Below are 64,323 nucleotides of genomic sequence, written 5' to 3'. Positions count from 1 at the left end.
GTTCAAATAAATGAACAAAAAGTAAAAATGCTTCTACCATCAAATAAAATAATCAAATCTATAACTAAAATGAAAGCTTGAAATTTTGAAAATAAAAATATGAAACAAAACAGAAACATGAAAGAAAAATTTTTCCACTCTTCCATATTTAGTATTCATTAGTCATGTTTTTTTCAATTGAACATGAAACTCTGTTTATTTACAGATAAAAAAAATTGTGAAAATTTTCCATTAATTATTGTCCATCAAATTTATAATTTTCATATAAATTTAGTAAATACTAAAATAAAACAAAAAAATAAATAAAAAAAAGACTTAGAAAACAAGATGTCTGAATTGCAATGTATTGTTATTTAATTATAGTTCAAGTGTTTTACAAATTAAGGTTCTTTATTACTATAAATTATGGTAATAGTTATTTAACTTATGTAACAAATAGATTTTCATGTATTGTTATAAAATAGATACATATTTACATGTTTATACTTTTAATCGGTTTTGTTCGGTTTATTCGGTTTAATCGGTTATACACCAAACCATATCCAAATCCTATGGTTTTTATAAAATTATATCCATTCGGTTTATATGGTATATACCAAAACTAAACTATATTGTCTATTTCAGTTAGGTTCGGTTTTACCATATTGAACAGCCCTAGATAAAACAAAAAAACACACATTACGATATAGACGTTATATTATCATCAAAGCAAGCTTTACCCTATATACCTCATCCTGTGATAATTTATAAAGTAGCAACGAATCTATGAGTTCAGGAAATTTGCAATTACCTACGTCAAAATTTTAAGTATATAAACAGTCAACAGTAGTGTGTTGAATATTATATTCATATGATTTAAAAGCCTTTACAAATTTTTATTTTTAAACATACACTAAAAACTTTATAAAAGTAAATATCCATTCAAGTTCTCAACCACTTCAAATACCACCAACGCCAAAAAAAAAAAATTAAGTGCATAAAAACTATAATATATTTAAAACTACAATAAATACATTAGTTAATGAAAAATCATTTTTTAAAAAATAATATGGATGCATATATAAATATTAAAAGAAATGTATAAAAAGAAATAAAAGTAACAATAACTTCAAGAACAAAATGTATAAGACCGAGAATATTTATGATTTGTGGTCTAAGATATATTCAACTTATTTTCACAAAAAACTTAATAAAAAATACATCATTTGTTATAAGAACATTAAAAATCACGTTAAAATTTTTAACATTTTAAGAAAAATTATGAATCAATAATATTAATATAAAATTTTATCCAAAAAATTCAGCACTAAATGCATAAACAAAAAAACAAACAAACCATAAACCCTATAATCCTAAACATTATTCTAAACCAAACCTTAAACCCAACCTAAACTAAACGCTAAACCTTTTCTACTATCTAAACCCTAAATCCTACCAAACCCTAAACCTTACCTAAACCTAGACCTTAACCCTATCTAACCCTAAACCCTACATAAAGCTAACCCTAATCCCTAAACCCTTCCTACGACCTAAACCCTAACCCTATCTAACCGTAAACCTACCTAACCCTAAACGTAAACCCTACCTAACCCTAAACCCTATTTAATCCTAAACCCTACCTAACCCTAAAACCTAACCCTAAACCCTACCTAAACCTAACCCTAAACCCTACCAAACCCTAAACCCTACTAACCCTGAACCCTTTCTAACCCTAAACCCTACCTAACCCTAAACCCTTTCTAACCCTAAACCATACCAAACCCTAAACCCTACTAACCCTAAACCCTTTCTAACCCTAAACTCTACCTAACCCTAAACCCTACCTAACCCTAAACCCTACTAACCCTAAACCCTTTCTAACCCTAAACCCTACCTAACCCCAAACCCTACCTAAACCCTAAACCCTATTAACCCTCAACCCTTTCTAACCCTAAATCCTTTCTAATCCTAAACCCTACCTAACTCTAAACCCTTTCTAACCCTAAAACCTACCTAGCCCTAAACCCTTTCTAACCCTAAAACCTACCTAGCCCTAAACCATTACTAACTCTAAACCCTTTCTAACCCTAAACCCTACCTAACCTTAAACCCTACCTAAACTCTAAACCCTACCTAACCCTAAACCCTTTCTAACCCTAAACCCTAACTAAACCCTAAATCCTACCTAAACCCTAAACCCTACATAACCCTAAACCTTACCTAAACCCTAAACCCTACCTAACACTAAACCCTTTCTAACCCTAAACCCTAAACCCTACCTAACCCTAAACCCTACCTAAACCCTAAACCCTTTCTAACCCTACACCCTACCTAACCCTAAACCCTTTCTAACTCTAAACTCTTTCTAGCCCTAAATCCTACTAACTCTAAATCCTAAACCATTTCTAACCCTAAACCCTAACTAACCCTAAACCCTACCTATCTAAACCCTACCTAACCCTAAACCCTACTAACCCTAAATCCTACCTAACCCTAAACCCTACTAACCCTAAACCCTAAACCCTTTTTTACCTTAAACCCTACTTCTAAACCCTTTCTAACCCTAAACCCTGCCTAACCTTAAACCCTACCTAACCCTAAACCCTTTCTAACCTTAAACCCTACCTAACCCTAAACCCTTTCTAACCCTAAACCCTACTAACCCTAAACCCTTTCTAACCCTAAACCCTACCTAACCCTAAACCCTACCTAACCCTAAACCCTATCTAACCCTAAACCCTACCTAACCCCAAACCCTACCTAAACCCTCAACTCTACTAACCCTCAACGCTTTCTAACCCTAAACCATTTCTAATCATCCTAAACCCTACCTAACCCTAAACTCTTTCTAATCCTAAAACCTACCTAGCCCTAAACCCTACTAACCCTAAACCCTTTCTAACCCTAAACCCTACCTAACCTTAAAACCTAAACCCTACCTAACCCTAAACCCTTTCTAACCCTACCTAAACCCTTTCTAACCTTAAACCCTACCTAACCTTAAGCCCTGCTAACCCTAAACCATGCCTAAACCTAACCCTAAACCCTGCCTAAACCTAACCGTAAGCCCTGCTAACCCTAAACCCTGCCTAAACCCAACCCTAAACACTAAAAATAATCTCAAAACTTAAAGCTAAAAAATTATAAACTCTACCGCTATGTAATTTATTGTTGTGATATTCAAATAACAAATTACATGGCGGATTTTAAATCTTACATCCATTATTTTAATTGCCAAAATATTTTGAAAGTTGTATCTTATGAATAAAAAAGATAAATGATATTTTAATAACGTTCAATTTTGTTAAAATAGAATGAAAAACTATTATCATAAATAAATAAAGAATTTTGATGAAATTTGAAAATCTTCGAATCAATAAACAACTAATTTGTAATATTTCAAAAACCCTTTAACTATTATAGGAGTAGAATCTAAAAAAAAAATTAAAGTTCTCAAACATTTATTTGCCAATAACCATCCTTAAATCTTTGCTCTTTCAAAAAAATAATATATTCTTTACATAAATTGGAAACAAGTTTTGTTTTTTGAGTAGAGACCCAAGTTTAAATTATACCACTAAAATATTTTAATAATTAATTGTTCAGAAATAACAAGTTAATGTTCTTAAAACAATAACCATCCTTAAATCTTTGTTCATTCAAAAAAAATAATATTCTTTACATAAATTGGAAACAGGTTTTGTTTTTTAACTAGAGACCCAAGTTTAAATTATACCACTAAAATATTTTAATATTTAATTATTCAGAAATATATATATTTATATATTCAAGAGTAGACAATGCATAGATGATACTAAATTGATCGCAAGAATTCTTTTTGGAAAATACAATCTAACTAGTTCGTGGTCCGCACCCGAACTACTATATAAACCTCATAATTTTAAATTTAATTTAATTTTATTCATATTTTAAATTATTAAATTAGATAAAAATAATAATTAATATTATAAATTTTAAAATTTTAATATTCATATTGGTATTCGATGTATTAAATTATATTCTTTCGTTTCATAGTTGTATTTATGGCATGTAGATTTACAATTAAAATCTTTTCTCTAGTAATAATCAAATTATGGAATTTGGATTTGAAGTTAAACACTTTGTGTATTTGTAGACTGGAAAAAATCTTGTGGTATTGAAAGGATTATAAACAATCACAATCCATAAAACATCAACAAATAACAAACATAAACAATCACAATCCATAAATTTATACAATGTTTTATGCGGATTTATATAATTTGGGCGAATAATAGCGTTTAGGCGGACATAATACGTTCTACGCAGACGCCTAGGCAGATTTTAAGCATTAATATTTAAAAAATAAAACTACTAATATTATTATTATTATGTTTTATTAATGTTATTATTTATATTATTTTTACTTATTTTATGTATTTATATGATTGTAGATATTAGTATAATTGTTGCAAAATCATTTTAAATTTATCATCTTTATATATTCAAAATGGCTTTAATTTTTATAATTTAATACTATTTATATATGATAAAATATATACATATACATAAAGTGGATTTAAAAAAAAAATATATATATATATATAAATCTTATACTTATATTTCGTGTAAAAGTATATATCCGTATATACCCCGTTTAGGCGTCCGGCTATACGGCTAGGCGCTATACAGTCATCTAACGCGTAATGAACGCCTAGCGCTTTTTAAAACAATGGTTTTAAGTGATATAAATTAAGATATAATAAAATTGAATAGTTTTCAACATAGATGAGTGAAAATAGTTAATCATGATATTTTTTGGCTTAGAGTTTGACAACATATGTTGTAGTGTTGTATGTATTCTTAGGGTTAGATTTTGGAAAGCTTAAATGTTTTTTGAAAAATTTCAATTTTACCTATATGTGTTTATTTCTGTGTATAGTAAACACTTTTTTAAGTTTAATTTGATTTTACAAAGTGTTTAGTTAGTTAATTTAGTTTAGGGGTTATGTTTTGGGTCTAGACTACTAACACATAAGTCGTCCGGCGGTTAGAAGACTTCTCTGAAAGTCTTCTAACTCCCGCTAAATATATTTTAGTTTCCCGCAAAAAATATTGAAGTATTCTTGGTGACTTACAAGTAAGTCGTCTAGGATTTTTTCTATTAGAAGACTCACTTAAAAGTATTCTAAATCGAAAATATTTAACCATATTGGAATTTTTGTCTCTATATATAAAGAAAAATTTACATTTACACATTCTCCCTCCTCCTCGAAAATGTTCAATCCGGATATCAGTTCGGTTTTTGTTTGGTTTTTCTGTTTTTCGGTATTTCGGTTAGTAAAATATAACTACCATTCTAAATCCATATTTAATTCGTTTCGGTTCGGTTTATTTACTGTGGGTTTTCGGTTTATTTGGTTTTATACCAAAAAAACATAATTATTTAGTTTGGGATCATATTATATGATTTTAGAGTCATGTTGTCAACACTGTTATTTATTAAAAATATATTATATGTTTAAATAAAAGAACAAAAAAAAATTAAAAAAATGCTTCTACCATGTATTAAAATAATCAAATCAATAGTCAAAATTTTGAAAATAAAAACAAAACAGAAACACCAAAGAAAGTTTTTTCTATTCTTCCATATTTCGTGTTCATCAAAGTCATGTTGCTTCTGAACACGAAACTCTTTTTGTTTATAGATAAGAAAAAAGTTGTGAAGAATTTCCACTAATTGTTGTCCATCAAATTTATAGTCTTTACTTCGGTTTAGTCAATGCTAAAATAAAGCAAAAAAATCAAAAATGAAGACTAAGAAAATAATAAGTCTCGATGAATTGTTACTTAATTATAGTTCAAGTTTTTTACACATTAGGGCTTATTTATTGCTGTAAATAAATATGGTAATAGTTATTAACAAAAAATTAAATTATATAACAAATAGATTTTCATTCGTTGATATAAAATATATACATATTTACATGTTTCTACTTTTGATCGGTTTTGTTTGGTTTATTCGGTTTAATTAGTTATAAACCAAAACATATCCAAATCCTACGGTTTTTATAAAATCACATCCATTCAGTTTGTATGGTATATACCAAAACTAAATCATATCGTCTATTTCCGTTCGGTACGGTTTTACCATATTGAACAGCCCTAGCTGCAACAAAAATGTTATGTTTCTCATTCTAAAACTCTCTAACCTATCTCTAATCTCTTTGAACTTATAAACACCAAAATTTATATTAATTTATTGTTATTGCCTCATATCTTTCTCACTAGTTTATTTTGTTTTGCAAGATTTTCATCACATGGTTCTTATCTTCCTCTCATTTAAAGGTAGATATATTAATTTTAGATATGTATTTTTGTATGTTCTATAAAGATAGATATATCTAATCTTTCCATTTATTTTATCTGTTTTTAAGCTATTTAAATTTTTTATATGCATGTTTTTCAGATCTAGGTTTGATATACATGTTTTTCAGATCTGGAGCAAACTTTAGAAGACTTTTGGGAAGTCTTCTAAAATATAATGCCCTAGAACACTTCCAGGAAGATAGACGATAGTAGGTTTATGTCAAATTTAGAAGATAATAAGTTTGAAGAAATTCTATTATATTAAAGATTTGATCAAGTAGATTATTTAGAATTTTATCATAATCATTACTTCTACTTATTTAACAAAATTCAAATAATAGTATAAATTTAAATTGATAACTCATTAATCAAAATTATAAGAACATGACAAATAAACAAACTACTTAAAATCATAGAGAATTTTGAATATGACAAATGAGCAAATTCATTTTTCAAATAATAGTATATATAAGTTTTATAGTAGTTCATTACCAAAAAAAAAAAGCAAATATCCCACAAAATCGGATATTTCTCAACAATTTCCAAGTCGTGATGTTTTCACAAATTTTGCTCAAAAATGAAAAATGTTTTTAAAAAAGAGAGTAAAATACGTAGTCAAATACATTAATTATCCCTCAAGAAATGGACAAGACTAACAGACCTCGATGTCTCACTCTTTTTAAACTCCAAAGCCTCAAGCATTCACAAGCCATAAGAGCACAGATAACCCTAAAAAAAATATAAATCCCAGTAACTTTGATTTCCAAGAACATATCAATCCAAAAACAACAAATGAGTCCATCTAAGAAGATCATCACTCTTGTTACTATTCTTGTTTCTTTTTTTCTGTTTTCATGTGGGGTTTCAAGCACTGAACTTGAAGTTGGAGGAGAAGATGGTTGGGTCGTACCTAATTCTAACAAGACTCACGGAGATATGTTTAACCAATGGGCTTCACACAACCGGTTTAAAGTTGGCGACACTATCCGTAAGCATTTTTTATTCCCTTCTCTTTCTCTGCGACTTTCATCATCTTTACATATATGTTAACCTTTCGTGAGGGATTTTTATTTTTGATGAAGGTTTCAAATACAAGAAAGACTCAGTATTGGTGGTGTCAGAAGACGAGTACAAGGAATGCAAGGCATCTAAACCGCAACTCTATTCCAACAACCAAGACACGGTTTTCAAACTAGACCGTCCTGGTTTGTTTTACTTCATCAGTGGTGTCTCGGGTCACTGTGAAAAGGGTCAGAAGATGATCATTAAAGTCATGGAGACCGAGTCTTCGCCAGATTCTCCTCCTCCTTCCTCTTCTTTTTCATCTCTTCCGGCTTCAACTCACAAGAAGAGCAGTGCATTGAAAACTGCTGTCCAGTTCACTAGTTCCGGCTTTGTGGTTCTTATTGTTTCGGTTTTGGTTTGGCATTAGGTCAGATTTTTGTTCCGGTTTAGCTTTCCAAATAACTACACTGACCGAACCGGTCTAGGTTTCATTCAACATGTACTTTTCTTGTAGGTCTCATATTACCCAATTATGTGATTCTTTACAGTTTCCTGTATTTCATAAGCAAATAATCTCTTGAGAAAGCTGCCATTAGTTGATTAAACCATTCTTATAACAACACAGAGATCTGAGAAGTAGTACAAGATGTGTTACACAAAGAAAAAAAGAGTAGTAGTACAAGAAACAACAATCTGAATTAAAACAAAAACTACAGTACTGTTGGGGCAAAACTTGGTGGTGATTGATAAAACAAAGGTTTCCAAACCAGAAGCAAGCAAAGTAATCCTAATCTTTTTAGTCAGGTCAAGACACTTCATGCCTCTTTGGGTGTGGCCTTGCCTTTGCCATAGGGAGTGTAAGGAGAGAAGCCATTGCGACCTTGCTGATTCCTCGCCTTCCTCACCTTTCCAGCTCCACTTTCTATGTTCAGATGCACTTTTGGCGGCGAAGAGAAGCAGAAGGATAGAGCAACCGCCTGTGACATCCCATGACAAATATGAAAACCCGGTTATATCTTCCAACCATGCAAGAAAAAAACAATAGTTTATTGTTGTGTGAACTATACCTGAAGATCTAGCCGGTGAACATTAAAGATATCTTTCAGAGAATGTGAATTGTATGCTGCGATATAAGCCCTGTACGCTTCCTTGGCTATCTTGTTCAGATTATAGTCGTTGGCAACATATTTCTCCTGCAGGACAAGAACAATAAACGATGTTTTACAACGATTGCAACTACAGATGCAAAAAGACTGAATCAGAACAATTACCAGAGCGGATCGAACATTCAAAAGCTTCTTCTCATTGAACTCAAGCTCTTTTACAGGTACTTTTGCAGCCTGCGGGTTTAAGTACAAATCAGTTAAATCAAGTAGGTCTAAGTTAACCACAAGAAGATTCTAACAAAAAACATTCATACCTTAAGGTAACGAATAAATTGAAGCTCTTCAGGGATCAAGACAAGCAATGCTTTTCCCTTTGCTCCTTCTCCACGGGCTGTTCGACCAACCCTGTGGATATATTCCTGAAAACAACAACGATCTAAGATGTAAACAAACAGACAGAACGGGATATAGAAAAACCAGAAGAGGGGAAGTATATCTCCTACCGTTGGCTTGTCTGGAGGATCATATTGTATAATCCAGTCCTATATAAAACAAGATTCAACACAATATAAATTTTTGTAACACTATTGACTCATTGAGTATAATAAAAGTGTTAGTAATCAATGTAAGAACATATACGTACCACGGCAGGAATGTCGAGACCACGAGCAGCAACATCAGTGCACAACAAAATACCTTTCTCTGCTTTCATAAAGTCGAAAAAAGTTTTAGTTCTTCTGTTCTGATCCAATCCTCCATGGATGTCACAGCTATCCACGTTGATTAGCTTCATGATTTCGGCATGGAACTGTACCGACTTGCACGTAGAGAAGAACACCATTATTTTCTTGTTTAGGTTCTTCTTCAGAAAAGAAATTAGAAGGAGAAGTCTCTTTTCGCTCGGAACAACGCAATAGCCTTGCTCCAATCCTTCATTTGTCACCTAACAGTTTTGGAAAATTATTTAAATAAATTCTCCGTTGCATGTCTTTAAAATTTGATTACGAGAGCTTTTCTTGTGATTCATACCTTGCGTCTACCATCATCGACATCAACAAGAACAGGAGACGTCAATGACACTCGAGCAAGATCTTGAACCTGCAACGATACACAAAGAGTAAGAATAATTAAGTAACAGCGAGAACTAAGAATGACAATACCAAAGATAACAGAAAAATACCTTCGAAGTCTGGGTGGCAGAGAATAGTGCGGTTTGCCTAGTCTGCAGAAACATGGTAAAAACTTTATTCAGAACAAAAATCCAAACCGTAGTAATGCCAAAGACTTTGGGGCACATGATTTGTGTAAACATCTTAACATACAAAACTATTCGCCAGTGGGTTTTTTTGGCTGAGGAGAATAGCAATACCATGGGAATATTGTTTAAAGGAAAGGAAAGAAAAGAAATCTCTGATACTGAAAGGTCTGCATTTATCTACTTTTCTCATTCTTCTTTAGATTAACCTTAATTAAGAGAACAAAGAGGTAATTTACCTTTGGTAGAATTTTTAGAATCTTATTCATGTCCTCCTCAAAATTTTCTTCCAGAATCCTATCAGCTTCATCAATCACAAGGCACTGCAATTTAAAGGAGCATATGTAAAGATACATATCCATTAGAATCATATACTGCACAAAGTCAAGTGATCACATTACAACTAATAGTACGACTACAAGCCAGGCTAAACATCAAATTATAAGCGACTCATAATGTAGTATTCCTTCTCTAGCTCTCTGACAGAGGCAGCAAGATGAATACAGCATAATCTGATGTATACAGTTCATCTATGGCTCTTTTACTTGTATTATTTTTTTTCATAGAAAGGCAACAGTCAGAATTTTCAACATCCACTTGTCAAAAATAAGACAAGAACATGCGCCAATTAGAACAATGAAAAGGAAAGTAGTACCTTTAGGTGTTTAAAAATGAAACCCTTGGTATGTTGAAGATGGTCAAGAAGACGCCCAGGAGTTGCTATCAGCAAATTTGAACCATTCGCAAGACGTTGTGCTTCCGACCTTCTGTTATTTCCACCAATAACCATACTGACAGTAAGTGAATGATGCTTCACTAGCTCCTCCGCCACATTTTTAGTCTAAAATATCAAAAAAAAAACACGGTAAAAAATGGGGATGGGAGGGAGGCCGTAGTAACTAAGAAAACAACATTCACACTTTACAAAACCAATGCATTTGCAATGAGTAATCTACATGAAAGCTGAGAACCTCACTGCAAGTAGAATAACAAGACTCATCTAATCAGAATGAGAGTATGGTAGAGAAAGAAAAGAGTTTTTACCTGAATAGCAAGTTCTCTTGTGGGGCAAATAACGATGACACCAGTCCCGTTGCGAGGAGAGAAACGCTCTTTAAAGAGCAACTCAACAGCCGGAATGAGAAAAGCAAGGGTTTTACCAGAACCAGTCCTGGCAGCACCAAGAACATCTTTGCCCTCCAAAAGAGGAGGAATTGATCCAGCTTGAATCTACAATGATTAAGAGACTCAGAAACATGTACTAGTTTTTGAAAATCTGGTATAAACATGAGAAAAAGGTGCCAAGGTTTTACGTACTTGAGTCATGTGCTTAAAGTCCATGGCCTTGATAGCTTCGAAGGTCTGCTCTGACAAGTCAAGGGATTCAAAAGTCTCGTTAGTCATTATCCCTTTCGCCACAACCACCATCTTGTCTTCTACTTCCTCTTCCTTTTCCTTTGCTTCCACGTCTTCATCAGTTTCGCCTCTCTCCTGCAGCTTCTTTACTTTCTTAAGCTTCTTTTTGATTTCATCAGCGTTTTCCTCAACGTTATGGGTTTCTACTTGCACCTTTTGAAGCTCGTTCTTCTTCCCACGGTTTCGCTTTCTGATCCTCTTCTTCAGCTCTCCACTGGAGTTCTTCTCCAGCTCAACCATGTCTGAGCTCTAAATCTCAATCAATCAACTCTCTGCAGCAAAGTTAAAAGCATATATAAATGGAAAAGCAACAAAATTTGAGAGTAAATGAATCTGCGAAACTATGAAAGAGGGAAAATTCTAAGAAAGACAATGAAAGGCCACCGAAACCTAGGTTCCAACATCAAAACGATGTCCGTAAACAGGTTCTGTGTCGTAATCAATTAAGTCTCTAAAGGCCGTCAATTTCGATTCTCACAATACAACAGAAGAGCAATTAGGATTACCAAATCGCAGTAACGAGACAGAGCTTCGGAAAGGAAACTACTTGAAGGTTGCGATAGCGAAGAGAAACTCCAGAGAGAGAAGAGATATGAGAGTGATACAAGCGGCGGAGAGAAAAAAAAAAAAAAAAAAAAGGTTTAGGGTTTAACGACTGTTGCAAGTTGTGTAACCTTCGACTTACTTTTAAAAAATAATGTTTCGATTCCGACCCCAAAGTAAAGTTTCAAATCTGTTCACCCAACGACTTTATTTTAAATCCGTTGCAAAATCCCATAATTCTTTACCATGTGTTTTAGTGAACTTTATTCGTCCAGTAGATAAATTTTAACACGGAATTATTAATTTGAATTTTTAGGGGTTGCATAAAAATCTTAAAAGCAGTCATTGATGACTTCAACTGTGGTTTTATATTCACCTCAACATCTTAAAACTTCTGGCTAGCTTCCATGTACTTCCATATACTTTTAATAAATCTAACCATCCATACTTTTTAAGTTGTGCATACATTGTAGCAACAAGGAAAATTCGACAAGTGGCACCCCTAATATAATACACACCATTCTTCAAAGAGTACAAAATGAAACAGTCTCCCACTGCTACTTGGACATACTCGGATACACCTTTAACAGCCTATGCTAGCCGTCTAGGATTCTCTGATAAAATAATAATTCAAAGAGGAGGAGCATTAACGGTTAAAGCTTCAAGCTCTGTTCGCCAGAAGAGACTGCAAAAGATTGGTTGGCTTCCCAAGAACACTCATGCTTCTTCTTGGTCTCAAGACTGCGGTTAAAGTTGCCAGTCTATGGGAGGAATCCCCCTCTGTTCGAGTAGCTGGTTTGCTTGAGAGAAATGTCTGTTCAAAGGTTGAGTATTAATGTAAATTCAGCAGTTGGGTCGACATAAGCACAATACGCAGACAATTGCAAGTCATTTAATGTCTTTCGGTCTCGCAGAAACACTGGTTCCATTATGCATGTGATCAGGTATGAGAAATTAAATATGAGGTTTAGCGGAGTGAGCTAACCTGCAGTTGAAGAAGCCTCTATGCGCAGACAAACCAGATGGATGAGCTGCTGTGAGTATATGATGTTTATTCCCATCTATCAACCTGCAATTGATCATAAGAAAACTTTGCAGTCTCATACAAAATAAACTACGAATAAGAAAACCAAACCAAAAACCTACTTGGATTTCTCTTGAGCGTATCTTCCCCAGAGAAGAAAGACAACACCTTCCTTCTGCTGCGAAATGCTTTGAATCACAGCATCAGTGAACTGTTCCCATCCTTTCTTTGCATGTGAGTTCGGCTGTTTACTCCTTACTGCATTACAAGGCAACACAACCGACATTACTTTTGGCACTTTTTAAAACTTATAAGGTCAATATTACCTGTAAGAACAGCATTCAACAGCAAAACACCCTACAAATGATCAAACCAAGAAGTGATTTACATGAGCTAACTCCAAGTAAACTGAGAATTGAAGTAACAAAGAAACTCCATTTTACCTGCCGAGCCCATTTCTGTAGATCACCATGACGCGGAATTGAACAGCCAACATCTTTCTGAAGCTCCTTGAATATGTTCAACAGACTAGAAGGAAGCTTCTCTCCTTCAGGCACAGAGAAAGACAAACCCATAGCTTGACCAGGTCCATGGTACGGATCCTAAACCAAACAGAGGAAAAAACTTGTTAAAGCACAACAAAACTCCATGACCTCCTCAAAAGAAACCAATGTTGATTCACCTGTCCGATAATGACAGCCTTGACTCGATCAAAAGGTGTTGAATTAAGAGCATTGAAAACCAAATGCTGCGGGGGATATATCAAAGGGCCTTTACTCTCACGTTCAAGGAAGTCAGAAAGGGCTTTGAAGTAGGGTTTTTGCAATTCTCCAGGGAGAGCTTTAAGCCATGACTCTTCCACTAACAGCTCATTCAAAGCCACGTGGCAGCAGCTTCCTTCAGCTACAACAGTTTCCAATCCCCGAATCAATCTAAAACCCTAGAAAACACACAAATCAGCTTTAAAAATCAAACCTTTAGCTTTTGCGACCTTCTCGGAGCGGACGGCGAGGTTGCGCTTGGACGTGGCTACGGTTACTATGCGAGGCGGAGATTTTGAGGAAGAACCCAAACCGCGGGACCCACCGGCGGCGGAAACGGCGGGAAAGGAGGAAGCTTTGAGGCGTTTTGCGGGATGAATAAAGTCAATTAGGGTTTTAGATGTGGACGAAGCCATCTCCGTCTTCAGATATCAATTTCACTATGAACAAGAGAGAGAGAAAAAATCAGAGGAGAAGTGTAATGGCGGGAGTGACAGTGCTGATCGGTTTAAACCGGTTAAGAGGCCAATTGTATAATTCCCATTTTAATTTGATTCATTTACATCTAAACCGGTTCTCTCAACTATGGTAGTTTTGTTGACAAGAACAAGAACCAAAGGGATCATAGGCAGATCAACATTGAGACAAAAGAGATGAAGATCACTGAAAATCTGGTCTAAGTTTCTATAAAAAGACAGAACACATTCCTTGGTCTATGTGACTGGACCATATCACCATGTCGGAAAAAGAAAAAGGAACATTCAGGACAAAAATCTCTTATGGTATATCTACAGAACTGAGAGATGGTCGTCACTTCATCTTCCTTTAAAGACTAAGCAGGTTTTAAGAATACAGTTCCAGATAAGGTTAATGATGATGGCAAGAGATGAAATTAATTTACGTCTTCTTGGCTTTACTGATATATGCCTGAAAGTGAAGATCATAACCAACAGTTAGTAACATTTTTCGAAAAGCAAAAGTTTTAAAGTTTTTATATATAAGAAGGAACCTGAACGAGCTTTGTAAGCTTCGGTTTGGAAGCGGATAGATAATGGTCAATCTTCTCCTGTGTTTGAGGAACGTTTCCACTTTGCATAGAGCCAGTCACTTTCTCAACTACTTTCTTCACTATGTTCTTGTAACCATCTTTCTTCATCTTACCTTCTTTCCAAGCTGGTTTCAGAAGCTCCTTCACAATCTCAACAAGCGCAAACTTGAACGTCCTCATTCCTTTCGGGTCTTTCATCTCTTTCTTGTCTTCTTCTTCTTCTTCTTCTTCATCGCTCCCATCATCATCATCTTCATCTACAATGTTATCAGCTTCTTTGACATCTTCTCCAGCTTTCTTAAACTCTTCTTGTTTACTAGCTTCGTCAGTGGTCTTTGTGTCTCCGTTTTCCTCAGAAGCCTTGGGGTTTACCGGCAGTTCCTGAACCCCATCGACATTGGTTGCCTGTGATGCAGTCGCAGTGTCAGTGCTCATCCCAAATGGGTTGTTACTCTGAGTAGTAGCATGATTTGGTTGAACAGCCATGGAAGATTCTGAATGCAAGTGCATCTGCAGTGCTTGTGTAAGCTGTGGAATGGGCTGTGCATTTGCAAGAAGCTGCGCTATAGTTGCTGAGATGTTGCTAAGCTGATCTTTTTGTTCCCTGGTCACACTACTTTGAGCCGGAACAGCTTTCTCCACCATTGAATGATGATTATCATTATAAGCTTTTACGCTCTCGGGGTTTCTAAAGTTCAAGCCTACTGAGAAATCTGTAGCAGCAGCAGCAGCAGCAGCAGCTATCACTTGGTGTTGAGTTCCTCCAGGGGTTGGCGAGTTTTGGTACGGCAATACATCATGATGATTTTGATTATAAGCTTGAACTGGAGGAGCAGTATTCACCACATTGTTGTAGTTCTGATGAGAATCAGCTACTATAGGTTTCTCAAGCATGGGTTTGTTGCCACCATATGAATACATACCACTGCTCCTCTGATCATCAACTCGAGACTTTGAACTCTGACCAACACCAGGCTCTTCTTTCATACGTTTTTTCAAGTTATGAGCACTATAGTTCCAATCTGGAGACATCTCCATGTCACCAATCCAGCTACTACCCTTAGTTTCACAAGTCCCTTTACTGAGCTTTCCATTATCCAATCTTTCATCACCGTTCCATCTATTATGACCACTGTGATAGTTGCTGTCCTGTCTATAAAAGCTGTTCTGGTTCTCTTGAGGCTGCTTTCTATCAACACCACGATGATGAGAGAACCTGCAATGATGGCCATTACGACAGTTCCCTGCTGCGAAAAACTTGCAGGGTATCTCCGAGCTCCTGCGGAACCGTCCCTCACCATCACCACCTCTTGGTTGCGTTTCTTTCTCTCCTGTCAGCTCGCTTCCTTGTCTTCTCAACCTCGGGTCTGAAACGCCGTCATGTAAATGCTCCCTTCTAGAACGTTCCTCAGTATCATCATAGTCTGAAGACCTTGCACCTCTGAAATCATTTGCGTGATATCTTGTCTCCCTTGGCTTTCTACTAGCTTTATCTTCCCAACCATAATCACTGCCTGGCTTGTTGAACTCATCTCGTGTTCTGGTCTCCTTGTGTCTGTCATAAGATCCTGCATGATCTCGCCTTGGTCTAAAGACAGGGCTTCTGCTACGGCTTCTACTTCTGCTATAACTTCTACTATCACTCCTGTAGAAGATTAAAAAAGTAAGAAGTGACGAACATAATAAATAAGAATAAAACTCAAAACACTAACCTATGTGAAAATTGCTGCCTAGTCTCATCTTGTTCAGAATAATAACTGTTATCGTTATTCTGTGAAACTCTGCCTCTAGTCCTAGCTTGACTGGAGTGCTGATCTTCCGAAGACCTCCTACTTGCATTTGCATTACTGCCTGCGTTGAACAGGACAGGCTGTGGATCCTTGTCACGGTAATGAGAACCTGATGTTACATCTACGCTAGGATGATGATGATGTGTGTCTTCCTTAGAGTCCCATTTAGAAACATGTTTCCTCCCCAAACCACTCATTTCCAACGCCTATGACTTGCTGCAAACTACTAGTTACCACCAAATAATCTGCAGAAAGAAATGGGAAATATTCTGGTGTTGTTACATATGAAATTCAAGTTACTTAAAGCACTAGCCTCAAGAGTATAGATCTCCCAATAGTAAAACCATTTCGCAACAAATACAATCCACGACCAAAAAAAAGAAACACTTAAATGTTTATACGAGTCAGTTAATCCAAGAGGATCTGTCATGTCTTGCAATTGAAAAGATTGATCTTGACAAGATCCTGATAATATTATCAATTATTAAGTGAAAGAAGCCCAATCGTTGCAGTATAAGAATTGACCCCCAGATTGAATTCAAAATACTCTCTAAACTGAACTTAATTGGAATTCGAGAAATAAACCATATAATCAAAATCAGACAAAAGAAGAGAAACAGCACTCACTTGAATTCAACTACTTGCCATCGCCAACAGATAGAGAGATAAACCCTAACACCAAAGTTTCTTCGCTTCAAGGATTTGTAAGAGACTGCTCGTGAATATACGGATGTTAGAAAGACAAACAACGAATTTAACTGATTCAGAGTGTTCTTCTAGGTCTTACTTATTCTTCTTTTAGGAGAAGGAAGCAGCCTCCACCAAAATAAAATAAAATAAAAAAATCTTCGCTAAACGATTTTGCTTCTGTGTGTGACTCGTGGGTCCGGTCCCACTTTGAAGGTAATAAGATCTTTGGTTAATCTAAACCGTTGATTTAAAACTCTTTTGATCTCAGTCGTTGGCTACTTCTTAAACTAGCCGAACAGATAACTAAACACTTGTTGGATCTCTTTGTACTTTCTCCTTCTTCTATTTTAACAACTCTTTTTCTTTTTATTTATGCAAACCATGATGATTAGTGATAGATCCTTATAAGTTGTTAGATTAAACTTGAAAGAAAAGGAAACTTGAGAAACAAATTGTTAACCTAATTCGACCGAGTTATAGAATCATAAACATAAGTTTAGATATATTAAATAGGATTAGGAAATTATAATCTCCATATAAAAAGAAGTTGTATACCTTGTGAATTTTGAGATTGAGAGATTTAAGAGCTTTAGTTTTTGAATTAGTTTTCGCAATAAAGAAGTCTGTTTTTATATTGAGTTTCTTTCGATCTGAATTCTAGATACGTCACAAAAAAAGGCTTCCATAAAAAGGTTTTGTTAAGGAAACATTAAATATTATTATATCATAAGAGAATGCTCAGAATAGCAAAAGCAGAGGAGAAGAGACACTCGTGGAGATAATAGTAATAGACACAAAAAACAAAACATAGTATAGTTAGTCACATTGGCACATAGCGACATAATTGAAAAAGACACAGACTAATCAATGTTTTAAAACTGATAATTGCATCATCAACCAACAAAGGAAGAATACTGGAACTGAGGTCTGATATTCTGTGTTGACCCATCCACATATTGACAGGCCGGTGCTGCTCTTTGCGCCGGAAACTGAACAAGCTGATGTGAGAAACCATTGGTGTTAATACTGTTGTTGTTGTAGCCTTGCAAGTCCATGTTCTGCAACCCGTTAGGTCCTTGCGCCCGAAGTGACCCGGAATAATCTTCCACGTTCATGTTGTTGATCCCAGTTCCTTGAGGAAAGCCAGAGTAATCTTCGACCTTGGAACAGTTCTGGTTAAACTAGTTTTGAAACATATTAACACAGTTGCTGTTGAAGCTGTTGTAGGGTATCATGTTCGTGCTTAGAAACTCATTCCTTCCAGTTTCTTGTCCCCCAAGAAAACTCGAGTACGTATCCATGTTTGGATACTGGTACACCGTCAGTGAATTTGGAAGTGGAGCCAGGGATTGATCTTGGTTAGGGAGCTGCTGTTGAAGATGATTCATCTGCGTCGGTTCAGCCATGTTCATGTAATACATATTCCTCTGTCTCTGAGATTCAAGAACTGCTCGAAGCCTATCTTGCATTATGGTTTGCTTGCATTCCAAGGATTGAATCAGCTCCGTGAGTTGCTCAACAGAGCAATTATCAAACCTGGGATCCCAATCCGGATACTTGTAACTGGATTCAAGTTTCACTTTCTTCTTCTTGTTCTTCTTTTTGGGATCCTTGTTGACCTCCTCGAGAAACTTGTTAAGATCCCATTGTTTTATGCGTCGCTTCACCTCGCTTAACTGGCTGTACCTTACAGCCATGTCTTTGACCTTCTCTCTGTCCTTGGGCCATGTTCTAAGCGCACCGTCTGATCCGTAGCAGATGACGCTGACTTCGACCCCGCAGAGAATTGAAAGCTCCTCAGCTTTCTTGAAGACAGTCACTTGTCTTTTAGCTAAGCTTGCGGCTTTCAAAGAAGAAGCTTTCTGAAAAAGGGTTGGTCGAAATTGGGAAACTTTAGTGGTTTTCGACAAAGATGAAGACATCGTTATGTTTTGCGTATGTGATTGTGAATTGAACGAAGAGTTGTGATTATTGTTTACATATTTTCTTAATATATAGAGAAGATAAATTAGTTATTTTCCATTTTTGGTTATTAATGTCGAAGATCTTAAATGATATCTGTTAGATTCGATTCCCTTTTCTTGATCTGATTTTCCTTTTATTTAACCTCGATATGGAAAATGCTTTTCTTTTGGCTTAATAATTAGGAAAACCCTTACACATAGATATTGTGTGTGTAATGTATACATGCTACACAAGTACACAACAACCGCCTACGTTGAGCACTTGAGTATCATGTTATATTGTTATGTTTACTTTTTTTTATTTAACTATATACATATATAATCTATATTGTATGTATAAATACTTTGAATTTTACTGACGCTATTATCCTACTATATAAAAGGAACTATTTTAGAGGTTTTCAAGGTGTGCCACATAGGCAGAAAAATTCCTGGCCAACCAATTTGCCATGTCATCTTGAACTGGGCTTCAATCAATAAAATGGAAAAAAATGTCACGTACTGGTCCAGCCCGTTAAGTATTACTGTCCAATTATCTAGAAAAGAGACAGATCATCATCCCCGTAACCCTAAGCCAAACACAATCAGCCTCCCCTGTAACTCTAAGCTATGTCTCGATGCCGACATCGATTCACTTCCTCTCCCCCCATCGCCTCCCGCATAATGCCTCCATTCAAGATGGAACTTCAATCGTCTGCCATAAATCTTCTAATCAAGATGACTATTGACCCTCCACATCTCTCCTCCGACTCGATGATATCTATCTCTGTGTTCTCTTCTTCTCATACTTTTTATACACCGGAGGTGGTGGTGATGAATAGTAGTATGGAGAGTACGACTTTGGTGGTGGTGGTGGAGATGAGTAGTAATATGGTGGAGGGTAAGATTTTGGTGGTGGTGGAGATGAGTAATAGTAAGGTGGAGGTGGTGATTTCACCGGAGGAGGCGGTGAATGGTAGTAGTATGGAGGTGGAGGAGATTTGACTGGTGGTGGTGGAGAGTGATAATAGTATGGCGGCGGTGGAGATTTAACTGGGGGAGGAGGAGAGTGGTAGTAGTAGGGTGGAGGTGGAGACTTGACCGGAGGAGGAGAGTGGTAGTAGTAAGGTGGAGGTGGAGACTTAACCGGAGGAGGAGGAGAGTGATAATAGTACGGTGGTGGAGGAGACTTCACCGGAGGGGGTGGAGATTGATAGTAGTACGGTGATGGAGGAGACTTCACGGGAGGAGGTGGAGAATGATAGTAATAAGGAGGAGGAGGAGATTTCACCGGAGGCGGAGGAGAGTGGTAATAATACGGTGGTGGTGGAGATTTCACCGGGGGAGGTGGAGAGTGGTAGTATTACGGTGGTGGAGGAGACTTAACAGGAGGAGGAGGAGATTTATACTCATACGGTGGTGGAGGGGACTTAACCGGAGGAGGAGGAGATTTGTATTTATAAGGAGGTGGAGGAGATGCAACCGGAGGTGGTGGAGGAGAGCTATAAATGTAAGGTTCAGTAGCGATTGCCGAGCCAACAAGTAACGCCAAAATGGCTGACCGTTTGTATGTTTTTGTCTGGTTGGTGAATCATTTACTACTAGATTAACTAGAATCTTATGTTCATATTTCTTTGTATGTTCTTAAGTTTGGGTTGGTGAATCAATTTACCGCTACATGCGTGGTTCAGGTCGGTTTTTCTCAGAAGAACTCTTGGACTGTATAAATATAGCATCTGAGCATGAAGCTGTTCAGTTAGCAGAAATAGTATAAGCTTCGATGTACATGGAGACGCAAAGCTAATCTTATTACATGGAACATGGTTAAAGATCTTATTTCAAACGCAGAGCAAACATAGAAGAAATATGTTATGGCTGAGAGAGAGTATAGACCCTACTCTTCAGTTTGAAACAGAATTATGGTACATCTATTTTTTTCTTTCTCCAGTATTTGTGTTTAAATTTCCATCTTTTTCTTTCAGATTAGCTAAATTCTGCTTCTTTCTTTTAATTAGTAATGGGAGGCGAAATGGCCTTCAATCTTATGCGGTCATGAACCTATGAGATAAATTAGTTATCCCAAAAATTACAACCAAATGGGGAGCTCTCAATACAAACAATGAGGAAGTGGCTGATGAATTGAAAGTGCTTTTGAATTTTTTAATTGGAAGCCGATATCTATATATAGCTGGTGAAGCAAAAATATATAAAGAACTGAAAAGCCAAGAATACAATCTTTCTATTGTAAGCCTCCTAACCTGTATAGTCCAATGTGTATTAATTCCTATGGGTGTCTCTCTTTTTTTGCAGTTGTTCAAATTGAATTCTTTATGGGAACCAGATAGAGAAATCAACATTCAGATACAAACCAATGAGAAAATAGAATGCTTGAGAAGAATCAGATTGAAGATGAACATCAGCTTCGTTCTTGGTAGGAGCCACCAGATCCATTATTGGATTCTTCTGATTCCTCGTCAATTCACTACAAGATTGGTTCACACAAATTTCAAATTCGTATCTGTTTGATTTCTTAGGTAGAAGAGATGTACTCTTTGGTGGTCTAATGGAAGGTCTGCATCAGCATGAAGCACATGGAGGTTGCAAAAATGATCACGATGCATAAGATTTTCTTTACATAGCAAAATCACTTGAAGCAGAGAGCAATGGAATAGTACTCTCAATTGAAAAAAGTTAAAGGAGATATAATACTATTATACAGAATTCGTCCTTATTTTAAAAGTTCCACGTTCGTGAACATATCACCATTCACTTTTCCACTACTTTAAGACACATGCGAAACCAATATTCGTAATAAATATATTTCCTAAATCTCAAACAAACCAAACTGTAGCCCTTTTTTAACACAAACTGTAGCTAAATACAAAAATAATACAATTGTTTTACTCGGCTGATTTTCTCGGCAATGAAAAACAAAACTCCTATGCAAAAAAAAAAAAATATAAACAAATGAAAGTAAATGGAACTATAAAAGCATAAAGGCCTACTATGCTGATCCATTTCACTTATGGTTAATAATATAAAAACATTGGTCCGTTGATTACATAAAGCTTGAAATATTCGTGAGATAAGAAATACTTTAAATTTTTATAGGAGCTTCCATACTTTAAAAACACCGGCAATTAAAAAGCCCTACCATTTCAAAAATAAACTGTGGGAAAAAACATGTCATAGTTAGAAATTACCTCTTATCTGGATAGCGATTCTTATGTTTCTCTAGCAATAATGAATAAAAAACCTGGTACAGAGGATAATGTAGTACTCATTAATCTCACACTTCAACGAGGAGGCAGGAGATTGTTGAATAAGAACCCGTCTCCATCCCGCATAGCTAACTGAGAACAAGGTATTTAAACATGCATGATTTTGATTCTCCTGAAATTGGACAACTTCACAACTGTGAGAAATATCGCAATGCGTACGCAGCTGGTGTTTAAAGACGGCCATGGTTACATAACATCCAAGTGACGGCATCAGCACGCCAAAGGAGACAGCCGCAAAGGTAGAGCCAAGAGAAAGCGTTTTGTAATGCCATTGTCTACTGTATTCAGCAAGTCAATCCAGCTGTTGTTATAACATAACATGTGCATGTGTAGATACTTCTGGCAAGTTAGCGCAACAATTAAGCAACTTCCACGCTTTCAAGAAGGCGAGTTGGTCTTTGACAAACACTCCGTAACCTTCTGTCAAAACGCCTAATCTTCTACACTCAGTCACATGCATTGTATTTTTTAAAACGCTACTGCAGGCCAAAATACAGCTTGCCAAATAGCAGATATGGGTTCTAAATGAAGCTACACTAAAAACATATGAAACTATTATGTATTCGTAAACATCTTTTCAATAGTAAGATAAACATAATCTATAAAAAGAATAACCAAATATGCAGAGAGAATATAAAAATCATTTTTAATTTAAAATATGCAAAAGCATCTTGAAATACTCATTAAAATTGATGAGATAAATATATGTGTAATTTTTTTTGTTAATAACCCGCCCGTAGGGCGGGCCAAACCCTAGTTATTTTTAATTAGCTTTAGAATTATTCATTTTAATAAATCAATACTATTAAATTAGGAACATGTCCAGTTGATAAAAGATTGTGTCCAACTATTATTTTAACAAAACATACATTTTAAATATAACTACAATTAAATTAAATTTCTGAATCTAACTACCACCTATACATGCCTAATAATCGGGTAATCGCCACATTAACCACCGTGACCAGTTTGATTAAAAAATATATCGATGCCGTTATTCATACAAACAACAATTAATATATCACGTTAGTTACCAAAGAAACATTTATGCCAATATATTTTTTTTAATAGTAAGTGACTATAAATCCAGATACAAAGAAACAAAACATTAGAAAAAAACAACTTTGTTTTAATTAAATTTATGCTAATATATATTGACATTACAAACACATCAATTGTAACTATAACTTTGTTATTTTTTTTAAAAAAATAATCATTTTTTTAAAATAAAGTACAAAATTAATGTGTAAAAATTATCATGACATAATTGAATAGTTATGTAACATCACAAATTCAATACAATTATCGAAACTTATTACTAATAATTTTTAAAAAATATTATACACAAAGATATAAATTAAATTTCCTTAACATATAATAAAAAATAACAAAAAATGTTACATATTTACATTAAAAACAAAAAAAATTACAAACCAACATTATACATGGGAGTCAAGATCTAGAACCGAAAAATATGATTACAAAGAAACAAGTTTACAGGCAATATGATTACAAAGAACTAAGCGTATGCTGTCAACTTTTATATAACTATTATTTTGTAAAATAGATTTTGATTAAGATTTATACACATATATGATTACAAAAAATACAAATATAATTATTAAAACACAAATATAAAAATTAAATTTCTTAAAAAAATTAAAACAAAAATATACCCGCTTTTGAAAGGCGGATCAGAATAGTAACATTAAAATGGGATGTAAGTACATGTGATGTCATCGTTTAGTTTATGTTCTTCATTAAGTAAGTCTACAATCTATATTTAGGTATGAATACTTTGAATTTTACTAACATTGTCAATATAATCAAAATTAACTTTCGAATGAATAATTTAAATAAATAATCGCATAAAGTGGGACGTAAATAAGACATGTGTTTAATTTTAATCATGTTGCTAAACTACAAAAAGAAGAAATAATAACATTTTATTCCAATAGAGAGAGAAAAAAAAAAACTATATGAAAAATTAGTTATACATCTGATATTTACCTAATCGCGCAGGAAAAGAAAAACACTCATGAAATTCATTAATATGTAATTGGGTACGCATGTATCACGTCACAAGTTATGGCCGGGAAGCGAGGATCTCCGGACGGCGGTGATAGCCGGTGGGGTAGGTACAAAAGACTCGTCGTCGGTCCAATTTGAATTTGATTCTCCCCAATGCCTCAACATGCTTTTCCAGTTACACAATTTATCAATACAAATCTTGAATCTTGGGTCCTTTACTCTTATTTTCCAGTGGCCGTCGGTGTAGTTTGCGGCCTCGGCTTGCCGGCGATCATATTCCAGCTGTGCCTTTTGCTTGGATCGCAAGTAACAGAATTGGTGAAGCTCCTACAAAACAACATCAAATATTTATCATTAAAACAACATTAACATATGAAAGCCCTCTAAAAAAGAAAAAGTCTCTTGGCACAGAGGAATCTGGTTCACTCATGCTACACCAAAGCACAGGTTCTGTACTTGGCTAGCTATTCGCAATCGGCTCACTACGGGAGATAGGATGGTCGCCTGGAACGCTGGGATTGATGGGACCTGTGTTCTATGTATGCAGCAGCTGGAAACGAGAAACCATCTATTTTTTGGCTGCGATTACTCCTCATCACTATGGTACAAGCTGATGAATGTTTTTATGGGAAATGGTTACTCAGAAGAGTGGATGGATGTCGTACGCTTCATACAGAAACCAAACCTGGATCGAACCAGAAGCTTCCTTGTTCGTTACGTTTTTCAAGCTACAATCTACATGATTTGGCGTGAAAGAAACTGCCGCAGGCATGGTGAGAGGCCGCGATCTCCTGCAGTTCTCTTTGCCATGATTGACAGACTGGTCAAGAACAGAATTATGTCCATTCGAGCACAAGACAGGAGACTTGATTGTGCTTTCCAACTTTGGATTGGAGCTATACAAGCTTGATTCTTTATTAGGTTTTTTGTTTGCAATTTTAATATGCTAAAGTGGCTCTTGCTATAAAAAAGTACATTTTTTATTTGAATCAAATTTAACATTTTATTCAGCAAAAAAAAAAAAAACATATGAAAGCCTTTTTCAAAAAAAAAAAACAATATTAACATATTTAAAAACATTTAAAAAAACTTTTAGATTAACTAGTAAGTGTTCTATGATTCAAGTTCCATTGAAAAAATTTCATTTTCAAAATAAAATAAATTTAAAATAATTTAGATTTTGTCCGGATGTACGGGTCTACGTGTCCAGAACCTCTTAGTTATTAAAAAAAAAAGTGATTTTGCAGTGGAAAATATTCTGATGATGCCATAGAACTTTTGCATTTTTTTTTTCCGTTTTTGCCCTATGACACACATGCTAACATCTACCTAAGAAAAATGATGTGTTCATGTCTTAGAATTAGGGTTTAAGAAAAAGATGTAGCATCATACCTTTGGCATTGCGTCGTGGACCATCCACCATCGTCGGTGAGCAATATCCGTCGCGAACTCAACGAATATGTCGGAGTTGAAGTTACAGTCATAGTCACGGTAACATAGCCACGGCTTCATTCCCAAGTAATGAAGAACATAAAGAATAGGAGGCTCTGCTCCAAACAACTCTGTTTTCTTGCGCCTCACGTCATCTTCGTCCCCAACCCAGAAATGCTTCAAGAAATTCATGTGTTTGGGAATCCGATGCCACCATGTGAAGACCTCGTTTAAGTAACCTTGATCTCCACCGTTGTACGACTCAATCTCATTTATATGTTCCATCAAAAGCTCAAACGTACAGTTGCAAGGCTCAATCACCATAACTCCCGAGTTGAATAGGGTTCCATTGTTTCCCGTAGCTGAGATCTCAGGCATCGAGAACAAGAAATCGATGTTTCTCAAGATTAAGAGATCTGCGTCGATGAAGATGATCTTGTCGTAATCAGTGAGCTGCCATAGTCTGAATTTGCTGTAGTTCCACTCGTTGTAAGCATCTTTCTCTGCTTTAGGGTTTCGAATCCTCTGTATCGTCCTGATTTGCCACCCCGCAGCTTCGAGTCCACTTCGGTGGTAACCGCTGATGTTGTCATCGACCAGGATCACGAGGTCTCTTGTTGAACCGGACTGTCTTATGCTCTGAGCCGCCGCAATGGCTCCACAAACGTAAACATGAGCTGAATGAAGGATTGTAGCGTAGGCTTCTCTTTTAGGGTTTCCTAAACTTGGTCTCTCTGTAAAATCCATGAAAGAAAACTAAAAACTTATGATCATGACCGAGCAAAGTCGGATGAAACATAACAAATGTTAAAGAGCTACTCCCTCTGTATACAAAATGATTGATGTTTAAAGTTGTTCACACGTATTAAGAAAAATTAAATACTTACTTTTATCTCTATTACATTGTAGTTTTACTTTTAATTTAGTTTTAAAGTTTTATGTGGTTCCTAATAAAATTTAGCCACTAAAATTCAAATGAATCTTTTAGCTTTAAAGTAATTAAAAGCTAAAATATATCAGTCTTTCAAATACAACAAAAAAAACTAGAACATTAATCTTTTAAATATGGAGGGGAGTATATACATAAGTAGCTTAAATCCCAAGTTATCAAATTTTTATAATACAGATTAACCTAAAAATGTTTATGCCACCTAAATATCAAATCCGGCTCTGTTTAGCATAATCTATATTCAAATTGAAACAAGTATGTTAGGGATTATTTGTTTCACCTTTGATGCCGAGGGGAAGAGAGAGCTCACAAGAACCTATAGGAAGCTGAAGCTTGTCTCTCAAGGTATCAAGATTAGGTTTATATAACCAAACATCGCCTCTCCGAGCCACAAGATCCTTACACCGAAACAGATTCGGAATCGGAAAGCATCTAGAGACAAACAACACGTGACCTCTGAAAAACCCTTTCGCTGCAGCGGCCACCGTCGCTGCCGCCAGCTGCAGATGCAACCTCCCGACGTCTCTTGACCAGTTCCCTTCTTTCCGACAAGGAAGCTTCACGACGATCAGATCGAGTCTTCTTGTAGGTACTTTGATCTTTGGGAGATCAGGACAAACAGGAACCTCTGTTTCTTGCTCCTCATCGATCCACTCTGGGTAGAGTGACTCCCAAGTTACGTTCTTGTCTGCATAGTCCAGATCCAGTACGACAACGTTTTCCTCCTCTTCGTTGTCTTTAGTCTTGGCTAACTCTCTCCACCGTTGGATCTCGTTAGAATTGAAATTCAAGACACCGATCGTACGGCCTTCTTGGACGCTCTCAAGGGTTTTGGTCACATCGTCCCAATTTATGTCCAAGTCCGAAACATATCTTGAATCTTGTCTTCTCCATATCCATCTAATTTCCACACATGGTCGTATTAATATACACAAACCAAAACTTCTATGGTTTTGATGAAATAAAAAATATAATCGGCACTTGAATCACTAAACGAAAGTCATAGAAGAAGAAAAGTGATCAATTGAAAAATTATGTTTCAAAAGATATTAAAATTGTATTGAACGATATGAGGTCAAGATTGTTACATAAAAGAGTTTACCTAGAAGAAGAGTGGGAAAGGGAATGATGATAAACTTCAGGGGAATAGATGATGGTGAAGAGAGTAGCCAATAGAAGGATAAACAAGAGAACCTTCACCATCTGAAACTTGCTGCAACAGCAATTACTGTTTTTGTCTCCTGTCTGAAAATTGATGATATTAAAAGGTTTCACCATATCCTGTCTGCCACCGCCTTTGCTGTTTCTCCGGAATCTTCTCTTGCATATTGCTTCACTGCTTAAAGTTAAAACAACACACACATACAAACCTTTTGACATTTATTTTGTATATTGTATGCTTAGTGAGAGTAATATATGTGCTTACATGGAAGCGGAGAGGCGACGCCTAGAGTCTCCGCCGGTTGCGGCCGTGGCTGCAGTAGCGGCGGGGGGATTTGCCATATAAAATTGGTGGATAGAAACACTAGAACTGGACAAGGGAGAGGAGAGGGCAATATAGGTGAGACATAACGTCTATTTTAATCTTCTTATATTATATTTCAATTGTTTCTATTTTTTGTTTTTGTGGAAATAAGAAAATGCATATTGCACACCCACCTTTTCTACTAAAATATTTTGAATTTACATGTTTAAAATTGTGTATATATAACATGATTTTCAGTAAAGTCCAATATGCATTGTAAAGCACTTAATTATAAGCTAATCTGTTGATGTACAGTATATCACTATATATATTGCACGCTTTGGTTGAAATATTATGGATAACATTTTCCATTATGGATAATATTGCACGCTTTGGTTGAAATTCCATTCTCAGTTTGAAACTTTCTTGGGATTGATATATGTCCACCAAACTTTAATCATTTCTTTGTAAAGAACACAATAACATATTTTCAAAATAATAATGATTAAGCAAAATAAGATACATTGAAAGAATAATTTTAAAATACATCAAGGCCACATACATAATTTAATTAAGAAAAATTAAACCTGAAAGGTAAGTCATTGTTTATTTTTCTTCATTTTGAGAACGTGGAGTCGTGATTACTGTTAACAATTGACATATAAATAAAACAATTGTTTTTTTTTTTGGTCAAACATTCATTCATTAATTATGCTAAAGTTTCAAAAACTCCACTAGGGAGGGAAATTCATACAGAAAAGAAGAGCAGACTTAGCTAGCTCATCAGCTACACCATTCTCCAAACGAGGAATGTTATGAAAAGAGATAGAAGTAAGAGAACTACTCAATACGCATATGTCGTGGAGGATCCCTTGAAGCTCAATGACAGAAGAGTTCGTCGTGAGCAGTGACACAAGACTGCGAGAGTCTGAAAAACATCTTAGGTCTTGAAATCCTAAGTCAGTTGCAAGTTCCAACGCCATTTTAAGAGATAGAGCATCTGCCATTAAAGCAGAACCGACATATCGCTTTGCATTAGCGCCTTGTACCATCGTCAACCCCATGTGATCTTTGAAGCACCATCCCATACCACCGATCTTTGAAGTTGCATCCCACGCCCCATCTGTGTAACAAAGAGTAGCAGAGGAACTATAGTTTTGATCAATTGCTAGCGGGGGGGAAGGAGGCTTTGGCGGTAGTATAACTTGAGCGAGGCTCCATTCCTTTGCATCTCTAATAGCCTTATTGAGGACCTCTGATTCTGTAAACTTTTTGTCTTCGAACAGGAGCTGGTTCCTGCAGGTCCAAAGGTTCCAAAGCAACCAAGGGAACAAAGGTTTACTAGCCCCTGTTGGCGGGAGAGTAATCATCCTCTTGCTATTCTCGATCAAACTCAGGATTGTTGGGGTTGCTTCACTAGGTTTGTGCATAGCTGGGAGGAGATCCCATACCTTTTTCGCAAACGGACATTGAAAAAAGGTGTGGATCTCACTCTCATTAGCGCCACACTTCTTGCAAGTTGTTGTAGCCGCAATACCCCTTCTGGCCAGTGCTTCTCCCACTGGTAATGCCCTATTGGCCAGTTTCCACAAGAATATTTTTAGCTTTGGGGAGGTCTCCACATTCCAAACACAAGCCTTCCAGTTGAAAGAACTATTCCCAGCTTGTTGCGTTCTGTTACCGTCCGCAAGCTTAGCCATTGCATAGCCAGACTTAGTGGAGTAACAGCCCGTCTTCTCCGGTAACCACACGATAGTATCTTCCATATTGAACGAGCTGGGTTGGATGAGTCTAATATCTGCTTCGTACTGCGGTAAATGAGACCGGATCTCTGAGACATTCCACTCTGCAGTATCAGCCTGAAGGAGATCTCTTACTGTCATGTATTTTTCCTCAAAGGTTGGCGGGCCTATGGGGCGTTGCGCACCGCTGGTAGACAGCCAGTTCTCTGTCCAGAGGTTGACATTCCTGCCATCGCCTATGGCCCATCCAAGCCCAAGTTTTAGGACCTCACGTCCCGCTAAAATTCCACGCCAACCATGCGACATAGCGCCACTAGAAGAACATTCCATGAGACTCTCGTTGCGACAATACTTGCCAAGTAGTGTCTGACCAAGTAAGGAGTCTGGGTTCTTTAGCAATCTCCAGGTTAGCTTAGCTAGTAAAGCGTCGTTGAAAAGTTCAATGTCTCTAAAGCCGAGCCCCCCAACGGATTTCGGGAGTGTGAGTCTGTCCCACGCAATCCAGCAGAGCCGTCTCTGTTCCGGTTTCTGATCCCACCAGAATCGGGTTAAAACCGATTGTATTTGTTTACAAAGGGACTGCGGCAATTTGAAGCAGGACATAGCATAAGCAGGCATTGCTGCCAAGACTGATTTCAGCAGGACTAGTTTTCCAGCACCCGAGAGAAACCTAGTCGTCCAGCCGTGGGATTTTTGTCTGATCCTATCAACCAAGGAGGCGAAAATGTCGCGCTTTCTTCTCCCGAAATGCTCCGGTAGCCCAAGGTATTTTCCTATGCCTCCTTCCTGTCCTATACCAAGGGCTGATTTAACATTTTGCTTGGTGCTCAGCATCGTCTTGGAAGAGAAGGTAATTGCAGATTTATTGCGGTTAATACATTGGCCGGAGGCCAGCTCGTATCTCTGCAAGATCGACACTAAGGCTTCGCAGCTGGCACGGTCAGACCGGCAGAAGAACATGGTGTCATCAGCTACGTTGCACGGAAGCTTCATCGGACGTCCGCTTCCCGCTTCGGAACCGGAATCGGAATCGGAACCTTGTGGAAGCTTACGGAATCTCGCTTCCAAAACGCTTCTAAAATATTCTCTTTAAAAACACATTGGAAGCTTACGATTCCGTTTTGGAATCACGCTTCCATTTAAAAAAAAACAATGTCTTATATCAATAAAAATATAAAATTATAGTTTTTAATTTATATATAATCCAAATTTTAATAGTATTGAATAGAGAGAATAAGAATATATAAATATTAAAACTAATACTATAAATTATCTTTATGCATTGAGGTTTTTATTAAAGATAAATCATATATTCAAATATATTATGTCAATTAATTATAAGGAATTAAAAAATATAATATAATATTATTTAATTTAATTTATGTGTATTTTCACAGTTTAAATATGAAGTCATTTGAAAATTATTATAAGAATAAATGCTTTATTTTAAATTTAAATCATATAATTTTTAGTTTTAGATTTTAAAAAATAATCTTACATATGTATATATATTCATATATATATATATATATATGTGGATACGCTTCCAACACGTATCCGCTTCCTAATTTTTTAAAAAATCTCGCTTCTGCGCTTCCATACGCTTCCGCTTCCACGTACCCGCTTCCGTTTCCATGTAACATAGGTCATCAGCGAAGAGGAGGTGGTTTATCGGTGGACAGGACCGTGCAACTTTAACACCCGCTAAGGATCCCCTCTCTTGCGCTTGGTTACAAAGGCCGGACAGTACCTCCGTACACAGGATGAAGAGGTATGGGGAGAGCGGGTCTCCCTGCCTCAGCCCTCGAGTAGGTAAAACCAGTCCTTGAGGCGCTCCGTTTACGAGAAAGGAGTATGAGACCGAGGAGACACAAGCCATGATCCACGAGATCCACACACTGTGGAAACCCAGCCGCTCCAAAACTTCTCTAAGGAAATCCCATTCAATCCGATCATAGGCCTTGCTCATGTCTGTTTTAATCGCCATGGTGCATCTCTGCCGAGCAGCCGATGTACGGAGATAGTAAAGGATCTCATGTGTGATAAGAACATTGTCGGAGATTGCACGTCCCGGTACGAAGGCAGATTGATGTCGCGAGATCAGATGGGACAAGAGAGGTTGGAGCCGCTTGGTGAGGATTTTTGCAATGATCTTGTAGTGAGTATTACACAAGGCAATCGGACGGTAGTCCGCCACCTTCCTGGGCCCGGAGATCTTGGGAATCATCCTTACATGTGTTTCGTTTTGGCGTTTATGCAAATTCCCGGAGGCGAAGAAGTCTCGGATGTCTCTAGTGATGTCAGGGCCAATGATATCCCAAAAGGACTGATAGAAACCCGCTGAGAACCCATCCGGTCCTGGCGCTTTGTCCACATTAATAGAGAAGACCGCTTGCTTGATTTCCACATCTGATGGTACAGCAATGAGCACATCGTTCATCTCAGGTGAGATTCGTGGAGAGATGACCTCTCGGACCACACTTAAATCTCCGGTTGAGCGGGAAGAGAAGATGTCTTGGTAGAAAGACTCGATGGCCTGCACAATCTGTTCTTCTCTAAAGAAAGCAGTCCCTGTTTCATCTTCTATTACCGCAAACTTATTAAGGGCCCTTCGGCCTCGGGTGACTGAGTGGAAAAAACTCGAGTTCCTGTCCCCGCAACTTAGCCACTGAATTCTACTTATTTGTCGCCAAAATTGCTCCTCCTCCACATACGCTTTATCTAAAATAGACTGCAGCGAAGAAATGAGATCAGCATCAGGAGTTGTATCTGAGAGAGCGGCCTCGAGCTGTTCTTGGGAGGATAGGATTAGGGCTCTGCTGTTCTGGTTTTGTAGTTTAGTCCACTCGACAATCTTGGTCCTTACACGACAGATTTTAGTAATGACTGAATCAGCGGGTTGTGTTGACCATGTATCTTCCACAATAGCTCTGATCTCTGGCTTGTCTCAGAGTCTTCTATCAAAGCGAAAGATACCTTTCTTCTTTTTCAGTAGATTATTATCAAAGAGAGTGAGCACTGGCCTATGGTCTGAGCCTTCAAACCGATGATACTCACATCGACCCGTTGGGAACATCTCACTCCACTCTACATTAGCCATTGCCCTGTCAAGGCGAGATTGGATAAAATGGCTGTAGCGAACGCCTCGCCATGAGAGTGAGTTCCCAGAATGCTGGAGATCCCAAATACCATGTTGGGTCACAAAACTGCGGAAAGATAGAAAGGAGCCCTCCCAACGAATCGGGCCTCCTACTTTCTCCGAATTGTTCAAGAGATCATTGAAATCTCCAGTAATAAGCCAAGCCTCTTTCCTTTGCGCTCCTAGTTCAGAGAGTTTATTCCAGAATTCAGCACGTTCTTCCTTTCTAGGGGCACCGTAAACGTAAGAGACAAAGAAGGTCTTATTATTACTTGTGATACAAGTATCGATAATATTTGGAGATGAATACAAAACATCAAGCTGAACACTCGCTTTCCACGAGAGAGCAAGACCCCCACTCAGTCCGTCGGGGGGGACCGTGAAGTGGCAAGAGTACTCGGATCCTCGATAAGAGTTGAAAACTGCTTCATCTTGATTTTTGGTCTCCATAAGGAACATGATGTCGGGGGAAAGCTTTGATTTGATTTCCCTGAGGCGTTGAACTGTGAGAGGGCTCCTTATCTCCTGACAGTTCCAGCTCATACTCGCTAAGGAAGAGAGCCGGGAGCGGTCTGAAAATCCGCTCGCTTCTTGGAGATAGCCGGTATGAGAGTGGTGGTTGGCCTGTCTCCCGTCGCAGTTGCCTTTCCTTTTGCCTTTGGATTATTTCCTGGTTTACGCTTTGGGGAGCTTTGAAGGGTTCTGCGTTTGTTTAGGGTAATACCCTTGGCAGGGCTACGCACTCGTCTTACTACTGCAGCGCGAGTAGATGGAGCTCGAGTAGGTTTCTTGCCTGCAGCTTTAGGTGCCGCTTTCACCAGGCTTGGAAGGGGCGAGAGATCAGTGGGGAGAGGACCCAGCCTTAGAGAGACATGAGCTCTATCCTCACTGAGTGTCCTTATAGGAGAGTGCCCCTCCAATTCAATTTGTGCACGCATCCCCCCAGCTGCTTTGGAGCTAGACGGTCTCATAAGCTCTGGTGGGGTTTGATAAGGTAGGACATCTTCCAGGTACTGGACGTTGACCTCTTGTAGTCGTCCAGAGTCTGAGTTAGCCACCCCGTTTTGGAGTAGTGGAACTCTATCTGGAGCCCCTTGGAGACGTTCCAGCGCAGATCGACGTTCCCCCGAGTTATTTGATGCTGCTGGTGTATACGGTGAGGCCACCGGGTTCCTGTCCAATATCATAGGTTCACGCTGGGTTCTTGGGGATGGTGTGTGAGACACTTGAGACTGAACTGAGTTTGATTGTCCCCTAGCTCCATCACCTGATACTGGTCTCCAATAACCTTTAGAGGCAGGGTTGGCCGTACGCATCCCCTGGGGCCTACTCGAGACATAAGAGTTTTCTCGAACAGGCGGTAGTCTGTCGCTCGCAGGACGGTTGGAGCGGTTTCCTTCTCTGTCTCATGAGGAAGAGTAATGACGAGAATGATAGTTCCCTTCTCTCCTATTCTCTCTGCTTATTTCTTGGAAATCCCAGGGGTCAGAGTGATTGTGCCTCTCACGGGGTTGATGATCATGGCGTTTGTTGTTATGTGGTTCATCATAGCCCCTGTCATATGGTGAGAAGCGAGAGAGTTTGCGGTTATCTGCCCTTTTCCTGCTCTCAGCTATACGATCCAGCGTACGTTGTTGGGAGATACCACGACGTGGAGAGTCAGCCGAAGACAGTTTAGAAGGGCAGTTGGTCTCTTCGTGGGCGAGGGAGAGACACGAGAAGCAATGTTTTTCCAATTTCTCGTACTCGAGCTCTACCTGCTTTGTTCCCGAAGATAGGCTGATGGCCATAGTCCTTTCCAGAGGTTTAAGCCCATTGATAATGACTCTAACTCTGCATTTGACAGTGTCAGTGTCCTCTACCGGACCTAGTGCCTTTCCAATAGCACGGAGAGCCGGGTCAGTCCAGTAGTGGAGGGGAACTCCGTGAATTGTCACCCAGAAAGGAATGGTCGAGGGGAACAGGTCCGAGACAATGGGTTCCCAGCGCTGTAGGATGAACATCCATTTTTTGAAGTGGTATGGCGCCTTTGAGAGTATAGAATGCAGGTCTTGCTCGGTGTCAAACTTAAACTGAAACAGCTGTGGTCCCAGAGCACTTCCAGTAATGTTGCCAATGACCTGCCAGTGCTGGAGGAAGAAGTCGACCAAAGCTCTAGTGTTCTGCACTGATGGGTTAGTGACACGCCCAATCAAAGTGAGTTTGTGCTCTTCGATAAGTCTAGAGCTGTCAGCTTCAGGGAGTTGGATCGGAGCTCGTTTTGATGGGCGAGCAGAGTCAGCGATCCATTTCTCCTTCTCTTTGTTGGAGTATCTACGTGTCATGTTTCAGAGGAGAGCAGTGGCTTGTTCGGAACAGAGTTCCAAGACAAAAACACGAGCTCAAAACTCACCACAAAAACAACTGTAACAAGGAAAACAAAAGTAAGACTGCACTCAGACAGTAAAATCTCAGCGGAAGGGTAAAAGAGCTATCCCAAGCCCCAGGAGGAACTCTTTACTCCGGATCTAGCAAGACTCATGTTTGAAGCGAAGGATTGTGGTAGGAAATCTTATCACAGGTACCAGTCAAGTCGATTTCAAGCAGAGGGAGTATGCCAGGACCCAAACACGCACACCAGAAGAAGCAATCAACCAGAAATTTTTAAAAATTTTTGAAAATTCTGGTGACGACGGCGGAAAACCAGGTGGTTGCGGTGGCAAACCAGGTAGCTACGGGGAGAGACCAGGCGTTTGGGGGAGACAAACCGGGTTCTACCGCAGGGAACAAGGTAGGAATCTGTCACTGTAACTCCTCGAAGATGGTGCCTGAGAGAAAAAGATTTTCTCTTTTTACCAATGTGATAGTCTCTTTTGGTTCTATAAATAAAACAATTGTTTAAGTTTAAAATTTTCTGGTTTCGACTAGTTTGAAACATAATCAAAACATATTATGATTATTCAAAAAAAAAAAAATCAAAACATATTAATGACGTATTCTAATAACAAAGCAACCGTTACCATTAACAAACAAAAACTGATAATACTAAAAATGATACATAACGTGTTGTTAAGCCTTGGTGACAAAGTAAGGTGAAGATAAGGTAACACAAGAAGACAGCTAGCACAATAATAGATTGATTCATGGCTTGCAAGGTTCAGAGGTCCTTTCAAGAACTGCTTCCACCAAACCTTCTAGTGTTTTGAATTTGTATTTATTTATTGATTTAATCACAATGGGTCCGATTGGTAATTGCTGTAGCTTTAAATATTTTGCTGTAGAAAAAAATCTGTAGACTTTTGGCTGTGGCTTTAGATTTTATTGCTGTAGAATTTTATTGAAGCACTAAAAAATTGCTTTGAATATTTGGCTTTGCAGAGCACTTGTACAACTGTAGGTTATTTTAAGAGCTGTGGTTTCAAAAAAAAATTAAAGTTTGATTGCTCTGAATTTGGTGCTGTAGAAATAAATAGGGCTGTGGACAGCACCTACAGCAACTACCAATCATCCTTAATATATACTAATCTTGATTATGTGGCTTAACTAACTGAGACTAGTGTAGGAACAACTACCGCTTAATCAGTGTAAGCTTATATTATATTCTGACAACTTATGAATAATGTATGAATATCTTAGCTAGATAGAAACGAAAAATCTAACTTATTGGTCGTTGGCAAAAGCAAATAAAATATAAGAAAAGGAACTTGGTCAATGAGGAATTGATGACTAGATTCATATGAACATAATAAGATTTTCTTTGCGGTAGACTGTCACGTCTTTTTGGCCGATGGAGATACATTGGACGCATAAAAATTTAGAGAATGTCGTATATGCGAATAACAAGTACTGTATATGATCTAGATGAAGGACATGATAAAGTAACTGATTAAATCCGAAAATGGTATGAGATTAAATAGTCTTATTAATTAACTTCTAAGCTTCATTAAAACTTGGAAAGACAAAGATAGGGAGGGACATGTGTCAATCAGAGGACTGAAGGGATAGCTGAACCTGAACACATAGAAGAAGGTGGGGAGTTGAAAGTGCAAGAAATGTTTTTATAGGAGCCTTGCACCCATCGCTACGTATGATTCATGATATTATTATATAATACAATCTTTTATTCGAATCTTAAAAATGGTGTTTCTTCATTTGTGTTCATAACTTCATACTGTATTAATATTAGGCACATACACATCTACGTACGTTCGGATGAACGTGTTGTTGACAAGCGACATTGTATATTTGTATTGGAAGCAAAGCGAAGGAAATGTATTTTCGTATGTTTTACGTCTTTCCTCTCCAAGGGCCCTACAATTTCACCAAATAGTTTATTTTTTTTCTTTATGTGGCTACGTATTAAATCTTAATATTTCCAAGATAATATACTGATAGATTACAAGTTAATGTATATTTTAGAGTTGTTCATATACTAACCAGGATCAAAAATTTCGTTGTTTAACTTCCAGATGTCTGAAACACACAAAACATCAATTTACTATCGAAAAAGTTGGTTCATCAATGATTTTTCAACAACATATTCATTATACGGAGTTTGGATGAGGATCCAACAACGAATCATATCATTAGACTATATAAATTTTGATCGTTTAATTCGACACTTAACTGAATCAAAACGGTCCAATAATTTAAGAAACCATATATTTATATCAAATCAACATATATTTATATCACAATTACTATAGTAAACAACCAAAGAAATAGGATGAAAACAGACAAGCCACCAAAGTGTATGAATTTGATAGCACACATAAAAGATTAATTAAACAGAAAGAACATAGAGTGCGTATTTTCCTTAGCACAGCGCCAACACTAAACAATATTCCATTTTCTTGAATGAACTCATTTTGAACTTTTGGAGCATTACCTTTGTAAATTAGTTTTGTGATTCATCAAGAGCATGCAATACTTCCACTTTGCAGAAAAATATACATCTTTTATTTATCCATCTCGGTCGTGTTTTCTTAGTTATCCCGTCCTCTAGGTTAAGCAAACAATGGTACAAGCACTACTTGAATCATCTCGTAGATGAAATCTGGAAGAGGTACCCCATTCTTAATAGTTTAATTATATAACATACTTTAATCAAATATAACATATGTTAAAATCATACATTTTGAGATGTATCAAAAAATTGAATAATAAATATGTATGTAATTTTAAGTCATTTCAAATAGATTTTTTTGATTGCACGATAACATTAAATATAAGATGAATCCTTTGTTTTTTTTGTTTTTTTTTTATTAACCATTGTTTCCAATCCATGCTTACTGGGCCGACTAATCTGTGGACCCTGGCATGCCGATCATGTAAATTTCCGGTGGCTGGTTTTTCACGGGTACTGTATTGGGTTTTTCTCCCTCAAGTACTTCTAAACCAGCTCCACTTGGTTGGTCTTTTTGTTTCTTAACATACCTATAAATAAAAATGGAAATCCATAAAAGATCTTCGTGTATCAAAAATCGAGGAAGCATTACGGACTAAAACACAGATTAAGGATTCACAAGATGCAGAATTTTTTTACATTATGTTATGTAAGTCTAACTTTGGAGTTACCAACCGGTGCTATATTGACGGAGCATGTAAAACATGATATTTTAATAGGATAACTAGATTTGGACCCGCACAACTGTGCGGGTATTAATTTTCATGTTTATATATATATATATTACATAATTAGAATATATTTTTAAAGTTACTTATATATTTAAATGTTTATATATAACTATCTTAAATATAACAATTTGATAGTTTTCATGCTGTAAGTTAATTGATTATTTCAAATCATCACATATATTTGGTATTTTTTTATTATATATATTTTAAAATTATTTTTTATTCAATTATTATGATCATGATCCGTAATTCAAAGCGCTAGATTTCCTTTATCAGTATTTTTTTATGTTTATTCATTTAAGATAATAACTATATATATATAAAAGTTTAAGATAAGTTAATTTTATACATGAATTATCTAATTTACTAATGTTAACCCGTTCTACCAACATATTATATTTCTAGCATAAATTTTTAATGTTTGTCAAAATAAAATATATTAATTTATCAATTTAAAATAATTTTATCATATTTAGTTAAATACAATTTTTTATTTTAAAATGATAGATATAACTATAAAATAGTAAAATTTGATATAATGTTTTTCATTTTATAAAAGATAACTGATTATTTGTAAAATAAATTTAATATATAATAAAATATATATATTAATGTATAATAACATTAATTTTATTACTAATTACAAAATTAGAGAAAACATTTATATACAATTTTTGATAATATTTATATTTATTTTATTTATACTATATATAAATCAAATGGATCATCTATTGTTTAAATTTAATTATTGATAGCCCAATAAAAATTTCTTGTAAGCCCAAAATTTAAATGATAAAATTAGATATTAAATGTAACATGACTTTCTAGGAATAGGTCCATTAAGTTCATTTTAAAAAAAAATCACACATGAATCAAGGTTGTGACTTCTCTTTTAATATATAAGATGATGGTTTTACAGTAGAAATGGGTCTACCAAAAAAAATATAATGGGTGCCATAGATATCTATATAAGTCTATCAATTTTACTTGTAAAATGTGAAATTCTAATTTAGGTGATGAAGTGCACGAGGACCCAACATATTACAGAAATGGTGTTTACAACTTACTATTCTTAATTGGCAAAATGACATCAATAAATAGCTTTCACTATTCACATGAAAAAAAATTTGTTCCTAAACTTTGCTATCGGACATATTTTAAGGACTAAAAATACAGTGGATGACAAGGTTGTCGGTGGTGCTCAGAATATGCCTTGTGTTATAGTTTATGTTCGATTTAATTCCATCAAAAGATTCAAAACATTGTTCAAGCGGGAGAAGGACAAATAATCAATCAGTTCAAATTACATAAGAACCAGACCTTATCTTCGCAGACATACTCAAATCCCTCCTCTATTGCCGGAGACAGCTTCTCTTCTAGAAAACATCTCTTGTTCGATCTCAATCCTCTTCTTCTCTACTCTCTGCGGCAATGGCTACTCCCTTGCCCCTCACTTCTTACTCCCCAATTTCAACCTCGTCTTCTATCTCCCGTACCTCTTCCGTTCCCTGGTATGGCTTCCTTCGATGGAGCATCGGAACCACCACTTAAATGTCTATTGCAAGGGAGGTTGCAGCAGTGACTCGCCTTGGCATAGAGGTTATTCTCCAACACTTTTTTTGTTCTCTTTGTGATTTGGATACTGTAACTATGGATTCAGTTAGTAGTTTTTAGTGCTTAGGCATTAAGATTTGAGCTGTCTCCTATACGCGATGATTGACAAAGCATATGATAAAATGGAAGTATATATTGATTGCTTGTTTAGTAGAGGTTACAAACTGTATTATATAGTTCAAACTTACAAGAAACATGAGGCGGAGATTTTTCTTTTATGCTTTAGACATATATACTGAAAGGATGATGCTCTGTCTTGATCTTCATAGGTTGCGATTGTTGTTGGAGGAGGAAATATATTTCGTGGCCTCTGCTGATTATATCCGCTATAAAAATCCATTCCTAAGTTCTGAACTTGCTATTCTAGTCTTCACTGTCAGAGTGTTCTTCTTACTCCCAATGATTTGGTCTCATTGGGGCTATACAATCAAAAACTAATCCCAAATATGACTGAACAAATCAGCAAACGTTGGAGAAGCAACCAAGCTAGCAAAACCAAACGGGCTCATTAACCCCGCCGGCGAAAACATTCCCGGCGAGAACATCCCACCTTGGTGAGTAGTCATCTGCGAGAATATTCCGGCAGAAGCTGTCGGTAACATAGCCGGAGAGGGGGAGAGTATTCCCGGCGCATAGCAGCTGAACTCGGCTGCTTCTTCCATAGCCGTGGCGATCTCCACCGTCTCATCTTTAGCCGCCATCACCGGTTCTTTTCCTCCTCTCGGGCTAGCATTCTCCGTCGCGGCGAGTCTCGCCGCCGGAGACACATCTCCGCCGTTACCGGATTCGAGGAAGACGGCGGAGGAGTTGCCGGTGAGACGCTGGACGACGTTCATGAAATCCGAAGCTGTGGTGTGGACGACCTTGGGGGAAACGGCGTAGATGACCACCGGCTCTCTAGCGGCGTAGAGCGGAGCTTGGTCGCGGTGCTGAGGCGGAGGAGCAGGGTGTTTAGGAGGTTTCTTGATCTTGTGAGAGTCTTTGTTGACGCTGAGAGGTGAGGGACGAGGACCACAGATCTGAAGCTGACGTTTCTGGTTCTGTTGGTCGGAAGGATTGCCGCCGGCGAAAGACTCCGACGGATCCATTGTTTTCTCAAAAGAGTTTGTTTCTTTCGAGCTAATTTGTGTTCTTCTTGTTTGGTTTGGGAATCGAAATGAATCTTTGTCGACGAGCTAGTATTGACCAAAACATTTATACACAAAAAAAAAGGGAAAAATTATTTGGTGTCTCAGACCGATTAGTTTGACTTTTAAAATGTTGACTTTTTGCATTCAACTAGTCTTTTTATGGCACATGCTCGGTTTAGGAAGCTCTTAATCTGATTAAGTTAATCATGTCTTCCATTGAAACTAGTAGGAAAGTTCTTATGAATCATTCATTATCAGTGACAACAACATTTTAATAATGTTTTAAATGATTAACTTATGTGCCACTAAAATCGTCCAAATGGCCATTTAAGTGTCACCTGATTTAAAAAAATATAATTCTCATGTTTACCACATTGTTGCTACCATTATTCATGTTTATCTTCATTAAAGATACATCTTTACAAATATCTATTTTATTAAAAGATAAAAGGTTTAAATGCCCTTGATTTATATATATATATATATTATATATATATATATATATATAATAAATAATTATTTTTTTTAGAAATAAAAATAATTTTTATAGTTTTCTAATTATACATTTTTAAATTTTAACTGTTATAAAAAAGTTCAAAATACATTTTAACTTTATTTTTATTAATGTTTATAGATAAATAAAATAGATAAAGTTTTAAATTAAAATAATATTCGTTATACATTTTTAGTTACAATACTTTGAGGTATCATATTTGAATATGAAAACTTCTTTAAATTATGATATGCATTCATATATAAATGATGATAATTTATTTATGAAACTAAAGATTTTACGAAAATCAATATCAAAAGAAAGTTATAAGAGAAAAAAAAAATTTCTTTTGAAAAATGGAGAACTGTTATAAAAAAATATAAATTGTATATCACATATTATTGACTATTCTTAAGCCAGTCACCACAGTCGAAAGAATTTTTTTAAAAAAAATTGGTGCAGATAGCTAATTAAGTATGGTCTAACATGTCACATAAATAATTAAATAGGTTGATTGTGTTATTATATGACAAAGCTTATGATTAAAAAATTTATTACAAAAATTTAGTAATGAATGATTTTGTAAGATTAAATTTTCATTTTATATTTAAAATTTATTATTTTATAAATAATTAATAAGTTTGATTGTTTTATGCAAATTGAAGTTAGTTTTATATTATTATTTTGAAATTTTAGAAAACAAATTATCAAGATGCATAAACTAAAAATAGTTTAAGATAGTGTACACGTTAGACCAACACCTTATGTGCCACACAAGTTAAAAACAAATAATTTATCTATATTATCAAAAGAGAAACATTCTAAAAATCTACTTAACAAAATTGTTGCACCTATTCATTTTTGACCAACCTATTATATACAACAAAATATACAAACCACAGTTTATTTACATATAATTAACAATTAATTGACGTCAAAAAAATAAAAATTAACAATTAATTAATAATCTTGATATTTTGTAACTTCCTCTTCAATTCCAATATTCTCGCAACCCGCTTCTCTCTTAAAAATGTGTTGGACTTTAAAACTAACAGTTTCAATGATTTAATATAGCAAACCAAAAAAATAGAAACGGGTTCACAAGAATTTTCAATAAATGTGTGAATATTTTTCGGATCCTTGGTGTAAAGACAAACAAAAATAAACTAATACTGTTATATCACTAAATTTTGTTTTTTAATATTTTCATTTTCTTCAAATAACTGTAATTTATTTACCAAAGTTTAAAAACCACAAGTTTATTTGAATTTTATGTACTATTAAAAAGTATATGTAAATTTTATCAAAATTATTTTATAATATTATCAAAATTCTATGGGTTTTGTCGGATCAAAGTACCAGATAGTGGTTTAATACCAGATTTTTGATTTTTTTATCGGATTTTATTGGATATTAATTAATAGATTTTTAAATCTGAAAATAGATTATATACCGATCTACATGTTCCACTACGGATCTAGATCGGGTTTCAAACATATAATATAAGAACTTGAAAATTATGTGTTTTCTATTAAAAATTATAGACTCATGCAAATTTATTAAAATAGTCAATTAGAAAATATATGCGCTTTGAGCGGATCAAAATCTATTGATAATTTAGTTCACAATATGATGGCTGACACTGCATGATATGTTTGGAATTGATGTAAACCTAAGAGACTAAGACCTACTATTAACATGACTTGTTTCTCTTCGTTTTACCATAACTATCACGTTATTACTATTTTTTATTAAAGAACACTGGTCCTTTTAATTCAAAATATTGAAGCTTGAAAATATGCGATTGGCCTACTTACTAACTAATAAAATATGTAAAAGATAAAAATAAGTTTAAACGTTAATTTAATTTCGGGAATACAACAAAAAGAAAACTAATCTGTTTATTTTCCATGAAACTTCCCATCACCGTGCTTATTTTAAATTATTTTAAATGTACGAAGTATATAATGTACTCCCTCCTTTCTTTAAAATTACATATTCTAGAGAAAAAATTTGTTTCAAAAAGATTCATATTTTATATTTTTAATGTATATTTTATTAACTAATTGCAAATTTAAAAAAAAAAATTAATTACACTAGTTAAATTTTTATTGGCTTAAATTTATGAAAAAAAATAAAGACAAAAAATTATGCAAATTTAATATGTTTTATTAAGATGTGTGAAAAATTTGAAATATATAACTTTAAGGAACATAAGGAGTAACTTACTTAATAAACCTTTGCCGGAAATGTCTTACGATGTTTGGTTTGATTATGCGTGCAAACCCGTGATTTTGTGATTTCCTTAAATTTTAATAGAATTTAATTTGAGTGGAATTTGATGTACTTTTGTATGAAAAATAAGCTTAAACAAAATCCAACATGGAAGTCATTTGGAAAATGGATTTCATTTTATAAAGCCCACATTTTGCTTGTAGTTTAGCCCAGTCAATAAGTTAATCACTTCACTCTCGAGTGCAATGAAGTTTCAAAGTAACGGAAATAAGAGCAAGAGTTTACAAGAATAGGAAAAGAACTCTATTTTATTTGTTCTTCAAGGTTCATTGTAACTTTTGAATGATTTTTAAATACTAAGTAACAAACAAATTGGTCATCTAAATGATATTTAGACTTAAACCTATTCCATTTGAGAGTTTGAGTCTTTGCGAGATGATTCAAGAATAGCATCTTTTCATTCTTTAGTATAGGGGTGGGCGTTCGGGTACCCGTTCGGGTTCGGATCGGGTATTTCGGATTTTCGGGTATTTCGGTATAGAGGTGTAGAACCCGTTCGGGTATTTCTGTACTTCGGATCGGGTTCGGGTATTTTTAGTTCGGATTCGGTTATTTCGGATCGGGTTCGGATATTTAGATTTTGAAAAAAAAAATTAAAATTTTCATTTCTCAAGTTTCTTGTATTTAAAATATAACTTTCAATTAAATAATTTTTTTATTTTTAGTAGATTGAATGGTTAATAGATTTGGATATAACATTTTAAAACTAAAAAGGCATTAATTTAGTTTTTTTAAAAAAATTTGGATGTAACTTTTTGTTAATTTTTGAAATAAAAAATTTGACATGCATTTTAAATGAGTAGCAAATCATTTTTTTCCGTAATTGTATTTATATCACATGAACTTAAAGTATGTGTAGTATCAATATAAATATTTTATATAAAATGAGAGATATAAACTAGAAATATAAGGTTAATTATACATATGTTCGGTTATTTTTCGGATATCCATTCGGGTTCGGATATTATCCGTTCGGGTTCGGGTATCCAATCTCTCCTTATTCAATACCCGTTCGGGTATTTTGCTACTTCGGTTCGGATTTCGGTTCGGGTTTTTCGGATCGGGTTCGGGTGCCACTTCGGATATCGGGTAAAGTGCCCACCCCTACTTTAGTATATATATATAGTAGTAAAACTATCAAGTGAGAAAATAAGATGTTTCCGATAGCCGGTTTTAGTCTCATATATGTGATTAAAGATTTTTTATTTTATTTTTCTGGAAAAGGGTGATTAAAGATTATTATTATAAAGCCTTTTATATAAAAAAGAAAGATTATTATTATTCAAGTGTTTACAAGGAGTTTTTAGCTGAAAGCCTGAAACCTTACACAACCCGTTGAACCTTGAGAATGTTTGCGTGATCTTTCTGGAATATGCAGTCACTAAATCTTGGCGTTTAAAGTTCTGAGTCAAGTTTAGTGAAAGAATAAAAAAAAGTATATGTCTTCTTATGTTTTTCCTTGAAGATTTCTCTATCCTTTTCCAAGTTTTAGCCGCTCTGGGACATGTCGTTCAATCGTTTTGATGTTACCGCTTGATTTATCGAATAAACAAGACTCGTATAGTCGAATATATTCATTGTCAGTCAGAAGCAAATGTATTAAGTTTCAACACTTTGAGGTTATGAATGGGAGGTAGGAGAAAGGCAAATCATCTGCTGTTGCAGAAGAACTGCACTTGAATCACCCATTCACTATTTTCTGTTTTTAAAATTTATTTGGCAGGAGAACTGCAAGCAGTTCAGAATTTTTTATCTTTTTCTGTGAAAAAGCAGATCCCCCACATGCAGTTCTGTCCACTACTATTTGGTGATGTTCTCCCACTTTTTTTATTTTTTGACCAATAAATGATTTTATTACAAATTATTAATATATTTAATAATCTTCTATAATCTTTTATATTTAATACTAACCATATTTAAACTACAATATTATACATTTACATAATTAAAAATTCACATATCATATAAAAAGAGAGATAAGTAGACAATGAGATGTTTTTTTAAATAGAAAATAGAAATATTTGGTTAATTACTAATATTTTCATTTTTTTAATTTTAAATTTTAGTAACATAACTTTAGTGAAATATTTATTGTTATTTACGTATTGTATTTGTATATTATGTATATTATTGTTATTTTTATTATTTAAATTTATAATATATTTTTAAATTGCTTTTATCATTATAAATTGTAATTAATGTTTTCAAAATCGGACCAGAGACGGTAGATCAAACTGGTCAGACCGTGACTTATTTTTTCGACTTGTTTCTGGTTGTGTTAAAAACCGGATTTGAGTTATACCGGTAAATCCAAATCAAAAACCGGTCAAACATGCTAAAATCGTGATCTGATTCGATATTAAAAGCTGGTTTTTAATTAAGTTAAAAATTATAATTTTATAAAAATCATAAAAATTTCATACGTTTTCTAATAACCATTTAAATAAATTGAGTTTGTCATATTTTATATCATTTTTTTTTTGATATCATTTTAGATTCTAACAATGATAAAATTGCATGAGAATAATTTTGTAGCTGTACTTATATATATATATATATACATATATATATATATATATATATATATATATAATTAATTAATTTAATGTAAAATTTAAATTTAAAATATGGTTGGACCAATTCAACCGTTGTTCTGCCTTTCTCCCACTTGAACCGCTTGAATACATACATATCTTTCTTCACTTTTTTTGTCTCTTTATTACCATGCACTTGCTTACGCCATTTGTCTCGCCATCACCGAGCACTTGTTTCGAATATATATTTTTGTGTTTATAAATACATTATGCTTTTGCCTTATCAAAAAACATAAGTTACACAGCAGATGTTAAAGAAAGTACCATCGAAATCCAAATTCGAAGTTTACAAAAAAATAATAATCCAAATTCGAATAAAGGAGAGAGAGAGTAGAAAGTGTATGTGAGAGAGGCCTGACCTTAAAATGTTACAAATTCCTCTAACCAAAAAGTAAATTATAAAAAGGTGGTTTACAAGATTTGAAAATTGAGACCATGCATTTTTTTAATACTTCCGTCCAAAGGAACCTTATTCCTTTATTTTTGCTTAGTAAACAAAATATATATAACCATCCATTTTACTCATACTAATACAACTTTAAGCCAGATTCAATGGACCAAAGTTTTAGATTAATTTTATTGTTATTAGTACACGAAGCTGTCATTTGAATTTGATTGTTGCAAAACTGTGGGTTTTTAGCCATTACAAAGTTCATACATATTTTAATATTTAGTTTCAAAAAAAAAAAAAAGTTCATACATAGCCTCAGCTAACAAATCAAGATAATCAGATGAAGTCACTTGATTGATCCCTTCCCTACTATAAAAATATAGTATAACTTTACGCCTATTAAAATACGCCACTTTGAATTACTAATATTTTAAGTATGATAGAAATTTAAAAAGATAATTTTATCAAATAACTATTTTTATGTTTTTGTCACAAAATAGACTTAAAAAAAGAATGACCAAAATAACTTTTTTTTTATTTTGAAAATATTAATATTTATTTTTTATTTTTAAAAGTTTGAAACCATATTCCCAAAACCACACTCTTTAACTCTAAACCTAAGTATAAATTAGTTAATTCTAAATTTATTTTGGTCATTTTTTTCATTAAGAGTTATTTTTGTGATAAAAACTAAAAAAATAGCTATTTTAGGAAATTTTTCAATTTCTAAAAATATACTATCCTTTAAGCCATTTTTACCGTTAAAAATAGTGTGTTGAACACATAATAAATTATTGAAATATAGAAAAATCATCGTATCGTTCTTAATTAAATCAGGCGAAACCAAAATTGAATATTTGTGAAATTGATTGCACTAACAAAATTTGTCGTATGATTTACATTATCTACGTTCAAAACAGTTGATAACATTTATATATCTTTTATAACAGTAAAAATCAAAATGGCATAATATGAGTGTTCGTGGTCTCGTAAGCAACCAAATCGGAAGCAGATGGTTTAACCTTCAAAACCTTAATCACATCTTTCGCCATCTGCCTCACCATCGGCGAGCAGTTACTCTGTATCACAACCAGAAGCTTCGTCACGCCGTTACTTCTCTCCACCGTCTCCTCCACCCTCTTATCTTCCCCGAACACATAGCACAAACACCACAAAATCGTAACGGCATGCTCCGTCGCCGTCGTCGAAACTTTCAACAGCTTCCTCACAACTCCTTCGACGCACCTGCCTCCGTCTCTGCCGCAAATCTCCGATCTACCTTCTCGCCTCGACGACAGAGTCTCCAACAGTTTCAGCGATTTCTCCGTCACCGCGACGCTGGTTATCTCCTCCGTTAGGAGAATGTCTTTGATCTTCGTGATAGTTTTCGCGGTGATTAGTTTCGACCTCACTCGTTTCGATTTCGCGATCGTGATTAGGAATGATAAACTCGCTTCGATCAAGGAAGGATCTGACTCCGTGCTGATTGATTCCATCACCTCCGTGAGAATCTCGTCGCGCTCTGCGATTAATAGCTTCGTTTGCGTGTCTATTGAAGAGATAACCTCCAAAACCCTAACGGATTCGATTTTCGATTCAAGATTCCCGCGCTGGATCGCGAGGAGAATCTCCTTTAAGCAATCGCCGTCACCGTTTGTTAACATTAGATTCGATAACCGTTTCCGATCTTCCTCACTACCTCCCTTGATTACACTATCCAAAATCTTAATCGCGAGAAGAACTAGCTTGATCTTCGTCGTCGTGCGTGTCCCTCCGGCGATGATATCGACGAGCATTGGTACGAGATCCTTTCTCGCTCTGTTCGCGTCCCAATCCTTCACGAATCTAACCAAAATCTCCAGACGAATCTCGTCGTCCTTCTCGAGGCTCAGTCTCCGCAACGACTCATTCACTTCGTCCGTCGTCGGATCCGGAGGCGGAGAAGCGGCGGCGTAACGGCCGAGGGAATCGGACCAGGCTTTGATTAGTCGTTGAAGAGTGAGATTGGGAATAAACTCCTTAGTTCGGAGAACCTGCATAGTGGCGGGACAAGTGTTGTTGCCACCGTCGAGCCACCGCTGGATACTTGCACGGTCGTAAGTAACGCCGGTGCAGAGACTAACGGGAGATCTCATCACGTCGAGAGATATTGGACACTTGAAGAAGCTAGGAACCGTAATGTACGTCTCGGTTCCCATTGATTTCGTAAAAATAATGCGGGAAAAATAAAAGTTAAAAGAGGGATGATGATGAAGAGATGGTATTGGTAAGTGAAAGGTGGGGAAGGAAGTGAGTGGAGGTGGTTTTAAAGACAGAGTCAAACGCACGCTTGCGTCACCCTTCAACCTTTTTTTTTAGTTCTCTTCATAATATTCTCTTTGCAATATGTTAAGAAAAAACATTCGGTCCTAAATATTCGCCGGACATGACAGTTTCATATATATCTGGATGACTGGATATATACTATAGTACTCTGTATAAAAGATGTTAAAATCATAAACTAGATACTTCTTCTATACTATATCTTCAGTCAAATTCTAGAGGAAACAATTATAGAAGCTCGTACGGTTGTATATGATATCTTCAAAATTCGTTTTGATTCAAAAAATCTGAATATCTAAGCAAAATCGATATTATAAATCATATCCGTTAAAAACATAATAAAATATAAATTTTAAAATTTTAAAAAGCGTATATTTGTTTTATTAGATATACTATATTAAATATATAAGTTAATATAACTATTATTCCAGCATATGATTTCATAAATTTTATTCAAATACTACTTATACAAGTATTAAATCAAAAAGTAAGATAATTTTTGTATGTCAACTATAAGTTTTTCTTTACTTTTTCTAAATGATTTAATTATGCTTAAATTTATGAAATATAATTACATTTTTTATTTTATATCATGTAAAAAAATTATAAAAACATAGTTGTATGGTTTTTAAAATATTATTTGTATTAAATAAACCGGATGAAATAGACAAATATCTATAAAATTCACAAACATATGTATATGTTTGGATTTTTAGATATATGTATCTTTTCAGAAAAAAAATACAAATCAATAAAGAAAAATCTCAAAATTTGAAATTTTTGATAGTATTTGTTTCATGTCCATTTTTTGTAGATCATGTTTAAAAGTCTAATATAAAAATAAAATAATTTTATCTACATTGATTATTTTATATTTTGTATACTCTTTTGTTATAGTTAAATTATGTTTATGTATACAATAAATAATTTATTTTTCTAATTTATGTGAAATTTTTGAATGGGATCATTTTTGGGGTCAAATATACTGAGAGATTCAACTAATATTTGTTGGTCTTGAGTCAAAAATCAAAGCTCGTGTGTGACTGTCTTGCTCGGTCAAATGTCGTAACCGTTAGATCTGTGGTTTGACAGGAGCTTTGACCAACGGTAATGATGTTTATACACGTGTGAGTTAAGAGGCCAGAAGCGTGTGTATAATATGGGACCAATATTATACACGAGGGGGCTCCGATCTCGTTGAGCAGTAACGTATTCTTTTTTCTTCTCATTGACATAAAAAAATCGATTAAGAGTTTGCTAACCGAAACCACGTTGTGACGGACCCGTGATTTCCACACGAAGAGGAGTTATCCTATTGATCCAGACCAGGGATCGACTTTCTTCTAATACGAAATTATAAGCTACACGTGTAGCCACGCGGATACGAATCTACGCTTACGGTCCATTTGAATACCTATAATAGAATCCATATGTGGATTACATCTCCCATCTCGTTGAGCAGTAACGCATTCTTTTTTCTTTTGTCATTGACATAAAAAATCAATTAAGAGTTTGTTAACCGAAACTACGTTGTGACGATCCCGTGATTTCCACTCGAAGAAGAGTTACCCTGTTGATTTAGACCAGTGATCGACTTCTCTCTAATACGAAATTATTAGCTACACGTGTAGCCACGCGAATATGAACCCACGCTTACGGCCTATTTAAATACCCATAAGAGGATTCATTCATGGGTTACATCTCTTATCTAGAGATTTGGTTTGTGTCTTTAATAGATCTGGGTTTAACCCTTTAAATTTACAAAAGAAAAAAGAGTTTGTTAACCAAACTAAAAACTCCAACTTTATGTAGACAAAGTAGGACTGGCGCGTGCAATTATCTATTTTTTTTGTATTTTGAATCTTGAATACGTATGTTGTTGCTGCAAGAAAACTGAAAATTTCCTTTAGACATTGAAAATTTTCTAAATAAATTGCAAAAATAGACAATTTTTTTCTGATTTTGAAATCATCTTTACCAACTAAAATCAATCTATCACAAAATTATGTCGCGGTTGAATGTTTTTCATGCTTCTTATCTCCCAGATGAAATGGTCAAATCCAATAACAAAAATATTCGAATATCCATAACATTTTAGTTGTCTCAAACGTATAATTTTTTAGGCCGAATAATTGTCTAATGAAGATATATAATTGACTTAAGCTTTGATTGGCAGGGCGGATGATAACGCCGTAGCAGTATGCTATAGAAGCAGTTTGATACATAAGCTTTATGCTCTAGTTAAACTATTTAATAAAATGATTGGTAAAACATTATAAATATGTTATTTAAAATTATTATAAAAATTAGTATATAATATATAATATTAATTCTGTTGAATATATTTCATATATATATTTTTAAATAACATTTTTTAAAATTATTTTATATCCAGAAAAAAATTATTTATAAAATAAAATTACAATAAAAAATATATTTTTCAAAAAAGTGTTTCAAATTTAAAATTTAATTTAATTATAAAAATTAAATTAAATTATAAATGTTAAATATTATTTTTAAAAATATTACTTTTACTTGTAAAATTTATTTTTAAAATAACATTTTCGACATAAACATAATTTTGATATTATTAAATAAATTAAATTAGTTATATATCTTTTTAATTTTATATATTAATGTAAAATTAATATTTTTAAAATAATATTTAACATTTAGAATTTAATTTAATTTTTATAATTAAATTATATTTTAAATTGGAAATATTTTTTTGAAAATATATTTTTATTGTAATTTTATTTTATAAATAATTTTTTTCTTGATATAAAAATAATTTTATGATATTATTAAATAAAATAAATAGATAAATTATATATATTTTTTAATTTTATAAGTTATAAATGTAAATATTATATTAAAAACTTCATATGAGAACATTGACAGTGAGCATGTAAAGATCATTGGCATTTGGTAAATAATTTTTTTAATATATTTTTAACGAATGATAACATAATACTTACGATATTATGTTTGATCCTTTCTGAATAAATTTTACGTATAATTCAAAAAAAAAAGTTTGATCCTTCTGTTTATTTGTTAATTATTGCTGATCACGATCACGTACGGTTGTTTTTTTTTATACTAATATCACGTACGGTTGTTCCATTACATAAGTTCAAAATGACAAATAAGGTTTGAGTGATGCGATTTGGTTTTAATAATATTTGTAACATTTTGGTGGATTATATATGTAAGATATATATATTTGTATATTTATATTAGTGAAATATATTGCTACAGAGGAAATGAGGCGTACATGTTTTATAGAAAGGAGAAAAAACATTTTCCAAAGCATTGAAAAGCGTGCTCTAGAAAATTAACCAAAATTTGATTGTTTATAATTTTTAGTGTTGTGAAGAGAATTAAAGTTGTCTATAGTACGCACAACTTTGTCAAGTTTTTTTCTCCACTTATAAGTGTGGTTCATTGCTCTTTTTCTTTCCTGTATTTTTAACTGGTTTACCATATCTCTCCCTTGCTCCATTGATTTATTTTTGCATGGATAATTTAATTGAATGATCATATGTACTCTATTACTCCTACATCAATACTATTAAAGCTGGAACATGTCCAGTTAATATTAGTTTAGTCCAACAATTATTTTTAATATCAATATTACATCTATTGATAACTGTATTTACATTAACTTAAAAATATTCTATAACTGTATTTACTTTAACTTAAAAACTAACCACGTTCTCTTTATATAAAGTTCTATAACGAAACCAGTTATGCTTCTTCCTGCAAAAGTCTAACAATCAATTTTTCATGATTTAATAGAGTTGCAGAAATTCAGCAAAAAAAAACAGTCATGTTCTCAGAAATTATTCATGCAGTTATTTGTAAACTATGAGTCTAAGTTTCCTATTGGCAAGAAATTGTGCTTCTCTTCAACTGCAATAGTTGGATTATTGATTAACCTATTTACATATATCGTTCAAAAACATTGAGTGCTAGGCAGTGAAATCAAGTTTATCAAAATCATTCAAGTTTTTGTGTGTTAAGATGTTTAAAACTGGATGATAATTAACAAATCTTCAATTTTGATGCATAAATGAAAAGGAAACATCAAAAAATTAGATCGATTATGTTTGCGGCGGTGGAAAAAAATTGCAGAAAGATAGAAGCCTTGATAAATGGAGAAGATAAAGTATTTACATATTTGCCATTAGCGAGAAAAAAAGAAATAAAAATCTAAAAAAACAGATCATGCTGCGAACCCATATAATCTTTGATAATAGCCGTGTCTTTTACCACTATACCACAATGGTTCATTGACTTTTGCATCAAGATATACATATATATATACATATATTTTTTTGTAACAAAATATATAAAAAATTAATTTTTCAAACATTTTTCCGTTTTCGGTGTAGGTTGGGTTTGATATTGGTTTTCGGATATAATATTTTAAAAACTGTTTGAGTATATATGCTATTAGATTATGAGACTTTAATTTCCGGGATGATTTCGAATCGGTTCTTTTTATATGAATATTCTTAACTAATTATGATAGGTAACTATTAAGAAAATATAATATTTTGCAAATTTTTGGAATAAAATTAAAAAATAATTTCTAAAATGTATATGACATAAGTGTATAATTATGGAACTTGATATATTTAATATAGTTATCAAAAATTAAATTAAATTAAATTATGATTACAAAAAAACATAAATATTTTTTCTAACGGTTTTACAAAAAAACATAAATACCAAAATTAAATTTCTTAAAAAATTAAAAAAAAAGTATACCCGCCCTTCAGAAGGGCGGGTCAGAATCTAGTTGAATTTAAAATACATAAAATTATATTATTATTTTTTGTTCGGTGGATGATGAAAGCAGGGTGACCGAAAGTTGCTGGCCTAATCGAAAAATCAAACTTAGGTGTTGAAAATATTTCTGTATTCCATAGGGTAGGAAACGGCTGAAATGCTCGCTGACTCGTACGAAACCACGAAACCATTTAGTATTTTGTATTTATGTAATTAAGTTACTCATAATTATGTCAAGTTTCGGTTAGGTTTAGCATAATTAAACAAGAACTTTCATGAGTGTGGCCACTTAAAGAGCGTAAGATCTTAGCAACCCTTAAGTTAAACTCGATGAATCGTAGTTAAGTAAAATTTTAATCAAACTACAAATACTTTTTAACATGTCCGTGTTTTAAAGTGCAATGAATGGTAGTTAAGTAGCACTTTAATCAGACTACAAATACCTTTTACCGATTTTTGTTCTTCTCATAACCCTTTTCATAGCAGACGAATGAATTGAGTATATTAACTCGTGAGCATATAATTTACCAATCGCGTAAATAATAGGGTAAAATTGCACCGAAAGAAAGTTAAAAACATAATGATGCGATGTGTATCATTGTCTACAATTAGCAATTATGGCAAATCCGAAAACAAAATCCGCGCCAATTTCTATAATCTCGTCTTTTAATAAATTACCTTACTCATCGTCTTATTCATCCATTATTGTTCTTGGTAGTGGACAATAATTTTCGTTTGTCCTCATATGTAAGGACTTTACTCTTTTTTTTCTTTGCATGTTTGTTGAATATAATTGGGAAAAATTAATTTTTTATTAACAGAAAAGATGTATTGCTACAGAAAACTACTAATGTGAAATGGGTAAAACGAGATTTACGTCCTAAACTTCGCTTGTAGCATGTCTAGTAATACATATTAAATGTTAGGTCTGCGTATCTATCACTACAAGAAAACATCGGGATACTGAGGGAAAAAATCGTCGGTATGTCGTCGGAATAACGCTATTCCGAGGACATACCGACGAAAAAATTCCTCGGAAATAACTCCTCGGAAATTCATAATTCCTCGGAATTCCGTCGGAATTTTCCGACGGAATTCCGAGGAAACAAAATTCCGAGGATACTCCGAGGACACGAAGTTCGTCGGAAGGTTCCTCGGAAAATACCGAGGGAATTCCGATGGCCCAATCCTCGGAAGTTTCGACGAAATATTCCTCGGAATGTTTATCGGAAAATACCGAGGAACATTTGTTCCTCGGACTTTTCCGAGAAACTCCTCTCCCTCGGAAAATTCCGAGGGAGTGGAGTTTCTCGGAAAATTTCGAGGAACTTTTTCCCTCAGAAAATTCCGAGGAACTTAAAGTTCGTCGGAATTTGCCGAGGGGAGAAAGTTCCTCGGAATTTTCCGAGGAACTCCATTCCCTCGGAATTTTGAAAAAATTTATTTTTTTAAAAATTTTTTTTTTTTAAAAATTAATTTTATTTTTAAAAATTAAAATTTTTAAAATTTAAAATTAAAATTGAATAAAACATAAAATAAAACATAGTAGATAATATTCAAATTTAAATAAAACATTCAGAGTTTTTGGAAAAAAAAAAAAACTACGGGTCTTGAATGTTCGGGAACGTCTCGTTCGGGTACATCCTCTTCATCATCTCCATCATCTGCTCGTTCAGCCTCTTCTGGGTCTCATAGCCCGCCTGTTGAGCTGCCATCTGAGTCTCCAACGCAGATATCCGATCATCCTTGTCCTTCAGCTGAGCCGTAAGAACTTCTGGATCAACATACGCATGTGGTGCAGAAGAAGGAGCAGCCGACCGGGAGCGACGACCCAAACCGACCAAACGTCCCTTTTTCTTTGGAACCGACTGAAATATAAATAACCAAGTTTAGATAATTTAAATTGATGATAAAATAAAAATCAAGAAATAATTAAATTGAACTTTTAAAAAAAAAAACTTACCGATTCAACGATTTCGTTGATTCGAACCCGAGACAAGTTGGTCGAGGCCGTCGAATCGTCATCATCGGTTTGAAGCTGAGACACTTCGTCATACACCTGAGTTTGGACCAGGTCGACCACGTCCCTCACAAGACCATCATCAATCTGGCCGGTCTTCTTGTTGGTATACGCCCTTTTCATAAGGGCGAGATCATCAACTGGGTGGCCTTCATTTTCTTCCGCCTTGAAAAAAAATAAATTAGACAAACATTAGAAATTTGAAAATGCAAAAAAATAAAATTCTGAAACTTAAATAATTGAAGAAAAAGCGGTTGAGCTTACCATGCGATCCGCCAGAGTGGCAATAGATTGAGCACCCAAGTTATGCTTGTAGATGCCCTTTCCTTTACGGTCGCTCCTGCGGTTGTTGGAGTTGGTGGAAGAAGTTTCTTTCGTCTCTTCTTTATCCCAATGCGCACACAACTCCTTCCAGACCGTGTCGTTCATCGACTTTGGGACCTTTTAATTTAAAAAAAAAAGTTTAATAATTTTAAAAATAGTGTAATAAATTAAAAATTGTTAATAAATTAAAAACTACCTTGTTTACTTCCCACTTCTTCTTCCACTCGTACATCTGCTTCCCATAGTTGTCCATAACTTTATGGACAAAATGGTGATAGATAGAGAGCGTATCATCGGCATTCCAGTTGAATTCTTGCTGAAATAGTTTAAAAATAGTTTTTAACACAAAAATATAATAGTTTAATAATTACAAAAATCGTCGTTTTAATAAATAAAAAATAGTTTAATAATTAAAAAAATAATTTAATAATTACCAAAATAAGTTTTAATAATATTTAAAATGTCTAATAAATATAGAAATTAGTTTAATAATTACAAAAATAAGTTTTAATAATATTTAAAATGTCTAATAAATATAGAAAATAGTTTAATAATTACAAAAAATAGTTTTAATAATATAAAAAATATAATTTAAAAATTAGAATACTTACCGCAAACTGCTGAAACCACAGATGCTGCTTCTCGACAGGGAAGTGAGTGAAAGTCGGATGTCCGCTGTCGAGGGCCGAGTACATCATACGGTTGATCCATGCGCTGATCCCATTCCCGGATCGGTTGAACCTAATAAAAAAAAATTATTAATAAAAAAATAGTTTAAATAAAAAATAGTTTAAAAAATAAAAGTTTAAATTACCATGTTTGACCATGTCCATGTGGATACTCAGTGAGATAGGGAAGATGGTCACGACCGGGCTGTCGAACCAACTCCGCAACCCTCATCACTCCCAGAGGACCGGGTGCAGCAGCGGGACCAGGAGCGGGTGCAGCAGCGGGAGCGGGAGCAGCATGAGCGAGTAATGGAGAGGGAGATGTATGGTATGAGCTGTGGGGCGAAACGGAATCCTGAACATGGCTGGAAGAACCCCGAGACTGGCTCCCCATACCACCCCGGCTACGACGCTGGCGAGGCCGGATCTGATCATCATTAGACCTGTAAATTAAAAAAAAACATATTTAAAAATTAGTTCTAATAATTTTAATTAAAAAAAACAGTTTAAATAAAAAAAGTTTTAATAAATAAAAAATAGTTTAAAAATTTTAAAAATAGTTTAAATAAATCCCAAAAACATAATAATTACGAAAAATAGTTTTAAAAATGTTTAAAATGTTAAATAATTACAAAAATAGTTTTCATAATATTAAAAATGTTTAATAAATATAGAAATTTATATTTTACATATAAAATACAAAAAAAATGTTTTTAAATATTATATAAATGATTTTTAATCTTAAAAAAAGTTTTATAGATTTTAAAAATGTTTAATAAATATATAAATGAATTTAAAATGCAAAAAATAGATTTTATATACAAAAAACGTTTTCAATATATATATATAATTTCAAATTCGATTTTTATAACCACAAAATTAATAAAAACTCTAAAAAAAAAATTCAAATCAAGTGAAATACATAATCAAACTCGATTTTACACAAATCTACCATTCACCCTAACAAAATCTATAAATCTCATTCCAAAATCATCAAATCTACTTAAAAACCATACAAATCTAACCTAAAAGAGTGGGATAGGGTTCTTACATGATTATGGGGGAGGATTAGGGGAGATTCGCCGGAAAAACGCGAGAGAGAACGGTGGAGTCGCCGGAAATCGCGAGAGGAGAGGCTCAGCGGCGCGGAGAGAAAGAGAGAAATGGGGAAGAAGATCGGGCTCGCCCTAATATTATGAGGCGTCCGACGGAAACTATCCGTCGGAATTTCCTCGGAAATATTTAATATTTCCGTCGGAATTTCCTCGGAATTCTTTGATTCAATTTTCCCGAAATATTTGGCGGCTTGGTTTACCCGGTTAAATGAAAATATTCCGACGAACAATGATTCCTCGGAATACCCTCGGTAATCTCCGAGGAATTTCTGAGGAACCAGGGTTTGGGGTTTTTAAACATCGATTATTTTCGCCGTATTTCATTTCTTATACAATTATAATGCATACCATTGAGGATTCTTTGTATAGATGATCATAAACCATGAAATAACACAATTTCAAAAATAATTGTAAGTATTCCCTTTACCATTTATTAAAGTGTATAAGTGTTTCTCTTATGTTGTGTGGTTTTCGTTCATGCAATCGTAAAAGTGTTTGTTATTGGATAAAACACCAAAGTTCATAGTTCCAAACATCATAATCTGGTTATGACACTTAATGAAGGTTATATACGTGTTATTCAATCCGTAAAACGTTGTTTTCGATTTAAAACCCCCAGTTCCTCGGAATTTCCTCGGAATATACCGAGGAGATTCCGAGGAAATCCTTATGTTCGTCAGCATTTCCTCGGAATATACCGAGGAGATTCCGAGGAAAAAGAATCTATAATCAAATCCCCATCTCCTCGGAATTTCCTCGGAATTTTCCGAGGAAATGCCGACGAACATAAAGAGTTCCTCGGAATTTCCTCGGAATTTTCCGAGGGAATTCCGAGGAACTTGGGGTTTTCAATCGAGAAGATCTATTCCGAGGAAATTCCGAGGAAAACCTATCTGTCCTCGGAATTTCCTCGGAATTTTCCTTAAAAAAAAAAAAAAAAAAGGTCGACGCTAGTCTGTTTCCGAGTCGTCATCACCAGATGAATCTGAATCTGGATCTTGGTGAAACTCTCCAATCACTGGTTCATCATCTACGTGAACGGCGGCTTCTTCTCCGAAGTCAGTTAAATCGACTACAAGGCCAACTCCACCTAAATCTTCTGCTGCACTTAAGTTGCCGGATGTGCTTGGTTGTAGTGGGTCTTCCAGCTCAGAACTTCCCTGAACTCGGCCTCTCGGGTTGAGTCTTGTAACAGTAACCCATGGATCATCTCTGTTCCTTACCCGGGGGTACTTGATATAACAAACCTGATCGGCCTGAGAAGCAAGAATGAAAGGATCATAATATTGCAGCTTCCGTCTTGAATTTACTGATGTAACACCAAATGCATCTGTTCTCACACCTCGATCTGGAGTGTTGTCGTGCCAGTCACAATAGAAAACAGTACAGCGCAATCCAACCATGCCCAAATACTTGATTTCTAAAATCTCATTTATGTGTCCGTAGTATACATCATCTCCTGATGCAGAACAAACACCAGCATCGTAAGTCGTACTCGAACGTCTCCTCTTCTGAGTTGTGAATGCATATCCTCGAGTACAAAATCTCGGATATGACTTCACAACAAAGTTTGGTCCAACGACCATCTCGCGTATCCAATCGTCAAATGTTTCACCTCTGGCCAAACCATCACTCACATAAGTAAACATCCATCCACCAAATTCTCTCTGCTTCATTTCTTCTAGTTCGTCCTCTGTGGCGTATCTATATTCTAACCGCTTTTCTGCCATGAAAATCCTTTCATATTGAAGAACATCTTCGCAGTTGGTGAGTAAATATGTTTGCAAATGACTGCGCTCCTGATCAGTAAGTCGACGGTCCTTTGGTTTTCCGCTAAGTCGTCCAACGTCTGTGAAAATGTCTGGAACCTTCCAATGATATGTTGCCCGTTCGCCTCTATCATCATGCCGAGCAGGTCTTCTGTTTTTGGTCTGAACTTCTGCTGGAAAGTAGTACTCGGCAAAGTTTGAAGTTTCTTCATTGATCATCTGTGCGACTATAGACCCTTCCACCCTACTTAAATTTTTCACCATCTTCTTCAAATGGAACATATACCGCTCATACAGATACATCCATCTATACTGCACAGGACCACCAAGTTCCAATTCTCTTACCAGGTGAATAACAAGATGCTCCATAACATCAAAAAATGAGGGAGGAAATATCTTCTCAAGGTTGCACTGAATCACAGCTATGTTAGTCTTCAAATTTTCAATACCTTCAAGAGTCACTGATCTTGTGCATAAATCGCGGAAGAAACCACTTATCCCTGCAATTGCTTCATGAACATTTCGTGGTAATAGTTCCTTGAAGGCAAACGGAAGGAGACGCTGCATCATTACATGGCAATCATGGCTTTTCAAGCCAGTAAACTTTCCTTCCTTTCTGTCGATACAGTTACGCAAATTAGATGCGTAACCGTCTGGAAATTCCACATCGTTTGAAATCCAATCAAAGAACGCATCCTTTCCCGCTGCATCAAGTCGGTATATGGGAAAAGGAGCCCTACCACTCTCATCAACATGAAGTTCTGAACGAGCACATATATCGACTAAATCCAGTCTTGACTTCAAATTATCCTTTGTTTTACCTTGAACATTAAGGATCGTGTTCATGAGATTGTCAAAAAAGTTCTTCTCGATATGCATGACATCTAAATTATGCCTTAGTAGATGATCCTCCCAGTATGGCAGATCCCAAAAAATACTTTTTTTGTGCCAGTTATGTAGGTTTCCAACACCATCTACCGGAAAATGCTCATGTCCACCGACGTCTGGCGTCCTTTCTGCACCAAAATCTCTAAGTTGTGTCTTCAAATCTTTCCCACGAATTTCCGGAGGTGGACTGTCAAACACCCTCTTGTTCTTCGTAAACAAATTCCTACTTCTACGATATGGATGATCTGGTGGTAGAAATCTCCTGTGACAGTCAAACCAACACGTTTTCCTTCCGTGTTTTAGTTGGAAAGCATCAGTGTTATCTTGACAATATGGACATGATAGCCTTCCATGCGTTGTCCATCCAGATAACATACCATATGCTGGAAAATCACTTATTGTCCACATTAGTACTGCCCGCATTTGAAAGTTTTCTTTATACGAAACATCGTATGTTTCAGCACCTTGAGTCCATAGTTGTTGCAACTCATATATTAGTGGCTGAAGAAACACATCAAGTGATCTCTTAGGATGCTCTGGTCCGGGAACGAGAATCGAGAGAAACAAAAACTCTCGTCGCAAGCACAAGTTTGGGGGTAGGTTGTATGGTGTAAGAATGACTGGCCATAGAGAATACTGTCTTCCACTCTTGCCAAACGGGCTGAAACCATCAGTACATAATCCAAGGTAGACATTTCTTCTCTCATACGCAAAGTCGGGATACTTTGATTGGAAATGCTTCCACGCTTTTGCATCTGAAGGATGTCTGATCTCACCATCTGTTGAGTGCTCCGCATGCCATCTCATTGGTTGCGCTGTGCGTTCAGACAGATACAGCCTCTGCAACCTTTCCGTCAAAGGCAAATACCACATCCTTTTATATGGTACTGGAACTCTTCCACTCGTATCTTTATAACGAGGCTTCCCACAAAATTTGCATGAAACCCGCTGTTCATCCGCCCTCCAATAAATCATGCAGTTGTCTCTGCATACATCTATTACCTGATACGATAAACCAAGACCAGCTACGAGTTTCTGAACCTCGTAGTATGAGCCAGGAGCTACATTATCTTCGGGTAGAATACCTTTTACATAATCAGCAATCGCATCCACACAGTCTTCAGCCAAATTATAATCCGTCTTAATGCCCATCAATCTTGTAGCAGATGATAAAGCTGAATGACCATCTCTGCAACCTTCGTACAATGGTTGCTTTCCAGCATCCAACATATCATAAAATCTCCTAGCTTCGGCATTGGGTAAATCTTCCCCTCTAAAATGATCATTTACCATCTGCTCAGTACCTACACCGTAATCTACATCCGTTCTAATTGGATCTTCTAATCTAACCGCTGGCTGAGGTTCGCTAGTACTACCAAGTTCATAATCAGTTTCTCCATGATGATACCAAATTTTGTAACTTCGTGTAAACCCACTCAAATATAAATGAGTCCAAACATCCCATTCTTTAATAACTTTTTTATTTTTACAATTAGAGCAAGGACATCTTAACATACCTGTTTTTGCTTCCGGTTGTCGGTGAACTAACCCCATGAATTCGGTTATACCTTGTTGGTATTCTTCCGTAAGCAATCTCGTGTTCGGATCCAAATGAGGTCGATCGATCCAAGAACGAAAATAATTTGAAGAAGACATGTTTTTTATGAATCAAATTCGTGTGTAAAGAAAGTGAGAGGGAGGATGAAGATATGGTGTGAATGAAGAGGAAGAGGGGTGCTTGTATTTATAGTTGAAATCCTGCCGACGGTCCGAGGAAATTCCGACGGAATTCCGATGCAAACGGCTAGTTCGTCGGAATTTCCTCGGAATTTTTAAAATCCCCCCAACGGCTCTCCAACGGCTCTCTAACGTCTATAATATTTCCTCGGAATTCATCGGTTTTTTCCGAGGAATACTAGTTTCCTCGGTATTCCGTCGGAATATTCCGACGAAATGAATTTTCCTCGGAATTCCGTCGGAATATTCCGACGGAATTCCGAGGAAGCAAAATTTTGTGTTTCCTCGGAATTGCCTCGGAAATGCCTCGGTATATTCCGAGGAATTCATTTTCCGTCGGAACGTCCGTCAGAATACCGCTGTTTTCTTGTAGTGTATAAATAGGGACAATCCCATCCTCAATAACTTGAACGAGTATTAAACAATTCATATCTCAGCATGGTGAAATCTTCAAAAACTTGTATTCACAACCTACCCTATTTTGTTTGCATGTTATGAGTATGAGATTTCATTCTCAAACTTAATGCATGGTGCAGAAGTAACCCACAATATCTCAGCTCCTCCTAACTCATCTACTACGAACAATCAAACATAGATTGCCGCTACGATAAGTACATATGTTTTCCGTGAATTTACAGAAAAAAAATTGTTGCTAAAATGTGAATATATATCATAAATATGAAATGTTTTTTTTTTGTTAAATCATAAATATGAAATGTTTGGCAAAAAAGAGAAAAACAAGGAGAACAAAGAGAAAGGGTCAAGTGATAGTATCACCGGATCCACAATGACATAAGTGTAGCAAACATTCTTTTATGTCTTCGTGCTGTGATCAAGTTTCGAACATCTCTGTCGATTGCTTTGAAGGTAGTGGCTGGAGTTGTGTAGCCGTTGAGGTGCGGAGCCGCATTACGCTGTCGCCAGATGCTATATAATGTTAATTGAGTGACCAGCTTCTTTTTTTTCTTTTGAGTGACCAGCTTTCGGTTATAAAGCTTTTAGCATATATCATATATGGTTTTAGCATATATCATATATGAAAAAAATTATAGAATTTTTGTAACAAATTTATCAGATTTGATCACCTTTTCTTCTTCAGGTCCAGGTGGGTATTATTGTTATGTTACATATATGTGGGCGTTTGTGTGTTTATACATCCATGCCAACTTTTCTTAAGTTTTTTTTGGTATAAATGTTAAATAACTTTTCTTAAGTTTGATTACAATATAGTTTTACTAAGTATATAGATTAGTCATGAATAAAAGAATATTGCTGCTACTGTAGGATAACATTATAAACTTTACAAGTTGAGTGATGGTTATACAATTTTAATGATTAAGATATTCACACTCTACGGGTAATTAAGGAAGATGATGAGAGTAAAATTAGGAACTCTAAAGAAATATGGGTGATAATCATAAATTTTTCGCGTGCGATTACGAATAACACGATAACAGTTCAATTTTGTACTATATCAAGGAATAAATATCATCCTTTATGTTCCTTAATATACGGGAAGCTTTTGATCACGCTTATATGTAATCAAGAGGAGAAGAACTGCAGAACTCGAAAGGATCAAAGGATTGTTGAAAGCATTTCGCACGTAC

General features: G+C 35.2%; 8 protein-coding genes, 1 long non-coding RNA gene and 1 pseudogene across 12 annotated transcripts; 2 read left to right on the top strand and 8 right to left on the bottom strand.

The window, feature by feature from the left end:
* Positions 1 to 6,554: 6,554 nt before the first annotated feature.
* LOC106379942 (early nodulin-like protein 1) lies at positions 6,555 to 7,877 on the top strand. Its single transcript, XM_013819792.3, has 2 exons — positions 6,555 to 7,315; positions 7,410 to 7,877. The coding sequence occupies exons 1-2, from the start codon at positions 7,120 to 7,122 to the stop codon at positions 7,757 to 7,759; spliced, it is 546 nt and encodes a 181-aa protein (XP_013675246.1). The 5' UTR covers positions 6,555 to 7,119; the 3' UTR covers positions 7,760 to 7,877.
* Positions 7,878 to 7,924: 47 nt separating this feature from the next.
* Positions 7,925 to 11,786, bottom strand: LOC106346976 (DEAD-box ATP-dependent RNA helicase 51). The gene is made up of 13 exons (XM_013786460.3): positions 11,616 to 11,786; positions 11,011 to 11,381; positions 10,738 to 10,923; positions 10,349 to 10,534; positions 9,933 to 10,016; positions 9,619 to 9,660; positions 9,468 to 9,536; positions 9,082 to 9,381; positions 8,942 to 8,980; positions 8,753 to 8,857; positions 8,604 to 8,672; positions 8,400 to 8,525; positions 7,925 to 8,309 (listed from the first exon to the last, which is right to left on the bottom strand). Exons 2-13 carry the CDS (start codon positions 11,347 to 11,349, stop codon positions 8,148 to 8,150), a joined length of 1,707 nt encoding a protein of 568 aa, XP_013641914.1. The 5' UTR covers positions 11,350 to 11,381; positions 11,616 to 11,786; the 3' UTR covers positions 7,925 to 8,147.
* Positions 11,787 to 12,051: 265 nt separating this feature from the next.
* On the bottom strand, positions 12,052 to 13,928 carry LOC106379931 (uracil-DNA glycosylase, mitochondrial). Its single transcript, XM_013819782.3, has 7 exons — positions 13,652 to 13,928; positions 13,359 to 13,579; positions 13,120 to 13,278; positions 13,003 to 13,033; positions 12,799 to 12,934; positions 12,638 to 12,721; positions 12,052 to 12,466 (listed from the first exon to the last, which is right to left on the bottom strand). The coding sequence occupies exons 1-7, from the start codon at positions 13,851 to 13,853 to the stop codon at positions 12,400 to 12,402; spliced, it is 900 nt and encodes a 299-aa protein (XP_013675236.1). The 5' UTR covers positions 13,854 to 13,928; the 3' UTR covers positions 12,052 to 12,399.
* Positions 13,929 to 14,097: 169 nt separating this feature from the next.
* On the bottom strand, positions 14,098 to 17,152 carry LOC106346959 (zinc finger CCCH domain-containing protein 38). Its single transcript, XM_048738286.1, has 5 exons — positions 17,063 to 17,152; positions 16,903 to 16,987; positions 16,198 to 16,520; positions 14,447 to 16,130; positions 14,098 to 14,364 (listed from the first exon to the last, which is right to left on the bottom strand). Exons 3-5 carry the CDS (start codon positions 16,470 to 16,472, stop codon positions 14,335 to 14,337), a joined length of 1,989 nt encoding a protein of 662 aa, XP_048594243.1. The 5' UTR covers positions 16,473 to 16,520; positions 16,903 to 16,987; positions 17,063 to 17,152; the 3' UTR covers positions 14,098 to 14,334.
* A 670-nt stretch (positions 17,153 to 17,822) lies between these two features.
* On the bottom strand, positions 17,823 to 19,273 carry LOC106366712 (agamous-like MADS-box protein AGL103). Its single transcript, XM_022691877.2, has one exon. It carries the CDS (start codon positions 18,885 to 18,887, stop codon positions 18,147 to 18,149), a length of 741 nt encoding a protein of 246 aa, XP_022547598.1. The 5' UTR covers positions 18,888 to 19,273; the 3' UTR covers positions 17,823 to 18,146.
* Positions 19,274 to 19,488: 215 nt separating this feature from the next.
* On the bottom strand, positions 19,489 to 20,499 carry LOC125577915 (annotated as a pseudogene).
* Positions 20,500 to 20,842: 343 nt separating this feature from the next.
* On the top strand, positions 20,843 to 21,744 carry LOC125577185. The gene is made up of 2 exons (XR_007315557.1): positions 20,843 to 21,339; positions 21,443 to 21,744. It is a non-coding gene; the product is annotated as an uncharacterized LOC125577185 (long non-coding RNA).
* Positions 21,745 to 24,116: 2,372 nt separating this feature from the next.
* LOC106346944 (UDP-glucuronate:xylan alpha-glucuronosyltransferase 1) lies at positions 24,117 to 28,262 on the bottom strand. Of its 2 annotated transcripts, none has more exons than XM_013786421.3 (5): positions 28,027 to 28,262; positions 27,703 to 27,939; positions 26,881 to 27,500; positions 25,613 to 26,385; positions 24,117 to 24,547 (listed from the first exon to the last, which is right to left on the bottom strand). In XM_013786421.3, the coding sequence occupies exons 1-5, from the start codon at positions 28,101 to 28,103 to the stop codon at positions 24,269 to 24,271; spliced, it is 1,986 nt and encodes a 661-aa protein (XP_013641875.1). In that variant the 5' UTR covers positions 28,104 to 28,262; the 3' UTR covers positions 24,117 to 24,268. The 2 variants fall into 2 exon arrangements, with proteins under 2 accessions (XP_013641875.1, XP_013641883.1); XM_013786429.3 differs by having other exon boundaries at positions 27,703 to 27,936; positions 28,027 to 28,260.
* An 11,322-nt stretch (positions 28,263 to 39,584) lies between these two features.
* Positions 39,585 to 41,472, bottom strand: LOC106346933 (protein MKS1). 3 transcript variants are annotated; one of them, XM_022687412.2, is made up of 2 exons: positions 40,365 to 41,472; positions 39,585 to 40,265 (listed from the first exon to the last, which is right to left on the bottom strand). In XM_022687412.2, the coding sequence occupies exon 1, from the start codon at positions 41,262 to 41,264 to the stop codon at positions 40,611 to 40,613; it is 654 nt and encodes a 217-aa protein (XP_022543133.1). In that variant the 5' UTR covers positions 41,265 to 41,472; the 3' UTR covers positions 39,585 to 40,265; positions 40,365 to 40,610. The 3 variants fall into 3 exon arrangements, with proteins under 3 accessions (XP_022543133.1, XP_022543134.1, XP_022543136.1); XM_022687413.2 differs by having other exon boundaries at positions 39,585 to 40,210; XM_022687415.2 differs by having other exon boundaries at positions 39,585 to 40,204.
* Positions 41,473 to 47,870: 6,398 nt separating this feature from the next.
* On the bottom strand, positions 47,871 to 49,458 carry LOC106379922 (U-box domain-containing protein 29). Its single transcript, XM_013819772.3, has one exon. It carries the CDS (start codon positions 49,275 to 49,277, stop codon positions 48,036 to 48,038), a length of 1,242 nt encoding a protein of 413 aa, XP_013675226.1. The 5' UTR covers positions 49,278 to 49,458; the 3' UTR covers positions 47,871 to 48,035.
* Between the last annotated feature and the right edge of the window lie 14,865 nt (positions 49,459 to 64,323).

This window comes from Brassica napus, chromosome A1, assembly GCF_020379485.1.
Source record: "Brassica napus cultivar Da-Ae chromosome A1, Da-Ae, whole genome shotgun sequence".
Classification (NCBI taxonomy): Eukaryota; Viridiplantae; Streptophyta; class Magnoliopsida; order Brassicales; family Brassicaceae; genus Brassica; species Brassica napus.
This window is presented reverse-complemented; position numbering and strand designations above follow the sequence as displayed.

What these genes read in the sequence shown, in the direction of transcription:
- LOC106379942 (XM_013819792.3), top strand. Translation starts at nt 7,120, where the DNA reads ATGAGTCCATCTAAGAAGATCATCACTCTTGTTACTATTCTTGTTTCT. An exon ending in TAAAGTTGGCGACACTATCC is followed by an intron (nt 7,316 to 7,409) that starts GTAAGCATTTTT and finishes TTTTTGATGAAG; the next exon opens with GTTTCAAATACAAGAAAGAC.
- LOC106346976 (XM_013786460.3), bottom strand. Translation starts at nt 11,349, where the DNA reads ATGGTTGAGCTGGAGAAGAACTCCAGTGGAGAGCTGAAGAAGAGGATC. An exon ending in CAAGAGAACTTGCTATTCAG is followed by an intron (nt 10,535 to 10,737) that starts GTAAAAACTCTT and finishes TTGATATTTTAG; the next exon opens with ACTAAAAATGTGGCGGAGGA. An exon ending in CTGCCACCCAGACTTCGAAG is followed by an intron (nt 9,537 to 9,618) that starts GTATTTTTCTGT and finishes GTATCGTTGCAG; the next exon opens with GTTCAAGATCTTGCTCGAGT.
- LOC106379931 (XM_013819782.3), bottom strand. Translation starts at nt 13,853, where the DNA reads ATGGCTTCGTCCACATCTAAAACCCTAATTGACTTTATTCATCCCGCA. An exon ending in TACAGAAATGGGCTCGGCAG is followed by an intron (nt 13,034 to 13,119) that starts GTAAAATGGAGT and finishes GATCATTTGTAG; the next exon opens with GGTGTTTTGCTGTTGAATGC. An exon ending in AGAGGCTTCTTCAACTGCAG is followed by an intron (nt 12,467 to 12,637) that starts GTTAGCTCACTC and finishes ACCTTTGAACAG; the next exon opens with ACATTTCTCTCAAGCAAACC.
- LOC106346959 (XM_048738286.1), bottom strand. Translation starts at nt 16,472, where the DNA reads ATGAGTGGTTTGGGGAGGAAACATGTTTCTAAATGGGACTCTAAGGAA. An exon ending in AGGCAGCAATTTTCACATAG is followed by an intron (nt 16,131 to 16,197) that starts GTTAGTGTTTTG and finishes AATCTTCTACAG; the next exon opens with GAGTGATAGTAGAAGTTATA. An exon ending in AGCTTACAAAGCTCGTTCAG is followed by an intron (nt 14,365 to 14,446) that starts GTTCCTTCTTAT and finishes CTTCACTTTCAG; the next exon opens with GCATATATCAGTAAAGCCAA.
- LOC106366712 (XM_022691877.2), bottom strand. Translation starts at nt 18,887, where the DNA reads ATGTCTTCATCTTTGTCGAAAACCACTAAAGTTTCCCAATTTCGACCA.
- LOC106346944 (XM_013786421.3), bottom strand. Translation starts at nt 28,103, where the DNA reads ATGGCAAATCCCCCCGCCGCTACTGCAGCCACGGCCGCAACCGGCGGA. An exon ending in TCTTCCCCTCGGCATCAAAG is followed by an intron (nt 26,386 to 26,880) that starts GTGAAACAAATA and finishes TGGATTTTACAG; the next exon opens with AGAGACCAAGTTTAGGAAAC. An exon ending in TCCACGACGCAATGCCAAAG is followed by an intron (nt 24,548 to 25,612) that starts GTATGATGCTAC and finishes GTTGTTTTGTAG; the next exon opens with GAGCTTCACCAATTCTGTTA.
- LOC106346933 (XM_022687412.2), bottom strand. Translation starts at nt 41,264, where the DNA reads ATGGATCCGTCGGAGTCTTTCGCCGGCGGCAATCCTTCCGACCAACAG.
- LOC106379922 (XM_013819772.3), bottom strand. Translation starts at nt 49,277, where the DNA reads ATGGGAACCGAGACGTACATTACGGTTCCTAGCTTCTTCAAGTGTCCA.